Source organism: Equus caballus, chromosome 21 (assembly GCF_041296265.1).
Source record: "Equus caballus isolate H_3958 breed thoroughbred chromosome 21, TB-T2T, whole genome shotgun sequence".
Taxonomy (NCBI): Eukaryota; Metazoa; Chordata; class Mammalia; order Perissodactyla; family Equidae; genus Equus; species Equus caballus.
Genome location: NC_091704.1, coordinates 17,155,257 through 17,222,457, shown reverse-complemented (window position 1 = coordinate 17,222,457; position 67,201 = coordinate 17,155,257). Strand labels below are relative to the sequence as shown.

The window sequence follows — 67,201 nt, the reverse complement described above, 5'->3', positions numbered from 1 at the left end:
CCCTCCTACTAGGTAACGCTCCCTCACCCACTTAATCCCCGCCCGCATCTTGTAAAAATTGGGCCTCCATCTCACGTCAACAAAATGCTTCTGCTGAGGCCATTAGAACACTGTCGGCAAGCGCAGCCCGTCAAGAGTCGAAACAAATATTGGGGTTCTCCTCGCTCGAATTATTAACGTTTTGCTTGAGGAACAGCCCCACCTCGTTTCCAGGAACTGGTTAACTCCGCCGGGAGGCCCCCCCAAGGGACCAGTGTTTGGCTCGCTCCTGCTGCGGTGAACGATACCTGCGTCCCCTCCCGAGTCTGTGCCTTCCTGTGTCGCTGCTGCTTGTGAGGACGCAGCTTCTGCTCAGGAAGTCCCACAGACCCGTTTAACTCACGCACAGGGTTGGTTTCCCCGGAGCCAGCCACGCGGGTTCTGTGCTACGGCAGACGCTTCCCGCCGCACTGTCTAACGCTGCAGGTCAAGTGCAACCGCCTGTGACCGAAAAAGGGAGAAAGCCGCCTGGCTCTCTAGAACAGACACCCAGCTGGATTCGGGCAGGTTTTCTTTGCCTGGGTTTGTGGCCTGTGAGAAGAAGCCTGTAAGATGGGTCCCAGTGATCCCCATCTCTTCACATTCATGCCTTTGTGTAATCCCTCCCCTGCATGCGTCCTGGACTTATTGGCTCACTTTTAATGAATATCACACAACAGAGGCGATGAGATGGCACTTCCAAGATTAGATTTAAAAGACCATGATTTTCTATTCCCCAACTTAGCTTCCTTTGCAAGTAGAGGTGGCCATGTCTGGAAGAATGCTGTGGAGATTTCTAGGAAAGCTGCTTCTATCCTGATAAAGGGGAGATACAGCTGGCTTCCTCCTTCCCCATTCTTTTTGCCTTGAATGTGGATGCGATGCCTGGAGGTGTGGCAGCCATTTTGCAATTAAAAGGCAACTAGCAGGGGAATAAAGAGAACACAAGAAAGATGGTGGAGCCAAAAAGAAAAAAGTCTGCAGCATTGTGGAGCAGGTGAAGGGACACCAGTAGCTTAGTTCTGGACTTCTTGTTACATAAGAAAAATACATCCATGTGTTTACACCAAAAAAAAAAAAAATGTGGCTTCTGTCTTGGGTGTTCTTCTATCTTGGATCACTCATGCTGGTGGAAGCCAGCTGTCGTGTCATGAGGCAGCCCTGAGGCATGAGTGAGCATGGAAGAGGATCTTTTGGCCCCAGTCGAGCCTTGAGCTGACCACTGACCCAGCCAACACCTTGACTGCAGCCTCATGAGAGACCTTAAGCCACAAGTACCCAGCCAAGCCACTCCCAGGTTCCTAACCCCGAGAAACGAGGGGATAAATGTGTGTTGTTTCAGAAGCTGCTCTGTTTTGGGGTCATTTGTCTCCTCTCCCAGAGAGGGTGCCACAGACATTGGTGCTGCCTACCGTGGTCAGAGCCCAGAGGATGGTCAGAGGGACACAGTGTAAGACTTCTGCCCCTAAAATCCCCAAATGCCATGAATCTGAGATTTGAAGGCTCTGCATTCTTTTTTCTTAAATTGGGGTAAAACATACATAAGATTCACCATTTTAGCCATTTTTAACTGCACAGTTCAATGGCATTAAGTACATTCAGAAAATGTCATAGACATCCCACCCTCCCCAGCTCGAAATCCTCCCATGGCTCCCTAGTGCCCAAGGTAAAAACCTACTCTCTTCCCTGCAGGCCCCAGACCCTGTCGTCCTCCCGGTCCAGCCACGCCAGCCTCCTCATTGCTCTCCAAACCCGCCCCACCCACTCCCACCCCAGGGCCAGCGGCTCCCTGGATCCCTGGCTTTCTGGATTAGTGTTCTCTGGTGAGCAGGAGGAGGGTGACAGCGCCCCCATTCTGCACCCCAGCTATGTGGGCTGGAAGCGCATGCAAGTGGAGCGCCCCGAGAAGGCCGTGCCCCGAGTGAGGAACCTGGTGGAGGCCGACTACTCCCACTGGACGATGGCTTACGTGCTCTCCCAGCAAGGTGCCCACAAGCTGCTGGCCGCCCGGCCGCTCGCCAAGATGCTGCCCGTCGACGAGTTCCTGCCCATCATGTTCGACAAGCACCCAGTGTGAGGGCCGCGGGCAGGCGGGCGGGGGTCTCGCTGAGTGGCTGTCCTGGGTGGGGCGGGGCTCCCAGACCCCGGGGAGGGGTCTTTTCCTCTGGCTGCTTGTCCTTCCATCTGTCCCTTCCCCAGGGGGAGGGACTGCCACCCCTCACGGCCCCCTCCCCCCAGGTCCGAGTACAAGAGCCACTTCTCCCCCCGCAACCTGCGCGCCTTCTCCGTGGAGCCCCTGCTCGTCTACCCCACACACTACACGGGGGACAATGGGTATGTGAGTGACACAGAGACCTCGGTCGTGTGGGACAACGAGCACGTCAAGACCGACTGGGACCGTGCCAAATCCCAGAAGATGCGGGAGCAGCAGGCCCTGAGCCGCGAGGCCAAGAACTCAGATGTGCTGCAGTCGCCGCTGGACAGCGCGGCCCGTGATGAGCTCTGAGGGGCGGCCGCCCCAGGCCCGGCCTCTGCCTGCTCACCAGGGACAGCGGGGCCCGTGATGAGCTCTGAGGGGCGGCGCCCCAGGCCCGGCCTCTGCCTGCTCACCAGGGACAGCGCGGCCCGTGATGAGCTCTGAGGGGCGGCCGCCCCAGGCCCGGCCTCTGCCTGCTCACCAGGGACAGCGCGGCCCGTGATGAGCTCTGAGGGGCGGCCGCCCCAGGCCCGGCCTCTGCCTGCTCACCAGGGACAGCGGGGCCCCTGTGGAGCCCTGGCAGGCCACGAGGGCTCTCCAGGCAGGGCGGCGGCCTGCCCGTTTTCGCTCAGCAATCACGTGCACGCAGGCAGCATTAATGGAGTGCCTACTGTATGCCAGGAACAGGGCTCGGCACCGGGGCATTGGGTGGGAGCAATCCATCGTTCAGCTCTTCGTGCGCTCGAAACTTTTCAAGCATTTACTGTGTACCGGTTTCCTGTGCTTTGGCAGCAAATGACGCGTTCTTATCCCCTCAGTCACTGGTTGATTCAGTCATCAGGCATTTATTGCTTCCCCCAAGAGTCAGGCACTAGTGTATGCATTCGTTTTTTAAATTAATTCAGGTATTTATTGAGTGCCTACTGTCTATGGAGCACCATTCCAGGCTCAGGGAATATTGAGATAAACAAGACATTTTAACATTTATTCAAGCCCGTTGAGCACCTGCTATGTGCCTGGTGCCTGTGACGCAAAGACAAGTTCTCATCGACTCAGTGCACTTATTGAGCTCAGAGTTGGGGATGGAAGGAAACAAGGTGCTTCTTGGTCTAATTGGTTTCTGCCCCACACGTCTGAAGAACACTGAGTGTGCACCAGGCGTTAGTGACACAAAACACTGCCAGTGCTCACTCAGCGTTCCTCACCCACGTGCTGGGCCACAGAGATGAACATGACGAGTCCTTTCATTTCTTCATGCAGCAGGCATTGATTGAAGGCCTACTGTGTACCAGACCTCATGGACCTCCAGTGGGGTTGGAGAAAAGCTGACTGAGTTCTGTTCTCCCTCGTTCCCCAGTCACCTGAGCTGTGTGCAGACAACATCTTGCCACCACCCAGGAGGGGGGTGACTTCCCTCGCCAGGGGCAGTGGTGGGTCCCAGCGACCACACGGCCTCATGCGAGCCCCCTGGACCCAGCCCCCCTGGAGGGGGCGAGGGATGAAGATGGCGGCAGGGGCTCCCGTCCCCCCTCCGACCGTGGGCTTGACTTCCTGGCCTGCGTCTCAGCTGTGCTCTGGGGCTGCTCAGGGGCTCCTCTGTCCGAGCCTGTGGCGGCCTCACGTGTCCGGGCCGCCCATGGCCTCGGCAGTGTCCCCAGCACAGGCCGCAGGACTTGCTGTGCCTTCAGCGGGATGAATGTCGGAGCCGGCCGGCCGAGCTTCGCTCTTTTAAGGGTCACTGCTCGCCGGGCCGGGTCCTAGATGACTCGCCTATTTTTTTATTAAATGTTCCTGGTTAATTTTGACGTCAGTCTGGGTTGTCTTCTCGGTCCAGTGCTCTGCGCGCCCCCACGTGCCTCCCACTCCCACCCCTGCTGCCGGCCGAGGCCGGCGGGAACGGGGCTGGAGAGAAGCCGCCAGTGGGGTGAAGCCGCTAGTGGGAGCCCCGCGTTCCCGGCCGCCCCGTCAGACGGCTCCCTCCCTCCGCCTGCGGGGTCCCTGCAGGACTGTCTCAGAGGACAACGAGGAGGGGCTGCCAGGGTTTGGAGTCTCCAGAAAACACCCCAAGATGAGGATTCGAGGGCGCGGGAGTCCTCCAGGAGGCGACCCAGGAAGCCCCGGGCGGGGTGGGGACCCGAGACCTGGAGCGAAGGAGCCCTGCGGGGGGCGCCCGCGAGCAGCTGGCGCGGGGACCAGGGGACTGAGCGGAGCGGGCGCCTCACTGGGTCGCACCCGGGCCGGGCTGGGGGGGAGGAGGGCGTGTGTCCGCGCCCCGGGCCTGTGTTGGGGGGGGGGGGGTCTGTGCCCGCCGGGGCGGGGTGAGGAGTCCGTCTGTCCGCGCCCGGGCGCGGTCGGATCTCTGGTGGACACTCGAGGCTTGTCGCGGTCCTCCGGCCGGCGGTGCGCGCACATTTCCACCATCCCGCCGCCCGTGCGCGGTGCTCGTGGGCGAACAAGCACCCAGCCCAGCAAACGGAGAGCGGAGTGGGGTCGCGTCCTCAGGGACAGCAACTACCGTTTTGGTGACAAACCTTCCGGTCTTACCGTTTGCATGGTGCAAACATACACACATGTTCAAAAGGAGGATCGTGTCACATGAGCCGCTGGAAACGGCTCCCCCAGCGCATTTTCCATGCGTGGCCTGGGGTCAGGTCACACCCGCTCCTGCTGCAATTTTCTTCTAAACTTAACGCGCGCGGCGGACGCGCGGGGCTGTGGGCGGCTCGCGCTCGGGCGGGCCGTGGGGGCTCCGGCCGCGGCCGGGACGCTGGGGGGGGCGGCGCCCGCGCGTCCGCGGAGGCCCCGGCGGCGTTCTCGCCGGTCCCGGCCGGGCCCCGGAGGCTCGCCGAGCTCAGCGCGCGGCTCCGTCCCTCGGGCCGTGCGGCGGTGTCCGCGCTCCTGGCTGTGCGGACGGGCGGGTGCCGCCGGCGTCGCGGGCGCAGAAGCCGGGGGGCGCTCGACCCGGGCGGTGGCAGACCGGCCCGCGCCCCGGAAGACGACGTCGGGGACCCGCGACAGCGGTCCCCAGAGGGCCGTCCTCGTGGAAGGAAATGAAGGGACCTCTGCTGCGAACGGCCTGGGAGTCAGGAGCTGGGGGCCCGGGACCTGAGTGCCGCTCCGCCTGTCCCGCCAGTCACCTAACAACCGTCTTTCCTTCGCTCTCCGAACCGCGGAGAGCCGAGTCCTTCCCTCTAGAACATTCCACACACACACACACACACACACACACACACACACACACAGTGCGTGTGTTTCTTGCCTTCATGTGGTTAATCTGTTGTTTGTCATTGGAAAGTGATTGGTGTTGATGGGAAAACCCTTCAGCGGGTCCATCGGTTCATCGTCTATGGCTGCAGGAACAAGTTTCCACACACTTGGAAGTTTAGAACGACGCAGGTTTACTCCCGTGTGTTTCTGGAGGCCGGAGTCTGAAATCAGTCCCGCTGGGCTACGGTCCTGGCGTGCGGGCCGGGTCCTTCTGCAGGATCGAGGGGGACTCTGTGTCCCTGCCTTTCCCAGCTTCTGGAGGCTGCTGGCGCTCCTGGGCTCACGGGCCCTTCCTGCCTCCCTCCAACTCTTGCTTCCATCGTCTCATCTACTGCTTCATCTGACCTTTTCACCCCTCTTACAAGGACCCTTGTGACTGATCACAGTAAGAACCCACTAGAATAATCCAGAGTAATCTCCCATCATCTCAAGATCCTTATTCCACCTGGAATGTTCCTTTTGCCATTTGAAGTAATACTCACAGGTTCTGGGCAATAGTAGGTGGGTACCTTCGGTGGGGACATTATTCAGTCCACGACGTTCGTCCTTTAGCCCGGCTGCAATTGTGTCTGGCTCTATGGAGGTATCATAATTTATTATGCATCATGACGTAGCGTATCAGTCAGGATCAAGGCAGGAAACAGAAGCCACCCGAAGTCCTTTGACAGAAAGGGGTTCCATACAGGAAATTCACAACGACCCAGCTCTGCTGTCGCAGTGTGAAAGCAGCCGCAGACTGAGTCGAATGGGAGAATGAGCCTGGCTGTGTGCCAATGAGACTTTATTTACAGAAACAGGCAGTGGGCCAGATTTGGCCCAGGGCTGTAGTTTGCCAACTCCCAGTGCAGAGGAGCGGGACCGAACTACCTCACCAGGGAACTGAGGCTCCCGCCAGGTCAGTCGGGGAAGGCGGGGAGTCAGGAGTCCTCGAAGCTTCTCACTTTGGGCCCACACCCTGGATCCGCGGTCCAGGGACAGGACGCTGCCTCCGCCTCCACGACTGCTTCTCATTGCCCACCAAGCTGGCCGCTGGGCACGGGGACGTGAATTCTAAAACGCCAGGTGTTCCCACGCCTGGCTGCTGGCAGAGCGAAGGGGAAGCAAAACCCGAGACAGCTCCGGTCCCTCCGCCTCCCGACCTCCCGAAGGCGCCTCTGGCCGGGGGACCGCGAGCGCCCAGCCTCGGGGAAGTCCGAGTGCGCGACTGCAGCTTTCCAGCCTCTGCCAGGAAAGGAGTTGGCTTGGGGAGGGCGCTGATGTCAACCCACCACTTGCCCCTCGTTTATTACTGCACACTATGGTAATGCTCAGAACGAGTGTGTAATTGTAGGATGCGTAATCACGGAAACCACCATATGTAACTGCAGGATTAGGAGCAGAGTAATTATAATGCAATATAAGAAGTTGTGTAATGAAATGTAATCTCACGTAGATCGCCAATCACGTAATTATGTTTCACCCTCCAGGAAACTACCGTGCACTTGGTGATGTCCGCGGGTGATCCAGCCGCGTTGGCAGGTGGCATGATGAGGAGACAAGGGGACATGGGGGGGATTAGGGTCGACTTGGGGCTGGTGGCGAGAGCGGAGGGTGGGGCGAGCTTGAGGATGGTGCTGGAGTTCAGCCTGAGGCTGAGGGAAGTAAGGAGACGCAGGAGGGGAGGCCGACGAGAGTGGATGAGGTCAGAGGTGTCAAACTGCGGCCCACGGGCCAAATCTGAGCAGCCACCTGGTCTGGTTTTTTGTAATTGAGGTGAATTCAGACAACATAAATTAGCCGTATTAAAGTGTGCGATCCTGGGGCATTAGGGCCATTGACGTGGTTGCGCAGCCGTCCCCACCATCCGTCTCCAGAACTTGCTCATCGTCCTAAACTGAGCGTCTGTCCCACTAAACACTCACTCCCCCTCCCCCCACCCCTGGCGCCCTCAGTCCTGCCTTCTGTCTCTGTGAGTGACTCCCCTAGGGGCCTCATATATGTGGAACCACACAGTGTTTGTCCTTTTGTGTCTGGTTTACGTCACTGAGCATAATGTCCTCACGGTTCCTCCCACCATAGCTCGTGTCAGAATGTCCTTCCTTCTTAAGACTGAATAGTATCCCGTTGGGTGTCTGCACCACATTGTGTTTATCCAGCATCCTTCCGTGGACGCCTGGGCTCCTTCCACCTTTTGGCTATTCTGTATGATGCCACTTTGAACAGGGGTGTGCAAAAATCTGTTCCATACGTGCTTTCATTTCTTTAGGGTCTATACCCAGAATTATATTGCTGGATCATAAGGTCATTCTATGTTTAAGATTCTTGAGAAACTCTCATACTGTTTTCCATAGTGGCTTCGATTCTTTTTTAATTTAATTAATTTATTTATTGTTTATTGAGGTGAAATTCCGATGACATCAAATTACTTAAACTGTTCAATTCAGTGACACCTAATAGATTGACAATATATTGTGACGTGATAGAGGGGCAACCCTCGCCTCTGTCTAGCGCCAGAACATTCCATCACCCCAAAAGGAGACCCCGTCCCCGTGAGCAGTCCGCCCGAGCCTCCTCCCATCGTCCGCTGGCGACACTAATCTGCTTTCCGCCTCTGTGGACGTGCCGGTTCTGGGCGCTTCATACAGGCGGGATCGCGCACCGCGCGGCCCCCGTGTCGGCCTCTCTCGCGGCGCGAGGTTTCCAGCCGGGTCCGCCGGGCAGCGCCGTGGCTCTGCGGTCTTCCGGCTCTGGCGGAGGCGGAGATTCGGAGTCCAGCCGCGCGGCACCCCCGCCGTGGGCTCTGACCCTGGCTAAAGGGCATGGGGCCTCTGCGGGCGTCTTGTCTTGAAAACAATGTTTGAGCAAGGATTGAATTCAGCAAACACCCTGCACCTTCGAGCGGATGGCGGCGGCCCAGGCGGGACCAGGCGTTCACGTGTGATCAGGCCCCTTGGGGACACAAGGCCATTATTTGCTTTCTGAGGTTGACCCTTCTCCCCAATAGATTGCACTGTGTGTGCTCCCTGCAGCCGTCGCACATCTTGGGTGTGTGTTCACTTTGCCCCGATAGCGGCCAAGCTGGCACCTCTTTTCCCGACGTCAAATGAGGGCCTCCACCAGCAAGCCTGGGGCGTGGGGCCCCTAGGAGCCCGGGATCGCCCGCTGATGCCTCTCGTCAGGGGCAGTCCCTTTACAGCACCAGAGTCATCCGGGCCCTTGGAACACATGCCCATTGTTATGGACGGGAAAACTGAAGCTCCAAGTGACTGAGCTTCCTGGGTTCAGCTGCTAAAGAGCAAAGTCAGGATTTGAACCCTGGTCCGCTTGGCCCTGAGCCCGAGTCCTCGCTTCTCACTGCGGGTGGGCATGGGGAGGGCAGGGGGGTGGCAGCAGAATCAGAGTTGGCTTCACGTCACCAGATGGATTTTGTTCTGGGGGCAATAGGGAGCCATGGAGGGTGTGTGAGCTGGGCAAGGAGGCTGGCTGTTAGATCTTTCGGGAGTAGGGAGGTACCAGGTAGAGGCCAGAGCACTGGGAGGGGAGACTGGGGGGCTGATTCAGAGTCTGGGTGAACAGGATCTGGGACCACTGGGGGCTGGGAGTGCGTGAGAGGAAGGTTCATGTTTCTCCTCCTATTGTGTTGATGTTTTTCTTGATTTCGTCAAACTTGGAGCTGTGGGGGGTTGCAAATTTTCATAACAAGCCTTCCAGAACAATCTGGCTCTTTGAACTTAATATTGTGTGATAAAATGTAACAAGGGAAGCCGAATTAAAAAAAATCAAAAGATGAATAAGATCTATAATTACAGCCCAGGAAATGTTTCTATGACTTACTCTTGAAGTAAAAAAGTAAATTTCAGAGCAATGTAAATAATGTGATCTGGTATTCAGTTGTTAAAAAAGGAAAAGAAGAGAAAATCTTTCCCTTTCTGGATCTCTTTTCTTTTTTCGTGATGTGGGGACTCTGCGTTGCTGGGGCCACTGTGAATCTGACCTGCTCTTTGAGTGATCCATTGCCAGGTCAGGATTTAGAGAAAGCAACAATGTGGATGACCCAGAGAGGGGCAGCGACTGGCTGCAGGTTGCACAGCAATTTCACTGGGATCTCTACTGATGGATAGTGTGGTGTGAGGTGAGCTGCCTTCTGAGGAGGATTTAGGGAGATCCTAGCTTCCAGCCTCAGTCTGAGACCTGGCCCCAAGAAGGACAGGCTATAGGGTGGCTCCTTCCTCTTTGCACTGCTGTGCCCCAGGTGTACCTGAAGCCAGCCGAGCCTGAAGTTGACACATTTCATGGACTTTGGGAGGAGGCAGGTGGGGCTGCATCAGTGGAAATTTACCTGCTTCCTGCCAGGTTCTGTTTTCTGCTCAGTCTGACTTTTTGACAGCTCTCGCCCCACACCAGAACAAACAAGAATGTGGGGCCTCTGTCTTGGCCTCAGCTGCGGATGCCAAGATCAGCAGGGGAGACGGAGACAAGCCTGTGGCCCTGGGGTGTGGAGAGGGGTGGGGAGCTGTGAGGCTGGCCCTTTGCCCCATTTAAGAGAACAAGTCAGCAGACTGGGGGATGGGGTGTGGAGGATGAGCAGGAGCAGGAGGGGAGGACGCGGCCCAGGGCGCCAGGGTGGGCAGCAGGGTCGCCTGGAGGGGAACAGCTCTGGGAGGGGGCTGGGCAGCTGCTGAGTGGAAGTCACCTGGCGGCGCTGGCGCCGGTGTTCTGGGCAGACCCTCCTCTGTGCCCTGCGGGACCCAGCTCAGCTGCAGGGTGAGGAGATGCCAGGAAGGGGTCAGGAGCCTGTGTGCCTGCAGAAATGCTAAATAAAACGTCAGCAAATTGAGTTCAGCTGTGCTTTAAAGGCCAGCATACCGGGGGCACTCAGGGGTTTATTCCGAGGAGGCGGGGAAAGCTCAGCATCAGAAAGCCGCCTCCACTCAGCAAAGAGACGAAAGGAAACAATTAGCAAATGATCGGCTCACTGTGCTGGAAAAGCATCAGATAACTAATGTTTAGCAAACACTTCTGATTTTTTTAAAAGTTCTTGGTAAATGAGGAATAGGAAGCAATTAGTCTGATCAAACATCGTGATTAGAGAGGAACCGTCTGCGTTGTGTTGAATGGTGAAAGAGAAGAAATAACCTATTCCAGGAGGAGGCACGGGTGCCATGGTCACGGCTAGTACTCAGCGCTGGTGCAGAGGTGCTGGCCAATGTAACAAGATAAGAAAAAGAATTGAGACCAGATGCTTCTGTTATTGATAGAAAATCAAAAAGAATAAACAAACAGATAAAATGGACAGAACTGATGAAGAGGCTGAAGGCAAGACCAACATAAATGGAGCACGAGGGATTTTTAGGGCAGTAAAACTATTCAGCATGATACTGTGATGGTGGAGACACGACATCGTGCATTTGGGAAAACCCGTAGAATGTGTAACATGAAGGGTGAACCCTAATGTAAACTGTGGACGTTGGTTAATAATAATGTATCAAGATTCACTCAGCGATTGTAACAACTATATCACACTAATGAAAGATGTCAATAATAGGGGAAACTGGAGGGTGAGCGGGAAAGATGAGTCCATGGGAGCCCTCTGAACTTTCTGCTCAATTTTTCTGTAACCCTAAAACTTCTCTAAAAAATAGTCTATTAATTAAAAAAATAAATCAATAAAATAATTAGAAAAATGAATTTGCTACTGAGCTACTGCTCAGTAAACATCAACACTTCTAATATGAGTAAACTGCTTGGCACATAGTACATGCTCAAGGGCAACCATTTTTTAAAATTCTTCTCTTTTGATTGTGACAATGAATCGCTTTCAAATTAAATATATACTATGGAAAAGGAAAGCCTCCACATATCATCTTGACTCTTTTGTAGAACAGAGTAGCAGTGCTCATCTGGGGATGATTCTGGCGATGTCTGGAGACACCTTCGTTTGTCACAGTGTAGGTGCTCCTGGCTTCAGGTGGATGGAGGCCAGGGACGCTGCTCAACAGCCTGCAGTGCAGAGACGGCCCCAATGGAAGGTTATTCAGCCCAAAATGCCAACAATGCCAAGGCTGAGCAATTCTGGCACTGACTCACTCTTTAAAAATTTTTTTGATCTTAAGTGAGACCTGACTATAGATATCACAGGGTAGTTTGCTTTTTCTCCTTGTCACCTGGAGCCCTGGGCAGCTCTGCCCCAATCTTTTTATCACCAGCCTGGTTTTCTGTGCCCTGAAAGCACCATGTCCTGTACTCTCGAGGTGGATCCCTGGATTGCCTTGTTTTTCGCCTCCAGTCCTTGGCTTTTCTGAACCCCGATGTGTTCCCTGTACACACTGGCCCATTTCCTCGGGCTGGGGTGAGGCGGCAGCATTCAAAGGCTCTGAGTCCCTGGTCTCCACGATGTTAGGAGGTCTTACCATAAAGCTGTGGGATTGGGACAGGGTGGTAATGGTAAAGGTGGAGACCAGTGGCTGTCACCAGGGGTGGTTCTGCTCCCAGGGGACTTTGGGAAATACCTGGACACATTTTTGGTTGTCACTACTGGGGGCAGGTGCTGCTGGCATCTGGTGAGTTGAGGCCAGGGACGCTGCTCCACACCCTGCGGTGAACAGGACAGTCCCCGCCACAAAGAATGGTGCATCTCCAAATGTCAGTGAGGCGAAGGATGAGGAGCCATGGGAGAGAGAAATAGACCAACGGACCAAAATAGAGAGTCCAGAAATAACCCCGCACAGGTACTGGCCACTTGATTTTCCACAAAGGTGCCAAGGTAATTCACTGGAATTGGGAAGAAAAAGTGTTTCATACAAAAAGTTTAGCTCTTAAAACATCTTAGGTTCTAGAAGGAAACAAAGGAGAATATCTCAGTGATTGTAGGTTAAGCAAAGATTTTTTAGGTTGGCACAAAGACCATCAACCTTAAAAAAAAATTTGTGTTACTCTGATAGCACAGACAAAGACACTACAGGAAAAGAAAACTACAGACCAATATCCCATGTGGACATTGATACAAAAATCCTCAACAAAATACTAGTAAACTGATTTCAGCAGGACATTAAAAAGATCAAACACCATACCAAGTGAGACTTATTCCTGGAATGCAAGGATGGTTCAACATATGAAAATATCAATGTAGTATACCACATTAACAAAATGAAGGAAGAAGCAACAAGATTGTCTCAACTAATGCAGAAAAAAAGCATTTGGGGGCCTGGTTCCATGGCCGAGTGGTTAAGTTCGCACTCCACTTCAGCGGCCCAAGGTTTTGCCAGTTCGGATCCTGGGCACGGACGTGGCACCACTCATCAGGCCATGCTGAGGCAGTGTCCCACACACCACAACTAGAAGGACCCACAACTGAAAATATACAACTATGTACTGGGGAGATTTGGGGAGAAGAAAGCAGAAAAAAAAAGGTTGGCAACAGTTGTTGGCTCAGGTGCCGGTCTTTAAAAAAAAAAAAAAGGATTTGAAAAAAATTCAACCACCTTTCATGATAAAAACACTCAACAAACTAGGAACAGAGGAAAATTACCATAACGTAATAAAGGCCATATGTGAAAACTCCACAGCTCATATCATACTCAGTGGTGAAAGACTGAAAGATTTTCCTTTAAAATCAGGAATAAGACAAGGATGTCTGCTTTTGCCACTTCTATCAATATAGTATTGGAAGTTCTAGCCAAAGCAATTAGGCATGAAAAAGAAATTAAAAGCCATCCAAATTAGCAAGGAAGAAATAAAACTATCTCTGTTGTCAGATGACACGATCTTATCTGTAGAAAACCCTGAAGATTCCATAAAAAAACTGTTAGAACTAACAAATCAATTCAGCCAAGTTGCAGGATAAAACTTGTAGGATACAAATCAACACACAAGAATCAGTTGCATTTCTGTATGCTAGTAATGAACAATCTTAAAATGAATTTAAGAAAACAGTTCCACTTACAGTAACATCAAAAAGAATAAAATACTTAGGAATGAACTTAGCCAAGTAGGCAAAAGACTTGTATGCTGAAAACTATAAAATGTCGCTGAAATAAATTAAAGAAGACAAATAAATAGAAAGACATCGCACGTTCGAGCACTGAAAGACTTCATGTGAAGATGGGAGCACTGCCCAAAGCAATCTGCAGAGTCAGTACAATCCTATCAAATCCCAATGGTGTTTTTGCAGAAATAGAAAAATCTATCATTAAATTCATATGGAATCTCAAGGGACCCCAAATAACCAGAACAATATAATAGACATTGTGGTATTGTGATTTATAAGAAATATATATATATATATATTTGGTCATTCAGAGGACCAAAATATATTTGTCACACATATTTGGTTTTTGTCTACAGTTTCTCTGGCTCACAGCTCCTGAAGTCTTCTTGGAATTTACTGAGCATAAGATCAATGGGAGCAAATTTTGTCATTATATTTGGTCCCTTGTCCTCAGTTCCTGAAAACGCTTCAGAACCGTAAAGGTGAAACGGGCGTCTTGCTATGCAACAAGCCCCCTTCCACCTGGGGCTGGTTATGTTAATGAGGTGACTTTTGGAAAACCCCTGAGGATGGAGTCTGGTTGCCAGGGGAACCAACCGGGAACGGAAGGTTGGAACTTTTAGTCTCACCTCCTGATTTCTGGGGAGGGTAGAGGGGCTGCAGGTTGAATCAATCACCAATGACCAATAATTTAATCAATCATGCCTACATAATGAAGCCTCCATAAAAACCCAAAAGGAGAGCGTTCAAAGAACTTCTGGGTTGGTGAATGTGTGGAGGTCCAAGGAGAGTGGCGCCCTGGGAGAGAGTATGGGAGCGCCGTGCCCTTTCCCCAAATCTCGCCCTCTGCATCTCCTCCAGCTGGCTGTTCCTGAGTCATATTCTTTTGTAACAAACCAATAATGCAGTAAGTAAATTGGTTTCCTGAGTTCTGTGAGCCATCCTAGCGAATTAATCTGACCCAATGCAAGGAGGGGGTCATGGGAACCATGGACTCATGGCTGGTCAGTCAGAAGCACAGGTGGCAGCCTGGCCTTGCGTGTGGCGTCTGAAGTGGTGGACGGAGCAGTCGTGGGGCTGAGCCCTGAACCTGTGGCATCTAGTGCTGTCTCTGGGTAGACGGTGTCAGAATTGAGATGAATTGCAGGATACTTACCTGGTGTTCCAAGAATTGATTGGTGGTGTGGAGAAAAACCCCTCCCACACACTGGAATTGGGTGCAGAACCCAAAGAGATACATAGACTACTGGAATAGAAGGAGGAACCTAGAAATAAACCCTCTACATATGGCCAAATGATTTCTGACAAGGGTGCTAAAATAATTCAATGTGGGGAGAAAGACAGTCTTCAACAAATCGTGCTGGGGAAACTGGATCTCCACAAGCAAAAGAATAAAGCCAGACCATTGCCTTACACCATACACAAGGATTAACTCAATATGGATCAAAGACCTAAACGCAAGAGCTAAAACTATGAAACTCGCAGAAGAAAAGATAAAAGAAAAGTTTTTTGACATCGGATTGAGCAATGATTTCTTAGCTATGACACCAAGAGTACAGGCAACAAAAGAAAAAAATTAATTGGACTTCATAAAAAACAAAAACTGTTGTGCGTCTAAGGACACTGTCAACAGTGAAAAGGCCACCCACAGAACGGGAGCAAATGTTTGCAAATCATATATCTGATAAGGGATTAATATCTGGAATATATTAAAAACTAAAACTCAACAACAAAAAAAGAAACAACCCAATTTTAACAATGGGCAAAGGACTTAAGTAGACGTTTCTTCAAAGAAGATATTTAAATGGCCAATAAGCACATGACAAGATGCCCAATATTACTAATCATTAGGGAAACGCAAACCAAAACCACAGTGGGATACCATTTCGCACCCATTATTATAAAAAAGTGAGGAAATAATAAGTGTTGGTGAGAATGTGGAGAAATGGGAACCCTTGTGCGCTGATGGTGGGAGTGTGAAATGGTGCTGCTGCCGAGGAAACAGTCTGGGGGTTCTAAATAAATTAAGCGTAGAACGACCATGTGATCCAGAAATTTCAGTATACCCGAAAGAGTTGAAAGCAGATATTGAACAGATATTTTTACGTCGATGTTCACAGCAGTATTATTAGCAACAGCCAAAATGTGAAAACAATCCAGACGTCTGTTGCTAGATGGATAGCTGAGCACAATGTGTGTCCACGTGCAGCGGAATGTCATTCAGCCTTTAAAAGAAAAGAAATTCTGACACGTGCTACAGCATGGATGAACCTTAACGACATTACCCTAAATGAAATAGGCCAGACACAAAGGGAAAAACAATGGATGATTCCACTTGTATAAGGCACTCAGAATAGTCAAACTCGTAGACAAGAAAATAGAATGGTGGTTACCAGGGGCTGGGGAGGAGAATGCGGAGCTGGTATTTACGGGAACAGAGTTTCTGTTTCAGATGATTAAAAAGTCCTGGAGGGCCGGCCCCGTGGCCGAGTGGTTAAGTTTGTACTGTCCACTTCGGTGGCCCAGGGTTTCGCTCGTTCAGATCCTGGGCGCAGACATGGCACCGCTCATCAGGCCATGCTGAGGCGACGTCCCACATGCCACAACTAGAAGGACCCACAACTAAAACGTACAACTATGCACCAGGGGGATTTGGGGAGGAAAAGCAATTAAAAAAAAAAAGAAGGTTGTCAACAGTTGTTAGCTCAGGTGCCAATCTTTAAAACAAAAACAAAAGCAAAAACCTATAAATTCTGCTCTTGCAAAGGCAATCTTTTTTTTTCACTTGAGAACAATTTTATTCATTTATTATTATTTATTTTTATTGTGGTGACATTGGTTTATAACATCATATAGTTTTAGTGTGTAACCATCGGAGACCAATTCATCCTGGCCCTATTGCATCCTGTCGTATCAATAATGAATGTCAATCAAAGCTGTTTTGCAGGGGTGACGAGCAAACACTGCAAGTCACACGGCTGGAGTATGTGGAGAAGACGGGAACCTCGTCCTCGGATGACCCCAAGCTGCCCAGGAACCAAAAGTTCCCTAACTCCAGCGCTCAATGTGAGGAGAAAGCAGAATGGGGGACCTAAGGGGAAGTGAGGGGTCCCTTGATTGGCAGCACACCGGACTTAGAAAACTGTTACCCTCCCACCCTCCACTCAGATTCCGCCAAGTCAGCATTTGGTATAACCACTGCCACTCCCAACTCCTTTAAAGTGCGTCCCCACTTCAGCTCAGGGAGACAGGTCCGAGCTTTGCATCCTGTCTCCTTGCTAGTTGGCCATGCAATAAAGCTCTTCTCTCAAAAGCTGGTATGGTAGTTTCAGCTTCTACGTGCATCAGGCAGCGAGCCCTTGCTCTGTGACAGGTGTCCATCATTACATGTCGATTTCTGTGAAGACTACATCATGGTCACCACCCAAAGACTAACTACCATCCCTCAGCACACACATGTGCCCTGCCACCCCTTTCACTGTCCTTCCCACCCCTTCTCCTCTAGGAACCACCAATCTGTTCTCTGTATCTGCGTGTTCATCTTCCACATATGAGTGAAATCATAGGGGGTTTGTCTCTCTGTCTGACTTATTTTGCTTAGCATAATTCCCTCAATGTCCCTTTATGTTGTCGTAAATGGCAAGACATCATCTTTTTCTGGCTGAGTAGTATTCCATTGTGTATATACACCACATCGTCTTTATTCAATCATCCGTCAATGGGCACTTAGGTTGTTTCCAAGTCTTGGCTCTTGTGAATAATGCTGCAGTGAACATAGGGGTGCAACTATCTTTTCAAATTAGTGTTTTCATGGTCCTTGGAAAAATACCCAGCAGTGGGATAGCTGGATCATATGGTAGATCTATTCTTAATTTTTTGAGGAGTCTCCATGCTGTTTTCCATAGTGGCTGCACCAGTTTGCATTCCCACCAGCAGTGTGTGAGGGTTCCCTTTTCTCCACATCTTCTCCAACACTTGTGATTTCTTGTCTTTTTAATAACAACCATTCTGATGGGTGTGAGGTGGTATCTCATTATAGTTTTGATTTGCATTTCCCTAATGATTAGTGATGTTGAACATCTTGTGATATGCTTGTTGGCTATCTGTATATCTTCTTTGGAAAAAATGTCTGTTCAGACTCTTTGGCCATATTTTAATTGGGTCCAAAGGTAGTCTGAAGCAACCAAAGAAGCAAGACACGAGCTGGGAGAAAATACTGGCAATGCATATAGACAACAAAGAACTTGTACCCGGAATACAAAATGAATTCTTACAACAATCAGAGGATAAATAATCCAATTAAAACATGGGTAAAAGGTTTGAACAGACACTTGAACGAAAATATATGGATGGACAACAGCACATAAAAGGACGCTCAGTATCATCAGTCATCAGAGAAATAAATCAAGACCACAGTGAGGTACCAGCACACACCTGCCAGAACGGCCAAAACTGAAAGGACGGATTATACTAAGTGCTGGCGAGGATGTGGACCAGTTGGAACTTACACATTGTTGGTGACAACATAAAATGGGAAAACCATTTTGGAAAACAGTTCGGCAGCTCCTCAAATAATTAAACATACATGTATCTACCGTAGGATCTAGCCATTTCACTCCTAGGTATTTACCCAAGAGAAATGACAGCGTGTGTCCACACGAAGATGTCCACACGAATGTTCACGGCGACTTTATTTGTAACGGCCAACAAACGGAAACAATCCAAATGTCCATTAACTGGTGAATGGATGGACAAACTGTGGTCCGTCCACACAATGGAATACTTCTCAGCCATAGAAAGGGATGGACAACTGACACATGCGACAGTGTGGCTGGGTCTTTATACCACCAGCCAGAGCAGCTGGCTCCGCCTGGGGGAGCCTTAGCCCCACCCCGGAGTTGGGCTCTGCTCTGAGCAAGGTCTCTGGACCAGCGGAAAGTCTGTTTCTTATGCTTCTCAGTCACTGATTTAAAATTTGTCAAGGTCCCTTTTAAGTGCAAATCTAAAGTCTCCACAAGACAGCTTGTGCAGAGGCCCAGGGCTCCGAGGCCAGATGGGGAGCACTGTACGAGTTTCCTGAGGCCGCTGTAGCTTAGAGCAATAGACAGTCATTCTCCACGGCCTGGAGGCCAGAAGTCCGGAATCCAGGTGTGGCAGGGCTGCACAGCTGCCGAGGCCCTGAGGGAGGAGCCCGCCCCCGCCCCTCTCCTGACTTCTGGTGGCTCCAGTGATCCTTGGCGTCCCGTGTAGAAGTTTCACTCCCGTCTCTGCCTCCGTGCCCACGTGGCTTTCTCCCTGTGTCTGTCCCTTTTCCTCTTCTTATAAGGATACGGTCCTTGGATTCAGGGCCCGCACTAATCCAGTATGAGCTTACCTTAATTTAACTAAGCGCACCTGTCAAGACCCTATTTTCAAATAAGCTCAGGTTTTGTGGCTCCAAGGTGAACAGGAATTTCGGGGGGACCCTGGTGAACCCAGTGCAGGGGCCTCGACTGTCAGGTGAGCAGCGGACACTCTCCTGGGGGCCACAGGAGCCAGGGCAGGCGTGTGGGCAGAGGGAGGTGCAGCCAGCTCTCAGGGTCACAAAGACCCCAGGGGCTGGTGCAGGGCCAGCACACAGGCCTGCAGGGTCTGGGTGCAAAGGGGAGCAGGGGAGCCTGCTGGGGGGGGCTAGTCAGGAGGGGAGAAGCTGTGTGTGAGGGAGGGTGGCACAATGCACCCCGGGGTGGGAACGCTCACCTCACTCCGATGCTTTAAATACTCAGGGTTATTCGCTCACAGGCTTGGGGCAGGAGACACAGAGATTCACACTCGGATCTGACCGAGCAGATCTGAGGCAATGGCCAGAATGACTTTTCCAGAGAACACAGAGCATCAAGCCCCAGAATCCATTTATTTCACATGCATGGATGAAGTCTCCAGCCAAGGGTCAGGCTGGGCCCAGGGACGAGAGCTTGCCTGGCCCAGCTGACCCTGGTCGCCAGTGACATAAGGTAACAGAGCCTCCTAATCACGCAGCATCCAGGCCTGTCCCCACCCAGACCCGACTCGCTGTGTGACCTCAGGCAACCTCGCTGATCCTCAGTTTCTCCCTCTGTAAAGTGGGTTCGCGGTCCTCAGGATGAGACGGGGAAAGTGTCCAGGCCCAGGAGGAAGATGTGAGCATTACTTCCTCCTCCCTCTCCCCTCCTGCTCCCAAGGTCCCATGACGTCTGCACACCAAGAGGAGGGAAGCAGGAAGGGGTGAGGAGGGAGGGCTGGGGTCCAACCCTCCACGAGTCTCTGGTTTGCTCTGTGACCTTGGCCAAGTGGCTGCTCCTCTCCAGGCCTTAGTTTTCCCGCCTGTGATGCGGGGTGCAGGGAGTCGGGCCTGAGGACCTCCAAAATCCTTGCTGAGGTTCAGACACCTCCCAGGGGAGAGCTGGGGACTTCCTTAGACCCTCGTGCTGGGCCTGGGGGTTTCCCATGTTGTCCAGAGGAGACTCCAACCTCTTTCTATTGTAGGTAGAGAAATATTCGGCCTCATTTTTGGCAAGCAGGCAGGGGTGCAGCATCTAAGACTAGGGGCTGGCTGGAAGCTGGGGGCTGGATAGATGACCTCCTGGAGGCGGGGCTTCACCTCTTCCCACAGGGCGGGACCTGCTGTCCCAAGCTCGTTTACATACATCACAGTCCAGCCAATCAGAGCCCAAGGTCATTGGTCCGTGGCCTGGGATTGGCCCACCCTGAGGTTCCATCCCAGGTGGCAGTCCCCGGCTGGCTCAGAGGTCAGTTTCCCGCAGGTCACCACCACCATCATGTTCACTGCCAGGGGTCCAGGAGCCAGCTCCATTCCCCTCCTTCTGCTCGAGGAAGAGCAGATGGTCCTCATCAGTAGGCAGGAAGTCAGGAGGCCTCTTGGCTCCAGGTGGCAGTTCCTCAGCACCCTGGGGGGAGGAGAGAATACAGACCCCATCAGAGACCCCATTTCTGCTTCAAGAAAATCTTTCCCCACAGCAGCTGGAGAGAGCTTTAAAATACCAGCAAGATCCCTTCCCTCCCCAACCCTCCCCTTGTCAACCCTGCTCTGGCCTCAGGGCCTTTGCACCTGCTGTGCCCTCTACTGAGAATGCCCTTCCTCTCCATCTCCCTATGGCTGGCTCCTCTTCATTCTGGGCTCTGTCAATGTTACCTCTTCCAAGAGGCCACCTCCATCCTAGAAACCTGCTTTATTGTCTTCCTAATACTCATCGCCTGCTGAGGTCCTACTAATTTCTCATGTTAGCTTTCATCTCCCCTGCGAGACAGTGGGCTCGAACTCCAGCCCAGGGCAGGGCAGGGTACACAGCAAATGCTTAATAAATGAGGAAATGAAACAGGGAATCCAAACCAGGGCAGGCCTGGATCAGGCCCCCAGGGACAACGTTTGCCAAACTCAGGGCATTCACATGGCAACCACGCAGCTTTGGCCAAAGTCAGTCCACCCACCGCTGTGCTCTTATGTAAGAGTTTCTCTAAGTTAACTCACTTTTGAAGTAAGTCATTTTATTTTGAGATGACATTTTATATCAATACCCTAAAGGCAAACCAGTTTCACCTGACATAGATTGGAGTAATTGTAACAACAGATACGATGCACAGCAGGAAATTCTGCCCACTCCTTGTGAAAGGCAATGATAAAGCGTTGAAGACACACCAGCTGCCGGCTGCGCCTTTCCACTGGGTGTAACACGAGGGTGAGGAAGACAGTCACTCACCATGTCACTGCCCTGGATGACGGCCATGCCCAGAGCCCCTGAAGCCACTTCACTGGCCCAGCCCCCACTCTGGAAGCCCAGCCCTGAGACCTACCTTCACCAAAGTGTCGTCCAGGGTGGCCACTTCTTCCTTGGGGGCCACCGATGCCGTCTGCCGTGTGAGGTCCCACCACAGCAGTCCAGGACCCAGGGCACTGCGCTTGGTGGGGCCTGAGGGGCAGAGAGAAACAGGGGCTTGTGGTGAGGCGTGGGGGAACTGGAGGCCCTGGGGGGAGAGAGAGAGAGCTCTGATGGTTTCCAATCCCAGGTGCGACAGTGACACCCTGGGGGGCCCTGGCAAGCCTCTGCCCTCTCTGGGCTTCAGTTTGCTCATCTACACAGTGGGGGTCATAATACAACATCAGTGGGTGTCTGGGAGGGTCTAGCGTGTGGTTCTGCTCACTGCCGTGTGCCCAGCGTCTAGAATAGAGCCTGGCACGGAGAAGGACTCAGTGGAGGCCTGGCGAGTGTGGAGGCCGAGGCTCAGGAAGCAGGGCCAGGCGCTGTTATCACGACTGAGTTCTCGCGCGCGCTCTCCGCCTCTCCGCGGGGTGCCGAGTGCCCGAGGGGCAGGGAGCGGCCAAGGTCCTGGCGGGAAACATTTCAGCACCAGGGACAGCGCCGCGGGCCCCGCTCCGCAGCCTCCAGCGAGGACTCCGTCCCTCGTCCCTGGGGTGCAGGAGGCACTAGAGAGGCGGCAGCCGGGCCTCAGTTTCTGCCTTTGCAAAATCGGACAAGGCCTGTGGGGAGCCAGGTTGTCCTGTCCTGAAGGTGACGAAGCGAAAAGGGTGTAGATGCGTCCAGCACGCAGTGGCCTCTTGCCCAAGGAGCCTGCCTCCTCTCCCTGCCCAGTGGTTCCTGGAGGCAGAGGGACGGACAGGGAGACCTCTGTCTGAGGGTCTTACCTGTCATACGCCCTGCTCACCTGTCAGGCAGCTGACGAGGGCTCCACATAGCACAGTGCTCAGCGTGCCCAGGGCACCATAATAAAGATAGGAAATGGCGTAGAAACTGTCAGCTAAGGCAGGTCGACCAGGGTCCATTCCGGGGCTGGGGGCGGGAGAGGTGGGCATGAGTCCAAAAGTCACTCCCAATCCGTTTGCTTGTCCCTGTCTCCACTGCCACAGACTAGCCCAGTCCTCCACGGGTCCTCACCCGGACATATGCGGCAGCCAATTTTCTCTCCCTCCTGCTGTCCCATCCCGGGCACTCGCCACCCACAGCCGGGGGAGTGTTACTAAAATGTAACTCAGATCACCTCCTGCCACTGCTCATCACCCTCCGTGGCTCCCTACTGCCCTCAGAATCAAACCAAATTAAACTCTCAGGAGAAAACACACGTGTAAAGCTTTATGACCTTGGATTTGGCAGCAGTTTCTTAAACATGACACCAAAAGCACAAGCAACCAAAGGAAGCAGATAAACTGGACTTCAGCAAAATTAAAAAGTGTTGTGTGCCAAAAGACACTGTGAAAAAAATGAAAAGACAATCCACAGAATGGGAGAAAATATTTGCAAATCATTTGTCTGATAAGGATCTAGTATTCAGAATGCATAAAGATACAAGGAATACATAAATTACATAAAGTACGTAAATAAATCAAAAGATAAATGACCCAATTTAAAAATGGGCAAAAGATCTGAACAGATATTTCTCCAAAGGAGACATAAATGTGGCCAATAAGTGTATGAAAAGATGGTCAACATCGTTAGCCATCAGGAAATGCAAAGCAAAACCAGAGTGGGAACCCACCTCACGCCCACTAGGATGGTCAGACACACACACACACGCGGAGGGAAAACAGCAAGAACGATGTTGGGAGGATGTGGAAGAAGTGAAACCCTCACACACTGCAGGTGGGGTTGTAGAGCGATGCCGCCACTGGGGAACACAGCCTGGTGGCTCCTCCAAAACTTAAACATACGGCTTCCCCGGGGCCGAGTGGTTGACTCCGCGCGCTCTGTTTCGGCGGCCCAGGATTTTGCTGGTTCGGATCCTGGGCATGGACATGGCACCGCTGGTCAGGCCACGCTGGGGCAGCGTCCCACATGCCACAAATAGAAGGACCCAGAACTAAAATATACAACCATGTACTGGGGGGATTTGGGGAGAAAAAGAAAAAAAAAAGACTGGCAACAGATGTTAGCGCAGGTGCCAATATTTAACGACAACAAAAAAAGCTAAACAAAGAATTATCATATGATCCAGCAATTCCACTCCTAGATATAGACCCAAGAAAAATGAAAACCTATGTCCACAGCAAAACTTGTACACAAACGTTCATAGCACACTAGTCACTATCGCCAAAAAGTGGAAACGACCCAAATGTCCATCAACGGATGATGGATAAACAAAACGTGGTCCCTCCACACAGTGGACTATTACTCAGCCATAGAAAGAGAGGCAGCCCTGACGCGCGCCACAACGTGGGTGAACCTCGAAAACCTCACGCTGAGTGAGAGAAGCTGACAGAGGCCACACGGCGCATGATCCCATTTATACGAAACGTCCAGAACCGGCAAATCCAGAGAGACAGAAAGTGGATCAGCGGGTGCCAGGGGCTGGGGGAGGGAGCGCGGACGGACATGGGGCTTCTTTTTGAGGTGCTGCAAACGTTCTTGAGTTAGATAGTGGTGACGGTTGTATAACCTTGTGAATATAGTAAAAATCACTTTTAGATGGTTAATTTTTTGGTCTGTGAATTGCATCTCAGTTAAAAAGAAGAAAGAATCAGACCACATTCCTCTGGCTGGACCTCTTCTCCCATCCTTTCTCCTCCCATTGAATCCACGCAACGTCCCCGGAGTTGGAATATGCACTCAACTGAACCCGGCCTCAGGGCCTTGGCACCTTCCATTCCCTCCGCTGGGAACGCCCTTTCCTCACCCCTTCCCAAGCCACACTCTTCCTTCTTCGGGATTCAGTTTGAGGGTCTTCCGCTGACCGCACCTCTCAGGCCACGCCCCCCCACCCAGCCCGCTCACCTGGGGGCCCCGCCGGAGGCGTTGGCGGCGAGGAGCGGGCCCAGGAGGCCGGAGACGTTGGCGGGGGGCTCAGCGCAGCCGGCGGCCGATGACGTCAGGACCCCCATGGACTGCGCGCTGGGCGGGTAGAGGGCGGCGCCCACCGCCACCCACAGCGACAGCGCCAGGCCCGCGGCCAGCCCGCTGAGCACGCCCTGGGGGCGGGGCGGGCGTCAGGGGCGGGCTCCACCGGGCGACCCCAGCCCCTCCCGCCCTCCGCGCTCACCCGCGTGTTGCAGGCGGGGAGGAGCATTCCCAGGATGAAGGTTCCGAGGAGGGGGCCGCTGACGACTCCCATGACGGTGAAGGAGCCCTGGGGGAGGGAGAGGCCGGGGCTGAGGGCAGAGCCGTACCACCTCTCCTGGCCTCAGTTTACCCGCTGGGAAAGCTAGACCTGAGGAATTCCACTGAGGGCCTTGAGGCTCCTCTGTGCCTCAGTTTCCCTAAAGGGGAGGGGACTTCCTATTCCTGCCTCTCCTCCCTGTGTTGGAGGCAAAGATGCTGATTCTCTCTCCTGACTAGTGCGGTCCCACCTCCAAGCCAGGCAGGCCCTCCCTGACCCCAGGCCGCCGTCCCGTCCCCCCCTCGCCGCCCAGCCAGCTGGCTGCAGGAAGTATCCGGTGGCATCAGAGAGAACTCGGTTCTGCCACTGACAGTCTAACTCTCTCTCAGTCTCAGTTGAGTGCGGACGATGCCCCAGCTCTGGGCGGAGACAGGGCGGGTGGGCGAGGGGGCTCACCTGGAGGACGCCGCCCCCCAGCAGCGAGGACAGAGCCGCCACGGTGAGGCAGGCTGAGCCGTAGATGAGTGCTGTAGCGGATGGGGGTGGCACGGTCAGCGGGAGAGACCCCCCTGGGCCCCACCCAGGTCCCCCCAACTCACAGAGCCCCTTGGAGATGAGTACGAGTCTCTGGGGCGCCAGGCTCGGCAGCCGAGGTTTAATGAGGTCCTCCACGGTGACGGCAGCCATGGCGTTGATGCTCGTGGAGGCGGTGCTGGGGGCGCAAGGCGGGGGAGCTGGGTCATCAGGCCCCACCAAGGGACTGGCCACACCTCCTCTGCGGCCCGCCTGCAGGGGGGGCCCGCAGCTGCCCCTTCCATCTGAACTGCCAGGACCCCACCCAGCCCAAGGTCAGAGGTGTGGATGACAGAATCCCTCAAGAGTGGAGGAGATGTCCACCCCCACCCCCACCCTGCAAACCTGAGACATCCCCAGGGGAGCAAGGACCCCATGACCAAGGGCAGGAATAACACAAGTTCTCATCACAGAGCAATAATGGGGCAGAGAACTGCCACATGGGACCCTGGTCACAGCTGGATCAGGGCTGAGGCCAGAGGTCATGGAGAATTTGAAACCACCAGAATGTGAGGCCCTGGGGACAGGAGTAGGGAACCGCTTGGTCACAGCCGTGCCCAGATTTGGAACAGCCGTACCTGCTACATAGGAGGTGGTCAAGAAACCCTTGTTTGCGGGACCAAGGATGGGAGGGGGGAGGCAGGTGTGCCCTCCCAGGTGATGAGATGGTGGAGACCCCGCGGCTGGGGTCCCTGTGCTCAGGGCGTGCTTTCTGCCGGAGCCCATGAGCTGCCCGCTGGGGACCGAGCAGGGACTGTAAATGAGCGATGTGCCTGGGACATTCTCTCCTGCAGGGGTGGCCCTTGGGACGAGGAGGCCTGAGGGGCCTGGCTGTGGCCGCTCACCTGAGGGTGCCGCTGTAGGCACAGGCCAGGAAGAGCCCCGGCACCCCAGGCAGGTCCTTGAAGATGTCCAGCACCAGCAGGGGCATGTACTGGGGAGGCAGGGAGGCCTTCAGACAGCAGCACCCCGAGGCCCGGCTTCTGTCTGGCCCCCACTCCCTGTCCCTAGCACCCAGGACAGACCGGGCTCACTGTGGGCACTTGGTGTGTGTTTGTTGAGTGACTGTGTGCCCCGAAGGACTGTCACAGCCCCACCGTGCCCAGAGCCCTGGGATCCTGGTGAGGCCCCCTCCTGTCATCCCCTCTCTACTGACGAAGACAGCAAGGCTGAGAGGGGCCATCCGCGCCCAAGGTTGCGCAGGCAGGTGCTCCAGGCGCTGAGCCCGCGGGAGACAGGGATGGGGTGCCCACGCAGCCTCTGCCAACTCTGAGCCCCGTGGCAAGAGCTCCAGCCGGGGTGTGACCTGGGCATGGCTCCTGGGCCTGGCACTGACCCTGACTTGCCTGTGGGCCTCAGGCAGTTGCTTCCCACCTCTCCAGCCTCAGTTTCATTATCTGTAAAGTGGGGGCCACGACAATCTTGACCTCATCGTGTGTTGAAGGGAACAGCATGAGGCAGAGCAGGTGCCTGCGACACCGGAGCTGGTCATTATTGTTAATCTCAACACTGTTACTTCATGCTGGGTCTGGGCCTCTCCTCCCTGACATCCCTCAGGGCGTCTTCGACTCCAGGTCGGCATGTGCCCCTGCCCTGCTCACCCACGCATGGCTCCCCATCACCTCCCAGGCTCATCTTCCTCACTCCTCTCAGATCCTCCTCTGAGCCAAGCTCTTTCCTGCCTCTGGACCTTTGCACAGACTGTTCTCGCTGCTAGGAATGCTCTTCCACCCTCGCCTCCAGAAATTCATCCACACAGAGGTTCAGAGTTTGGGTAAGGGGGCTGGGAGCAGCCTAGGAGCCTGGGCCAGACTCACCTGGTCCGGGGCAGAGATGCGCCCTGTGAGGAGAGGGTCACAGTCAATATAGAATGTGAACATGACGATACCACAGCTAGCAGCGCTGCACACGATCAGGAACAAGCCCAGCTGGTTGATGAGCAGGGCCCTGGGGGGAGCGGCAGCCTCAGGCTGGGGAGGGAGCAGCACATCCCAGAACCTCTCCCCGCCCCCCCGCCCCTTCTAAACACTCACAGCTTGGCCTGCTTCTCTGTGCGGCAGGCCACATAGCGCTGCACCTGTGCTTGGTTCACACCGTACATTGAGAGCCACACCAATGTGCCGCCCACCACAAAAGTCCAGAATGTGTAGCGACTCCGTGGGTCCAGGTTGAAGCTAGATGAGGGCAGAGCAAGTCAGCCGTATGGGGATGCCACACTGACTTCATCCTCCCTAGGTCCCCAGATGGTCATTCTGGAACTCATGGGCCTTAAGGGGATATTTGGGGTGGGTTTTGAAGTGTGAGTAGGAGTTTGCCAGATAGCTTGAAAATTCATTTATTTGTTTACTGAGTCTTCCATGTATGCATTCCAAAACCATTTTTTCTGTGCCCAGCAGGAACCTCAGAAAGCCATCAGTCCACGGTCTGGGCTGGGGGCTGGGGTGGTGCAGAGGTCTGGGCCAGATGGAGGAATGGGGGTAGGGGAGTACAGAGAGGGAGAGCCAGAGTGCTATCTGTGAGGAGTCTGGGGAGGGGAGCAGGGAGGGCTTCCTAGAGCAGGAGACATTGGCTGGCTTCTCCCAGGGCAGAGGGAGGTCAGCTCCCTCACTTAGCAGTTTCTTCCTCTGCATTTCCACTCACTCCATCAGGTTGACCCGGGAGTGGTTCTGGGCCAGCTGGAGCAAGTGCCTGGGGCCGCCCATGAGCACAGTCCCACGGGCCAGGACAACCCAGAAGCCAGCCAGCATCACCACGACCTGGAACACGTCAGTCCAGATCACAGCCTTCATGCCGCCCTGCAAGATGTGACCGAGAGGGTGGGGTCAGACAGGGACCCGGCTGGGCAGATGCCCACCTCTGCCTCAGTTTCCTCATCTGTAAAATGGGGTTGTTCTGTGCATGAGAGAGCTGGTCACCACTGCCATTATCGTGAGCTGCTGTTTTACCCTCCATGGCAGCCCCTGGATTTTCCTGTGCAGAAGCCCCTCCCCACCTTGAGGGAGGGCCCTTCAGATGAGGCCAATCCCCTCCCAGCTCCAGGAACAACCAGTCAGGGACACCTCAGCTCCCCAAACTTCTGTGAGTGGCTCATCCTGCACACAAGGCCAGAGGCAGCCAGACAGCCCTCCTGGGGCACCAGCCAGCTCATCCTGAAACAGGAGCTCCCTTTCGGCCAGACAGAAGCCCAAAGGCGCAGAAGCCTGAAGTTGATGGGGTCCCTAGAGATGGGGGAGTAGCCCCTGGATCCAGCCATCCCTGAAACTAGATTATCCCTCGACATTCAGCAAAAAGTCTTTCAAATCACCTTTTATCATAAGGATGAGGAAACAGGCTCAGTTGGGACACAGGCTTCCTTGGGAGGAAGGGAAGGTAGAGAATGGACAGACGGGCCCAGGGTCTCCCCCTCTCAGTGAGCACGGAGCCCCCATGTCGGGTGGGGGGTACTCACCACAGTCGTGTAGAAGGTGCAGATGGCTCCGGTGGACAGGAGCGACGCCCAGATGTCCAGCCCAGTCACTGGGAAAGGAGACCCCCCATTAGGCTGCTGGGCAGGTGCAAACTTGGCCCCCAGTGGCCTGGGCCCTCCTGTCTCCAGGGGAGCTCCTCCTTCCCCACTCTTCCACCTGGTCTCTAGCCTTCGGCCCGCCGGGTCACCCTCCCCGGGTCTCCCAGAGTCACACCTTGGTTGAGGATGAGCGCGGGGGCGTAGATCACGATGCCGGTGTACAGCATCTGCAGGTGGACGGCGCGCGCGGTGAGGGAGGGAGGGCGGGCGGGGGACGGTGGCGCGGTGGCGGCTCTGGGCGGGGAGGGGCTCCAGAGGAGGCGGGGGAAGCGGGGCTTGGGGGAGGGGAAGGGGGCGGATGGGCGGGGCCAGGTCGAGCGAATCCGAGAGGCCTCCGGGCCAAACCCGTAGACTGGGGGGCGCAGGGGGCGGGGCCAGCGGCGTGGGCGGGGCCCGGCGGGGTGGGGGCGGGACCCACGCGACTGGGTCGTGAAGGATGGAGGCGGCTGTGGGCGGGGCCGAGGCCACTCACTGTGGCCAGCAGGTACTGCAGGGTCCCGCAGAGCCGCACGGCGCGGCTGAAGCGCAGCTCCAGGTACTGCAAGGAGGAGCCGAGGGCTCGTGGTCACCTGGACGGGTCCTAGCCAGGGGCTGGAGGCCTCTGGGGTCCCGCACCCACCCTCTTGGCTTCTGCCCTCCCTCAGGCAGCCAACCGTGCTCTTGCTCGTGGAGGCCCCGCCGAGCGCTCACACTCCGACCTGTCCGCACACACCTGTGCACACGCGCCATCCCCACGCCTGTGCACACGGCGTGTGCCAGGGAGGACGGTCCATCGAGTGTGCACACGTCGCCCCCTCTCCGCGCTCGGGGCTGATGGCCCCGGGGCGGCCGCCGCTCTAAGTACTCGGACTGTCAACATGCTCAGGGAGCAGACAGTGCCTATAGCCAGCTGTTATTGGGCGCCTACTGCGTACCGGTCACAATTTTAATCCTTTTACTCACTGCCCTGGAGGTCCTGTAGTTAGCCTGGTTTGACATTTAGGAAACCCGAGCAGAGAGGCATGCCCCTTGCTCAAAGCAGGAGGAATCGGAGAAGTGGGTTTCGCCCCGAGCCTGCCGTCCGGGGAGCACAGGGGTGCACGCACGCCCAGGCATGTGGGGGGCAGAGTGCGCCGGTCCACACGTGAGGGCCTCGCCCCCGCGGGCTTCCGCGGAAGACAGCCAGGCCCCCGGCTCCTCTTCCTCCTTCCTGCCCGTCGCCCCACCGCCTGCGGCCTCTTCCCGGAACCCTCCCCACCGGTGCGCCCGGCTGCCCCCAGCAGAGCCCCGAGGAGCCGGCCCGCGGCCTCGCGGTACCTGGTAGGTGCTGGTGAGGCCCAGGCGGTAGAAGACGGGCAGGAAGAAGGCGGCGGTGAGCAGGGAGTTGAGCAGCTGGCCCAGACACATCCAGAGGAACTTGAGGCCGTAGCGGTAGGCCTCGGCCGGCACGCCCAGCACCTGCACGGCCGACATGAAGCTGGCCGACAGCGAGAGGCCGACGGGCAGGGCCGCCAGGCGCCGGCCGCCAGTGAAGAAGTCCTCGGCGCTGCGCTGCCCGCCCCCCGCCAGCCCGACCCACAGCCCGATGCCCGTGGACACCAGCAGCATGAGCGCGAAGACGCCGTAGTCCCAGGCTCCGAACACGGCCGGCGCCCCGGCCTCGACGGCGGCCATGGGGCAGGTGCGGGCGCCCCGCTGCCCCGGGACGCACGACTGCGGGGAGGCGGGGGGTCTCGGCCTCCGCGGCGAGGCCTACGCCTGGCCCCTTCGGGCCCCTGCAGGAGGCCGCGACGGGGGCTCGGCCGGGGCTCCCGCGCCCGGAACCTGTGGATCCCCGCCGCGCTCGTCCGCCTCCCTGTCTCTCCTCTTCGTCTACGCGTCTGCCTCTCCGTCTGCCCGTCCACCTCCCCCCAACTCGTCCGGCGGCCCCTGCAGCCGTGCCCCGGCCCAGCCAGCCGTCTGTCTGTCTGTCTGTCTCCCGGGGAGCCGTGCTCAGCGCTGACAACTGCAGGTCTCGGTGGGGCTCAAAGGGACAGTTCGCAGCGGCGGGCTGCGGATTTATTGTGCTCCCGGGTCAGCGAAGCTCCGCCCCCGGCTTGGGGGCGGGCAGGACCCGCACCCTTTCCGCCCGGGACCGGGTCAGGCAGGTCGGGACAGGCCACGTGAGTGGCTGCTGGGGGTGGGGGCGGGGAGGCTCCAAGTGCCCCCTTGCTTCCCGGGGCACTTTTCCCTGACCATGGGCTGTTAGTTTCCCCCGTCGACAGGTGGGGAAACTGAGGCTCGGAGATGGCATGTCACTCACCCCAGGCCACATAGCCAGGAGCGGTGGCTTCAGCATTCAAGTCCTCGCTTTGCTTTTGCACCTTGGGCTGTGGAGAGCCCCCTCTCCCGCAGGACTGGGTTCGCTTTCAGGGTTGCATCGTCCCATAAGGACAACGGGCTCTGCGTGAACCACTCCCCAAGCCGGCCCCGGGACCCAGCCTTTTCTCTAGAGCCTAGCGGGGGGTGGGGCTGGGGGGGCGTCACGGCCCTCAGGCCAGGCTGAGCCGGAGTCATCGGGGTTCGAGTCCTGAGTGTGAACATACTCGAAGAAGTCTTTACTTCTCTCCGGGCCTCAGTTTCCCCTCTGTACACAGGGCTAGAACAGCCCCAGCCTCTGAGGGATGAATGGGACCAGCGTAACAGCAGCCTGGCGCAGAGTCCGCAGCTCGTTCGTTTGTTCTTCGTTCCTTCGTGGGTTCCTCCCGCGAACGCGCGGAGCGCCAGCCCCGTGCCGGGCGCCCAGCGTCTACCGGCGTTCGGGGAGGGGCTGTCAGTGGCCACGCACCGAATCAATGCAGACGCACGACTACCTGGGGCGGGGGGCGGTGTCTGCACGTCCCTATCGCACAAACGAGGAGACCGAGGTCCGGGCAGGGGAAGTCCCTTGCCTGGGGTCACGCCATCAAGGGACCCAGACCAGGTCATCTTGGGGTTTTCCGTTGGTCAGCTGGGAAGGACTTTGGACTCCGGAGGCTCTGAGCTCTGAGTTCGAGTCCTAACTCAGCCTCCACAAGCCGGGTAGATCTAAGGATCTGCCGGGTGAAACGCTAGGACACTGGAGTCCTCCCCAGCCTCTGCCACCCTCTGGCGGCTTCCTCTGCCCTACATAGGCCTCTCCAGCTGGGTGCAGAGTCCCCCGTGTGTCCCTGGGACTGTCTTCTCTCTCCCTCTCCCCGTGCTGTCCAGGGCAGGCCTGCCCCTCCCCTGGGGCTGCAAGACCGCGGCCGCCACACGGTCATCTGTTGCCCGCTGGCACGCACCCTCTGCCCGCCCGTGGCGCAGGTAGGGAGGACACCGAGTTCCTCCTCCGTCATTTTTCCAGGCCGGGCCGCTCTGCATCCCCCGGGTGGGAAGGGGAAATCCAGGCGGAGAACCCTTCCTGTAAAGCCATGCAAACGAATGCAAATATATACAAATTGTGCAAAAAACCAGGCAAACCGGCCCTATGTCCACAGAGAGGTCCCAGGAGGGGTTACCGGCCCCTGCCAGCTCCCTCTTCCCCTACCATTGGGAGGTGGGGTGGGTCCGGGCTGCAGACTGACACAGGGACTGAGACCTGTTCATCGCATGCTTACTGTGTGCAGGGCCATGTGCCAGGCACTGGGGACACAGCAGGATCCAGGTGGACCCACCTTGTGCACGGGCTCACGGCACTGACCAAGCGAGCAGATGAACACCCATTTCAGAAGCCGATGGATGATGAAAGCGAAGCAAGGTCAGAGATGGAGAAGCCTGGGGAGCGTGGGCCCTCTGGGAGGGGAACTCTGAGGAGGGGCGTGGACCTGCAGGAAGCGAATGAGTTGGGCCTGGAGAGAGCTGGGGAAAGGCGTTCCAGGCAGGGGGAACCGCCAGTGCAAAGGCCCTAGGGTGGGAAGGAGCAGAGTGAGTGGAGAGGTGAGTGAGGAGGGGGAGGGCCACAGGGTAGAGGTGTGGATTTTATTCTGACGGTGCTGCGTGGCCACTGGAGAGTTTGGAGCAAATGAGGGACCTGGAGATTTCTAGGTTCTGAAAAAAGCCCACCATGCCGCAGGTGGGAGCTGTGGGGTGGGGCGAAATGGGTGGATTCGCAACACATTCTGGAATCCCAGAACGTAAGAGGAGGCCCAGAGCTGGCAGCCCTGGGGTGGGGGGCTGAGGCGGCGGCACAGACGGGGCAGGGAGCGGGGTGCGAGAGGAGCAGTCGCAGCTTCCCCGAGCGTACAGCTCCCATCGCGGGATGGGAGGGGCAGGCAGGACCACCACACACACGCTGCACAGGCCCCGTGTACCCCCCTCGGTGGGGCGGAGGGCTAGAGCCATGCCTGGGGCCCAGCAGCTGCAGTCCCAGCAGAAGGGGCAGGAGTGTCAGGGGCTGCGAGGGAATCTGCTGCCCAGCCCCTGCCTGGGCACCACCGTGCCCCGTGTCTCCCTGGAGACGGGCCTGGGGCAGGGGTGAGAGGTAGTGCCTCCGTCTGGCTCCACCATGAACTGCAGGGGATCTGTGCTTGAACTTCCACCCTGCACTCAATCACCCCAAACCGTTATTACTGGCGCTGTCGATGTCCGTGGCATTCCACACAGTCTCTCGGTTTCAGGATCCGGGTCGGGTCTCCTGGCCCCAGCTCATCTCATCTTGCCGTGGCACCTGTCCTTGCCCCCACAGTCCCGATTCAGGGGCAGGTGCGGGGAGGCAGCTCTCCAGGTCTACACCCCAGAGCGTGACATCTGGCCCCGGGCCAGCCCAGGGACAGGACCTGGGAGTGCCTCTGCACCCAACAACGTGGGAGAGGGCTACAGGAGCCCTGCGGGTTCTGGACTCCTGCCCTGTCACCACTGGGCTGGCTGGGTGAGCCTGGGTAGCACCTGTTCCTCTCTGGGCTCCAGCCAACCAGAGCTGTCAGCAATCCAAGTGGTGGGCCCCACCTGGGAAGGCCCGTTCCCTCCCAGCCCCTCAGCTCCCTCTGGAGAGTGAGGGCTCAGCTCCGTGGTCCTCGCCTCCAGCCAGCATCCTCCAGCCCGCATCCTGACGGCCGCTCTGAGCAGGGGTTGCAGGAACTGCCAGGTGGCTGGTTATGTAGAAGCGTCTGTGGGCACACACGTTGCGGAGATGGCAGGTGGGCGCATGAGCAGTTGGTTAGGGAGCTGAGGGCTCACTTGTCCTTGGTTCAAGAGCCCCTCACTAACGAGTGACCCCATCCCTCAGCTGGTTGTGGCAGAGCTCTCCCAGCTGGCTCCCAGGCTGTAAATGAGCCTTGGTGGAGCCCGAGGCGGGCACGCGGTGACAGAGGGCCTTGTTGGGGCTCTGGCCTTCCGCGTTCCTGGTGGTGCCTCCTCCCACATGAGCCTCCTGGCCTCTCAACCTTTAGCTCATCTTAAGACCTCCCATCCCCAGACCTAAGGGGTCACCACCCCCACTTGGCTCAGAGTGGGCAGTCACTGCCCCAGGCTCAGCCAGCAGGGCCCAGACTCCAGGCCAAGTCAGGAGTGACAGGACCTGCCCGGCTTAAGCGGGCGTCGGGGTCCTCCCCCCTCCTGGTCTACTCCCAGACACAGGTCGGGTACCCAAGCTCTTTCTGCCTTGTTGCTTTTTTCTTTCAAAGATTTTCTTCTTTTTCTCCCCCAAAGACCCCTGGTACATAGTTGTGTATTTTTAGTTGTGGGTCCTTGTACTCATGGTACGTGGGATGCCATCTCAGCACGGCCTGATGAGCGGTGCCATGTCTGCGCCCAGGATCCAAACCAGTGAAACCCCGGGCCACTGCAGTGGAGCGCGTGGACTTAACCACTTGGCCACGGGGCGGCCCCTGCCTTGCTGCTCTTGTATGGCTTCCTCACGGCCAAAGATGGCTGCTGGAGCACTAGCCACTGGGGCTACATTCCAGCCTGATGGATAGTTGCTGGAAATGGCATGTCACTATCATACAGCCACCACTAACCAAAAGGGAGGCTGGGAAACTTTTTTCCGGGTGGCATCTAAATATGGGAATTCTACTACTGAAGGAGAGAAGGAATACTTGGGGCAATTAGGAGTTTCTACCATAAATCACAGATGATTAATGAAACCAAGTAGGCACAAATTAAACAAGTTTTAGCCTGACTCCCTAAATACACCTTAAACATCAAACAGTGCCCCAAAGAAAACAATTTGGAACACATACAGAGAGATTTTCAGGTTTTCGCCCCACTAAAGAACTTTTGCAAACAAAAAACCACCAGCAGCTTGGCAGAGAAACGGGCAAACCTCTTTCAAATTATTTTTAAACCAGGGAAGTGCCTCCATGAGAAACAAAAACCTGAAACCCACAAACGGGATTCTCTTCAGCTGCCAACTCCAGCTTGCTCACTCACGGTGCAGTCAAGGCCGGAGGAAAACAGGCCGTCTTACTGGAGGCTGCCGGGAGAGTGATATGCAGAGGCCCGCATCCCAGCCTTGGCAGCAAGGCCAGGCCCGCGAGTCCACATGTCACCCCATGCGGTGCAGACACAGGTGGAGGGGTGTTCAGGGGCCATCACTGCCCTTTTCTGGGTTGCACACTTATTGAACCCCTCCTGGGGATACAGTGTGTGACAGAGAACCAATCAAATCACATGAACAGAGGTGTGGGCTGCCAACGTGAGGCCGACCCAGTGCCAATCCACAGAGCAGTCCACGCAGGGCGCTGGGCAGGCACTCAGGGCCGGGGCAGGGTGGTTAACAGCAGGCAGAGCTGCCAGCGGGCAGGGGGCTGGGCCCGAGCCTGCCCCAGGCCTCCAAGCACGGTGGCCGGGGGGGGGGGGGGGGGGGGTTGACGTGACCTGGTTTCCTGGAAACGGATCAAGCCCAGGCTAATCGTGACTGGGGATGTGGAGCTGTGCTCCTGCCCGGGGCTTTCCAGGCCCCACCCCACTGCCTTTTTGTGCCTCAGCTCCTGCCCGAGCCCAGGGTGGCCTCTGAACACGAGGCGAGTCCTGACTGACCTAGGCTCCTGGTGCAGGCACAGTGCTGCCTTCAAGTATTGTCAACTGAGTAAATGTGGCACGTACTTGACCTTCTGACAAGGACACAAAGGCTCAGAGGGCCAGGGCTGCGCAGGCCTGAGCTCCCAGCTGGGCCTCGGCCAGGGTGGCCCCCCAGGTGGGATTAGCTTCGTGCCTGGAATTCCCAGCCTCCAGCGGTTCCCTGGAGACCGGCCCCACGGGAGCCCTGGACACCCTGGGATAGATCAGGGGGGCTCCAGCCGGTGGACACAAGAGAACCCAGCACAGCAGACCCATAGCCCTCTTGGGCATCCCCATGTCTGCTCTGAGGATCTTGGAACCAAAGATGGGAGTTCTAGGCCGGGGGAGAGGCCCCAGGTGGAAGGAACCAACCCTGTCACCCTGCCGCCCGGTGTCTGACTACCGCCGTCTCCCCACCAGCAGCAGTGTGGGCAGCTGGGGCCTGTGTCCCAGGCGGGCAGGACAGATGTGCGGGCCAGACCTGTGAAGTACCCCAAAGCTCACAGCAGAGTGTGACGGCTCTGAAACTGGAGCCTCCTGGCTCCAGGACCCGCCCGTGAGAGCCCTCACCAGACAAAGCCCGGAGAGCTGTGCCGGCAGGATGGAGCTGGGGAGGGGCCCTCGCTGTTCCTGGGGCTCCCCTTCTGGACCCAGGTGTCCGGCCCCACGTGAAGCGGGCAGCTCTCCCGGAGCAGAGCACTCACAGCGCGGCCGCGCCCTCTTGAGTTCTGCAGGGCACGGACAGAACACAGGTGTCCAAGCACGCAGGCTTCCAAGGAGTTTATTTGACCAGACCCGAGGAGACCCAACTAGAAAAAGGTGTTGGGCCTCTTGGTGGTGAAGCGGGGCTTGTGCTGGCGACGCAGGACCCGGTGGGGCAGCGGGAACTTGATCTTGGAGTCCTGTCATAGACAAGGAGCCGAGTGAGGGGAGGGAGGCCTCTCAACGCGTCCTCCGGGCCCACCGAGGCGCGGCCGCCCCACTGGGCTCCTGCGTCAGACCTGGTGCCTGTGCGTCTCCTAAGGCTTGGGGGGCAGCCAGGCCAGCGCAGCGCTCCAGGGCGGCCCCTCAGCCCAGCCCACCCAGCAGGGCCCAGGGGCACTCACGTGGAACTGCTTGACGGCTGGTCGGCGGCATTTGCTGGCTGCGATCTCCTCCACTTTCATCACCTGGATGGAGTGGGCCCGGGCGCGGTGCCGGGCGCCCATGTCTCGGTCTGCAGGGAGCAGGAGTGTACTGGGTGACTGTGTACTTGGGGTCTGGGCATTCCCCAAAACTGCCACCATGTGTCCACCGGGGGGCCCCAACTTGAGGACAGGGGAGCCGCAGCCTCTGGCCACCAGAGGTGTAGAATCTCCAAATTCACTTTGAGGGGCACAGCCACAGCCCCTCAAAGGCGACAGGATCCGCTTGCTGTTAGCACCTGTGTTTAAACCGCTGCTACAAGAAACAGCAGTTCTTGGGTTTAGGTGCCTGGGTTTTGGGTCTGGCAGGCACGCCACCCCGGGAGCACGTGGGGCGGCCAGCACCAGGCCCCAGCCACAACCCACGAGGGAGGGTCCACACTCTGAGGTGGTGGACTGCAGGCCCCTGCATCCCATGCTGCAGGTTCCAGGAAAAGGTGGCCTGTGGCCTGCTCTCTGCTCCCCACCCCAAGCAAACACCTCTCCTGCGCCTCACGCCACCACCCCAGAAGCCTCTTGCATTTGTCCTGCCTGAGTGCGTGTGTCAAATCGAGCTGCAGATGCCTGTGACATGAGGCTAACAGAGGAACCCCGCTGGGGCAGGCGGCTTACAGCACTGGGTGACGGCGCCTGCGGTGGTCAGGTCCCGGTACTCGCGGTACATGTTGTGGGTGCCGCTGCGGGAGTCATAGCGCAGCCAGATGCCAAAGTTCTTCACCCGCAGCGGGGATTTCTCGAACACCTGCCAGAACAAGGAGACCGGCTGAGGCGGGAGCAGGCGGGCCCTGCCCCCGCACCTCAGGCATCGGAGGGAACCTGCTGTCCACAGGGAATGGCACGGTGACAGCAAGGGGTGCAAAGCAGTCCAGGCCTGGCTGCTGCCCCCATGGCGACCAGCACAGCTCCAGGCCCCTCCCAGACACAACTGTCCTGGGTCTGTCTGGGCTGCAAACCAGTGGCCACCCAGCGCAGCCTCGTGGTGCCCAGAGCACATCAACACAATGTGTCCGGGGACAGCACCTCTCCCACCTCACTGAAGAAGCCCAGGGAGGGCCGCAGCCTCAGCCAAGGTGGCCCAGCACACCAGCCACGCCCTCCCTGGGCCTGAACAGCGGACCAGCACCATGAACGGGACCAGTCACTGAGAAGTCTGGTGAGCCTACAAGCTGAGGTATGCCCCGTGGGAAGGTGTGAATGCACTCCGGACCACACCGTCTCTGACACCCCTACCTGTCCGCAGTAGACAATCTCCCCTGAAGACTTCTTCATCTTCTTCAGCTGAGACACAAAGTACCAGAAGCGGGACTTGGCGACGACATGATTCGGGGCGAAGATTCGCATGCGGTAGAGCGGGGGCGTGTGGCATTTGGGGGTGGGCAGGCAGCGCCCCACCACCTTGTACTCTCGCAGCTGAAACAGAAACACAGGTGAGGCGAGGCCAGCACGTGAGCCTGGTGACTGCTGGATCAGGGGACTGAGAAGGGAAGCCCATCTCAGGGCCTCCATGTGGAATTCAAGTGACTGTGGGTCACGCCACGGCCCGAGCCTTCTCCGCAAAAGGGAGTGCCGGCGGGGAGGGTTCACCGAGATGCCCAGGCACCCTCTGCCCTGGCTCATGAAGGCTGGGGGCTGTCAACCCTGCTGCCCTGCCCCTCGTTTTACTTGGGAGAAAAGCTGAGCCCTAGACCTGCCGCCTCAGGCCCAGAACAGCCAGGCAGACTCCTTCCTCCAGAGCACCTTCGCAGCTCACATCTCGCCAGCATCCTCTTTCACTCTGGCATCCAGAGACAGGGACCCCCCGGCCCACTCCAGGCACAACCAGGACAAGAATCCAGCTCCCTCCCGCGCCCTGGGCTCCCGGGACTGCTGCCCTCAGCTCGCGGCTGCCTCAGTTTCCCCTGCTGCAGCCCAAGGCCTGTGACACGGCTGGAAAGAGCCACCTCCGGAAATGACTCGCCACCAATTCACTAACACTAATAGAAGACAGCCGCAAATATGGTACACTGGGCTCTTACCTACACCTCTCAACGAGACTCATCGGCCTCTTTCCCAGCGTGGAAACTGAGGCTGGCGAGCTGTCCATGACCCGCTCGCCCTGTTCCTCCCCAGGATCTGCTCTTCCACCTCTGCGTCGTCACGCTCCCTGGTCTCACCCAGCACTTGCAAAGATCAGGTTCGCACTCCCCGCGTGAGCTCGGGTCTATAACTCCCTCCTACTTCTCACAGCCATTCTCAGAAAAGGGAATACTATTGCCGCCCTCGCCCTGGTCCGCTTTGCAAATGGGGAAACTGAGGCTCAGAGGCTCGACAAGGTCCCGCAGCGCGAGCCTCCCCGCCGCGGGAACCTGCCCCTGGCCCTGGAAAGGTGGCCCGGCCTCCCTCGCCCCCGCGATCCCCGAGCCGGCCGGCCACGCACCGGCCTCCCCACGCGGCGCCCGCCATGTTGGCTGCAGCCGGGGCGGCGGCGCGCGGCCGCGCGGGACCCAGCTGGGAGCGCGCTCCCCCGACGCGGCCCGCGGCAACCTCCCGGGGGCCCTCATGCGGCCGGCGCCGCGTCGCCGGGCCCCCGGCCCCGCCGCACTCATCTTACCGTGCCCGAAGCCTTCATGGCGCCCTGTCCACGCTCGCCACCACCCCCAAAAGGAAGTAGCTACCCTCGCGCAGCCGCTCACCACGACTTCTCTGCCGGAAGTCCCTCCCTCCCGAAGCTGCGCGCCCATTGGCTTCTCGACCCCGCGCTCAACAAGATCTGCTTCTTCATTCGGCTCCGGATCCACCAACCTCTCGCAACCTCGCCTCGCTTCACGGGAAGACTACAACTCCCAAGAGGCAGCGCGGCTAGCCCCTTCTGTTCCGCCGCGGCCGTTTGGGGGCGTCTGCGCGCGCGGCACGCCGGGAGTCGTAGGCACTCAGGGAGGTCTCGGCGGCCGATTGGAACATTCTGCTTCTCCCGGACGCTTATGCCTAGAACCGAGCTTCGAGTGGCCGCGATGCTAATGATGAGATCGCGCCGCTTCTCCGCACTCGAGGCCTCTTCTTCTCCAGAGGTGTGTTAGGGAGGTCTCAGGCCACGGACCTGAGAGTTATCTGTAAACTGGGAATAATACTAATGTTTTCCCCTAGGAATGTTACAATAATTAGATGAGATGACCCATGTGAAACGCCGGGCACAGAGCAGTCAACAATTAACGAGCGCTAACCTTCATTAGGCGCTGGAATGTTACTTCTTATTGCGATGGGGGTCTGATTCAAACCCCATCCTGGAGCAGCACGGGGTGGGAGTGGGGCGCTGGAACTGATCAAGGTGCAGCCCCCACCTTTGAGGGGCTTCGGGCTTAGCAATTTGCTGGGGCAAAAAGAGGTTGTCTTAATCTTCCTCGAGCAAGAAGAGGAAGACTGGCAGGAGCTGTTAGCTCAGGGCTGATCTTCTTCACCAAAAAAAGAGAGAGAGAGAGAACTGGCAACAGATGTTAGCTCAGGGTGAATCTTCCTCAGCAAAAAAAACAACAGTGGTCGCCTCTGAAAGGGTAGGGTCAGGGATCAACTGACGGGCACGAAGGAACTTGCTGGGCTGATGATAATGTGCCACATCTTAATAAGGGTTATGTGGATACACACATTTATCAAAAAACTCAGCAAATGTACTCTTAATTTGTTCATTTCATTGTATGCAAAATGTCAATAAAGAAAATCTATACAAAAAAAAAAAAAAAGAGGTTGTCTTGGAGGGGAGACCGATGATGGAAAGGAAAGAACCAGAAACAACTCAGATGTCAGGCTGTGAAGAGAAACAAAGAGGAAAGAGGATAAAGCGGAGGGTTTATTTCACGCGGGAGGGCGCTTGGGTGAGGTGACACCTAAGTCCAAATAGCACTTTTCTTTTTTTAATTAAAAAAAGTAGGGGCCAGCCCCATAGCTGAGTGGCTAAGTTCGCGCGCTTCTCTTAGACAGCCCAGGGTTTCGCTGGTTCGAATCCTGGGCGTGGACATGGCCCGGCTCGTCAAGCCACGCTGAGGCGGCGTCCCACATGCCACAACTAGAAGGACCTGCAACTAAGATATACAACTATATACTGGGGGATTTGGGGAGAAAAAGCAGAAAAAAAAAAAGATTGGCAACAGTTGTTAGCTGAGATGCTAATCTTTCAAAAAAAAATTAATAACAGCTTCCTTGAGATATAGTTCACATACCATACAAGTCACCATTTAAACGGTACAATTCAACTGTGTACGTTCACAGACACACGTACATATGTATTTAGTATGTGCACAATTGTGCAACTGTCAACATAAAATTTAGAACATTTGCGTCATCCCCAAAGGAAGCCCCTTAGTTAGTAGTCACTTCCCGTTGCCTCTACCTCCCCCAGCCCTAGGCAACTAGGAATCTACTTTCTGCCTCTATGGACTTGCCTATTCTAGACGTTTCACATAATTGGAATTACACAAAATGAGGTCTTTGTCACTGGCTTCTTTCACTTAGCGTAGCGTTTCCAAGGCTCGTGCACCTTGTACCGTGGCTCAGGACTTCATTTCTTTTTACTGCTAAATAATATTCCATTGCATGGCTATACTTACCCATTCATCAGTGATCGACATTGGGGTTGTTGCTGCTTTTTGGCTATTGTGAATACGGAGATAACGACATTTGCATGTGCCATTTGTGTCACTGTATGTTTTCATTTCTCTTGGGTATATAGCTAGGAGTGGAATTGCTCGGTCATGTGGTAATTCTATGTTTAACCTTTTGAGGAGCTGTTAGACTATTTTCTAAAAAGCCTGAAGCATTTTGCATTCCCATCAGCAGTGTATGAAGGTTCCACCTTCTCCACATCCTCACCACCACTTTGTATTATATCCATCCCAGTGGGTGCGAAGTGGTAGCTCGTTGTGGTTTTGATTTGCTTTCCCCGATGGCTAATGGTGTTGGGCACATTTTCATGTGCTTATTAGGCATTTGTATATCTTCTTTGCCCATTTTTAAAGTGAGGTTTTTAAAAAAATTATTAGTTGTAAGAATTCTTCACACTTTCTATAGATATATAGTTCCTTACCTATATATGATTTGCAAATTTTGTCATTTGCGGGTTACTTTTCCCTTTCTTGATGCAGTCCTTTGAGGCACAAAACTTTTTCATTTTGATAAAGTCCAATTTATCTTTTTTTCTTTTGTTGCTTGTGCTTTGGGTGTCATATCTAAGAAACTATTGTCTAATTCAAGGTTATGAAGCTTATGTCTATGTTTTCTTCTAAGAATTTTACGGTTTTAGCTCTTACATTTAGGTCTTTGATCACTTGGAGTTAATTTTGTATATAGTATCAGACAGGGTTCGACTTCATTCTCTTGCATGTGGAGATCCAGTTGTTCCAGCACCATTTGTTGAAAAGACTCTTCTTTCCCCTTTGAACTGTCTTGTCGAAAACAAATGGTTGATTTCTGAGTTCCTATTGTGTTCCCTTGATCTGTATGTCCGTCTTTCTGCCACTGCCACGTTGTTTTGATTACTGTGGCTTTGTAGTAAGTTTTGGATTGGGAAGTGTGAATTCTCCAATTTTGACTTTCTTTTTCAAGATCAAAAAGGTTATTCCGGGTGCCCGGAATTTTCATGGGAATTTTAGGATCAGCTTGTCAGTTTCTGCACAGAAGCCAGCTGGGATTCTGACCGGGATGGTGTTGAACCTGTAGATGGCTTCGGGGAGCACTGGCATCTTCATGTGACATCTGCCATTTCGTCTTTGTTTCCTCTGTGTCTCCCGTCTTTTGTGCTGTTTTTCCCATCCTTCCTTTACTGCTTCCTATTGCATGAAATGACTATTTTCTAGTGTAACATTTTAATTCCTTTAATGAGTTTTTCACTATATTTCTGAGTTATTTCCTTAGTGGTGCCTCTAGGGCTGAAGGTACATCTCGACTTAGAATCTCCATCGGATTTATGCTGCCTTAATTCTCTGGAGATACAGAGACGGTATTTCTCTATAGCTCCTTTCCTCTCCAGCTTTTTGTCCGATTATTGTTATTGTTGTGCTATTATCGTTATACATGTTACAGCTACATATGTCTAACCCTACAGTACATTGTTACGGTTACTACTCCATGCAATGGTATGTCTGTTAAAGAATCTGAGAAAATAAAGGAGAGCAAGTATATATTTACGGAGTTTGTTATATTAATTTTCTCCTTTCCCATTTCTGCTTCTCTTCACCTGTGTTTGTGGATTAGAGTTGTCACCTGGTGTCATCTGCTTATTCCAAGACAGCTGTGCCCCCCACCTTTGTTGTGCTGTTCGTGTCAAATATGTTGCATTCCTAAAGCAGGGGAGACAGAAGGAGGAGCAGTCTGCATGTACACTGTCTTTTATAATTACAGAATTACCTTATCTGTGGTCTTTGGTTTGCTGGGTGAGCTGGAATTAACGGGCTCTGTTTGCACTAAAGTCCCGAGGCCAACAGGGCAGGAGGAGATTAGTTAGCCAGCGCCTTCCTGGTGGACGCTTGGGTTGTGAAGTCGGGAAGCTGGCGGGAGAGGAGCGTGACGGAGGGACCGGGCCTGCCGCCTTCTGGCCCAGGCCTCCTCCCGGGCGGGGCGCCAGGCGAGAGGCGACTCCGTGCGAACGGCGGTGCCGCGAGTGTCCACTAGGTGGGAGCAGAGCCCTTGCCTGGCTCTGCCCGGCCGAGGCCAACAGTCGGGGCGCTGGTGTGGGGAGGACACAGGTTCGGATCCCACCGATAGTTTCCTGGCGCATCGCCGCTTTGGGCCTCAGTTTCCCCCTCCGTAAAATGAGGCTAATAATAGTCCCCAGCTTGTAGGATTGTGAGGTTTATACGGCGTATAATTGTTTGGACTGGGGAGGCAGGGGCCCTGCGTGAACTCACTGCCCTGGGCCTCAGTTTCCCTAGATTGCGCGGAGGGAAAGGGCGGGTGGAAAGAGGTCCTGGAAAACGCAGGGCAGGACCTGGGGCACAAATCGAGTCCTGGGAGAGCAGGAGGACGGAAAGAGAGAGGAGGGGCGGGAGGGGACAGGGACAGTCCCAGGCGCAGCCCCCGCCCTGGGGCCTGGCGCCTTTGTCCCCGAGGCCGGGGTCGGGGCGACTCCCGCAGCTACAGAGGAGGGACCGCGGGGGCGTGTGTGTTCCGCCTAAAGTTTGTTAAAAAGCTGGGGCGTTTTGACGTTTCGGCCCCGCCCAGCCCCTGCCGCGCGGGGATCCGATCGCGACCCGGGTCCCCAGCGCTCAGTCAGGCCTCCCGGGCGTCCCCGGCCTCCCCGTCTTCCTTCCTCCGCGAGACCGTGAAGGCGCCCGGTCGTTCGTCCGGGCTGCGCGGCCGCGCCCCAGCTTGGGTCGGCGCAAGAGCTCAGGCCGCTGGCACCTCCGCAGCTCCGCCCGTCCTGCTCCGGCACCTCCGTCCTCCCAGCGCTCTGCCAAAGACCCCGAGTCGCCCGAGATTCTGCTCCTGTCCCTTTGTCCACAAGATGCTCCCAGCCACCCACTCCCTTGCACCCAGATGCCACGCCCCCCGGGCCTGGTCTCCTGCCCCCTCCTCTCCTGTCCCTGATTGTCGCTCCTCCTGACCCTCCTAAGGCTGTTCCTCAGAATTCATTCATTCATGAGTACCTACTGTGTGCCAGGCGCTGGAAACATAGCTGTGACGGGGACAACCAACAACTCCAGCCCCGGGGGAGGTAACATACTAATGGGGGAAATGGACAAAAAAGATTGATCAGAAAAAAATGTGCCGCGGCAGAGCGTGCTGTGTGCTGGGGAGAGAGACATAAAGTGAGGAAGGGTCTCTGTGGTCTCCGGGCAGCCCCCCAGTCAGGAGCCAGACCCCCTTCTCCCTTTCCTCAGCCTAACGGGGTGGGGGAGGCCCGGGGCTGTGAGAAGGGGAAGCAGAGCCCACTGGCGCCTCTTCCTTCCTGTCACTTGACCTCCTGGAGCCTCAGTTTCCCTCTCTGTGCATGGGGATCACAGTCCACACCTCCGAGATTGTCTTGAGGACTAAGCTGCTGAGTGTACAAAGCCGGATGGGCGCCTGGTGCCCTGGCACTCACGTGTGTTCACTGTTCTCATTATCAGTCTGGTTGTTTTGGTTCATGGTCAACCTCTGAACAGCAGCTCCAGTAACTCCGTTTTCCTCTCCCATCCCATGCCATTAAACAGGTTTCCTTTTTTGATCAAACACTTACCTTTTACAAACTATTAACAAATACAAGATTCAACAGGCACGAAAGGTCAATGACATAAACTGTCTCCCTCCTTCACCCACCATGGCTCCCCAGTTCCCCTCAGTGGCCACCAAGGGAACAAGTTACTTATGTTCCCCTGTGGAGAGAGTCTACGCAGGTCTGAGGAAACCCTCTTGTCTCTTCTCATCCTCCATACACCAAAGCTTCTGCTCTGGCGGGTTCGCGCCTTGCTTTTTCCTTCACAAAGTGTCTGGAAGTCTTCGCACATCGTCCGTATTGTGCTGCGTTATTCTTCTGTGCAGCCGCATAATGTTCCAGGCTGAGCAAGACCACAGCTTACTCAGTGAACGCCCCGTGGCTGGGCCTTTAGGTTGTTCCCTGCCAGCTGCCGACACAGAGCACTACTGTGGATGAAGAGCCCCGGGCAGGCCTCACTCCTGGGGGGTTCACTTGCTAGGAGGCTCGCTGGGCCCCAGGGTCATTTCTTCAGCTCCCACCTGGCGCTCTCCATGGGGCTGGGCCATTTCCACTTCTAACAGCAACAGATGGGGATGCGCTCCTGCAGACCCTTGAGAACACCCTGAGTGCTCACACTTTCCGTCTGTATCAGTCTGATGGGGGAAATGACCCCTTGTTTTCCTTCCTCCCCGCCTCTGCCATCTTTTCAACTTTATTGAAGTACGATGGGAGCATACTAAATTGCACACATTTTAAATGCACATTTTTCACAGTTTCGAAAAGTGTGTGAATCTGTGAAGCCCGACTACAATGAAGATCATGAACATATCCGTCACCGCCCACGAGTCCTGCGCCCCCGCACTGTGCCTCCCTCTCTCCACCTTCATTCCCAGACAGCCCTGATCTGCTGTCACTCAGAGTACTTTGCGGGTTCCAGAACTCGCTACGGGAGCTTTGCGCTCGGCTCCTTTCACTCAGCGTGATGCTGCGGGGGTGGTCCGTGTTGCTCTGTGGCCCGACGGTTAATCCCCTTTACTGCCGAGTCCTGTTCCACCGTGTGGCTGCACCACAGGCTGGCCACCTGCTGACGGACACTAGGGTTGTCTTCAGTTTACAACTGCTGCAAACAAAGCTGCTGTAAATGTTGGTTTACAAGTCCTCGTGTGGATGCCCACTTCAGTTCTCTAAATGCCTAGGAGTGGATCTGGGTCATATGGTAACTGTTTAACTTTCAGAAACTGTCAAGCCGTTTTCTGCGGCGTCTGCACCATTCTGCATTCCCATCGGCGGTGCATTGTAACATGGTTATTGTCTGTCTTTTTAACTTTGCCCATTCGAGTGAGTGTAAGGGGGCATCCCAGTGTGGTCTTGATTTGCATTTCCCTGATGGCTAAGGATGTTGGGCATCTTTTCATGTGCCTATCGGCCATTCATCTATCCTTTTTGGCAAAGTGCCTTTTCAAATCCTTTGCCCATTTCCGTTTTGAGTTGTTCGTCTCTTATGATTGAGTTGTAAGACCTATTTATTTATTCTGGATAGAAGTGTTTTGTTTAATAAATGCATTGCAAGTATTTTCTCCGGATGTGCATCTTGCTGTTCTGTGTTCTCAGTTGGGTCTTCTGAAGAGCAAAATGATAAAATCTAATTTATCATTTTTTTCTAGCTCAGAAAACTTTGCCTGCCCCAAATTTGCAAGGAATTTCTCCTGTGTTTTTTCTAGAAGTCTTATAGTTTTAGGTTTCACATTCAGGCCTATGATCCGTTTTGAGTTAATTTTGTGTGTGGTGTGAGGTAAGGGTTGGTGTTAACTGCCTTCTGTGTAATGTCTGGTTGTCCCAACAACATTTGTTGAAAAGACATCCCTTTCCTCCATTTAATTGCCTTAGTATCTGTCAAAAGTCAACTGCCTGTATTTATACGGGTATCACTCTCTATTATGTTTTATTGATCTAAGAGTCTATCTTTTCACCAGTACCAAATTGTCTTGATTACTGCACTGCAGCTCGATAAGTCTGGAAATCAGGTAGAAGAAGTCCTCTAACTTTTATCTTCTTTTTCAAAACACTTTGGTTATTCCAGGTCTTTCGTAATTCTATATGAATTTCAAAGTCAGTGCCACTTCCTTAAAAAAATCCTGCTGCGTTCAGATTCGAACTGCACTGACTCCTCAGATCAGTTTGGGGAGAACTGACATCTTGACAACACCGACTCTCCCAGTCCGTGAACGGGGTGCATCTTTCCATTTGTTTAGGTCCTGAATCCCCTCGGCAGTATCTGCAGCTCTTACAGTAAGGTCCTAGACTTCATTCGTTAGATTTATCCCTAGGCTTTCTACCTTATTTGGTACTGCTGCAAATGGGATTAAAACAAATTTTTCATTTTCCAATTGTTTGCTGCGAGTATAGAATTCAATTGGATTTTATATATTAACTTTTAAACCTGTGAACTTGCTAAATGCACTCCTTAGTTTTAGCAGTTGTCATGGATTCCCTTGGATTTTTTACATAAACAATCATGTCATCTGCAAATAGGGAGAGTCTCACTTCCTCCTTTCCAATCTTCATGCCTTGTATTTGTTTTTCATGCCTTATTGCAATGGCTCTGGCCTCCAGAACCATGTTGAACAGAGGTGGTGAGAACAGACATCCTTATCTCGTTCCCAGTCTCAGGAGGAAACACTTCAGTCTTTCCCATTAAATGTTATGTTACCTGTAGATTTTTTTGTGGATGCCCGTTATCAGTGTGAGGAAGTGTCCATTTATACCTGGTTTGCTAAAAGGTTTTTTGCTTTTCATCATGAATAGGTGTTGAATTTTGTCAGATCTCTCCTGTATTCATTGAAATGATTGTATGCTTTCACTGTACTTTAAATTTGCATTTCTCCTATTATGAGTGAGGCTGAGCATCTTTTTCTGGGTTTAAGAGCCATCTGTACTTCATTTTTTGTGATTTCTGGGTTCATGTCCTGCTAAGTTATTGGCATTTTCTTATTGCTTTCCAGGAGTTGCTTATATAATGAAGATATTTTATCCACGACATGAATTCACCTTCATTTCCAGTTTCATTTGTTTATTCTTTGTATTTATGGGTTTTTGCTGGTAGAAAAGTGGGATGTTTGCGTCACTGGAGTTTCCACTTCCTTCCTGGACAGGTTCTGGCTCTGACCCTGGAGCCTCCTTGTGGTGCCTTGACGCACCTGGCTCTGGGCTGAGGGTCCACCTTGGTCCTGACCCTGTTCCTCTCGGTAGTCTCAGCATACCATGGTGATCATAGCCTGGGGTTTTCCGGGGCCTGGAGACTGGCCGTCCTTCCTGGAGGGCAGGAGCTTCTGTCTCCAGGCCGGGGATACATCCCTCTCTGCGGAAGCAGCCCAGGAAGAAGAGAAGATTAGGCTACGCCTCCAGGCAGCACTTCCTGCCACAAGCGGATGCAGCGTCTGCTGTGCTGAAGACGCGGCCCGTGTCCCTCCCCCACGCATGAAGCCCTACTGCTGCCCCACATGACTCTCAGCTCAGCAGTCCCTGCCAGCCTGCCCCTTAGGACACTCTGACCTTGTCCAGCCTCCCAGCCTTTGCCTGGGCTGCACCCTCTGCCAGAAGTCCCCACACCTCCAGATCACTGTCCGGCTAATCTCACCTGTCCTTGGATTTCAGTACCCAAGTTACTTCCTCCAGGAAGCCCTCCTAGCAGCCTGGCCCGAAATGCCACTGAAACAGTGAATGGGTAATAGTCTGTTTATCCTCATGTCCCCCACTAGACTGTCAGCTCCACCAGACAGAGACCGGGTCAGCTCTGTCTGCTCCTGTGCCTCCAATGCCCTGCACACGGGAGGTGCCCAATAAGTGTCTGTGGGTGATTGAATTAAAGTCAACAAAATACAGACCAGAGCCATTTTTGTGCCAGGACTTGTGATGGGTTACAGAGATGAAAGAGCCCTCTGAAATCTAGCCCCAGGGCTCTGCTTTCTGGCGTCCGTATCCCACTAAGGACATTGTCCCAGGTCTCACCCCGACGCTGGCCCGGCCTCCTGCCTCCGTCACTCACGACAGCCTCCAGAGCATTAAGAAGACCACCAGGCAGCCCTGGCCCCTGGCCGCACTGCGTCCCTTCCCTCCTCGCCTCTTCCCGCCGTGCGCGCCTCCTCTCTGCTCCAGAACCGCTGAGCTCAGTCCTCCCTCACCGCCTCTGCCCTGCGGAGCCTCCCCCGCTGCGCTGCTTCCCCGGCCTGCTTCAGACCCCAGCTCGCTGCTGCCTGGTCTGCACAGGGTCTCTGGAGCTGGGCGCGGGCAGTGAGCACAGAGGGGCCGTCACCCCCCGAGAGAAGGGTCTATAGCAGGAATACCTCGAAGGGGAACTTGACCTTTGTCTGGGGCAACTTCCTCCCCTCCTTCCTGGGCAGATCCAGCCGAATTCCCTTCCCTGGGTGCAAAATTCGTTCTGTTGGGTGCCCAACCCACGTATGCCACAGATGGGTAAACTGAGGCTGGAGGAACTGGGGCGTTGAGTCTGGAGCCTGCTGAGCCCCCGTGTGACCCGGGCCCTTCTCGGTGCTGGCACGCCCTGCCTTCCGTCTAGGGTCTCCAGCCGCCTAGCTGAGCAGGGCCAGTGCTGCAGAGGCTTCCGGAACTTTCTGCGTCTCGCCTCCCCACCCCCGTCGCCCACATGGCCATGACTTTCAATAAGTGACAGCGGTTCAGGAAGCCGAGGGGCCCCACACAGGAAGGAGCCGAGTGGGACTTTCCTCCGGCTGCCGCGGGGCTCTGCCCAGTCGTCCTCGGCCAGGCGCCCAGCCTCCAGGTAAGAGCTGCTGGCCGGGCCGGGCCGGGCGGGGGCGCGGGGTGGGGGCCACAGGGAAGGTCGAGGCTGCGGACAAAGGCCGGTTCACCTTCCAGGCCTCCGAGGAAAGCTGCCAGACGAACGGAAAGCTGCCAGACGGACGTGAGCTGGCGCGGCTGGCTGTGCGGCCTCTGGCAAACCGCTCCCCTCTCTGGGCTCCCACTTTGTCCGGCTAAAAAGAGGCCTCCCATTCCCAGCAATCCGGCCCTGAATGAATCATTGCTCATGTCCGGGAGCTCGCGAAGGGGTGGGGGGGGGGGCGCCCTGAGCAGACAGCTCCCGCCCCACCCTCCCAGCCCCCAGGCCGGAGCGTGGGGTGACCAGCCATCCAGGGATGTGGGAATTTTGGTGTTAAAACGCGGGCATTTTCTATTTTTTTCTTTCTTTTTTTTTTTGTGTGAGGAAGATTGTCCCCGAGCTAGCACCCGGGCCCATCTTCCTGTATCCCGTATTGGGACGCCGCCACAGCGGCGCGTGACGCGCGATGTGTAGGTCCGCGCCCGAGATACGAACCCGTGAACCCCAGGCCCCCGAAGGAGGCGAGAACCTAGCCGCGGCGCCGTCGGCTGCCCCAGCGTGGGCATTTTTCTGGGCCCCGAACACCACCTCTGACTTTCTTTTTTTTCGCTTTCGATAGTTTTTTAAAAATCCTATTTCTTTAAGATTTATTTTGAACGGAAGACACGCGCGGTGATTCTGTTTATATCAAGCGCGAAGACGGGCAACTTGAGCCCGGCTGTTAGCAGTAGGACAGTGGTCACCTCTGTGGGCAGTGACAGGGCCCCCAGGGCTGCGGGTGTTTCCACTCCTGGGCGGGGAACTGGGCATACCGGGGTGTCCCCGGGGGGGCAGCCCTCTGCCCGCGCCGCCCCCGCGGTGGCCGCCACTCCGCGCCAAGGGCACTTCCTGTCTGCTTTAGCGGCGTCTGTGCAGCGCTGGGGGCCGAGTCTCAAGGACGGTGCCAGTTACTGCGCACTAAAGGCAGGGACGCCTCAGGCTGGGCTCAGCAAGCCGTGTCGCCCAGGAGCAAAGGGAGTCAGCCTGTCCGCAGCCGGGGTCCCGCGGCCGGGATATGGGGGCGCTGGGGTCTGAATCCAGAGCCTGCGCTCTTCACCAACCCCCAGGCCCCGCGTTATAATCTGGGTGTGTTGAAACCTCTTTAATACTGCACCCTCCACCCCCTACTGTTATCTTGGAGCAAAGATTTTACCCAACACCCGCTTTGTATCTTCTTCATTCAGGTCAATTTAAGTGGATCTTGTCCATCTGCCCTCTTTTCCTCACTGGGCTGGAACAAACCCAACCCTTCTCCTGCCTAGCCAGGGGTCCCGAGCTCCGGAGTCCCCCAGGGTGGGAGAGAGCTGGCCGTTGGCAGGAGTCAAACTCCTGGGAGGAAGAGGGGCAGCTTCCCCCTGGGCCCATCCTACGGAGGGCTTCCTGCTGTGGGGGCCTAGGTGGGGGCAGCGACCGAGGGGACAGAGATGGGAGGGGTGGGGGCGACAGACACAGAGACCGTTGTTGACTAAGTCATCAGTCTGGATCTGCCCCTGCGCACACCTCACACCGGGTGCAGAAGCTTCCAGACCGACCCACAGGGAGTGACCAACCACCATGCCCAGGAGCTGGTACCCATTTGTACGCCTGTGATTGATTGTTCACGCCTGCCTGGGTTCAGGGGCTGGAAGCAGGGATGTGTGGAGGCTGCAGATTGACTGGAGATGTCTGCCCTGGGCACAGATGAGATTGTGGGGTGTGAGCTCACACAAATTTGGGTGCAGAATATCTTCCGGTCCCAAGCCCAGCCCTCACCTGGGGTTTATGTCTCCTCACCCACCTTGCACACTCAGCTTCCTCTCTCCATCTCTGTCTTTTTCTCTCTGCATGTCTCTGTCCTTCTCTCCTCCCTCTTTTTCTGGCACCATCCTTACCCCACCCGGCACCTGCTCTGCCCCCCACCCCGAGCTGTGTAGCCTGGCAGAACTGAAGGTGGCCTCTGTGTGTCCAGGCAGGCTGTGCTCATGGAGCCACCAAGCGAGGAGACGCCCCTGATCGCTCAGCGCTCCTGCAGCCTCTCGTCTTCAGAGGCCGGTGCTCTGCATGTGCTGCTGCCCCCTCGGGGCCCTGGGCCCCCGCAGCGCCTATCCTTCTCCTTTGGGGACCATTCAGCTGAAGAGCTGTGTGTTCGGGCTGCTAAGGCCAGTGGTGAGTATCTCCCTAGAAGGCTGGCCAGAGGGAGGGCTCAGGTTGGGAGAGGGAATAGCTGCCAAGTGAAGCCGGCATCGGAGCTGGGGCTCTGAGAGGGCGTAGGAGTTTGGTAAAGGAGGAGGGTGCGCAGGGAATGGCACATGCGGAGTCTCAGAGGTGGCACGGCTTATCAGCGGAAACGGTGGTCATCGCTCGGGGCCAAATGTGCAGTGGAAAGAGATGCTCCAGGGAGAGGGGCAGGGACCCTGAGAAGTAGGCTGAGTGCATGTCTTCTCTCCTAAGGGCAATGGGGAGCCCCAGAGTGTGTGTGAGCAGGGGTGGGACATGGTGTCAGAGCTGCAGGTGAGAAAGAGCCTGCGGGGCTGCATGGGGGGACCGGACGGGGAGCTGACGGGGAGCTGACGGGGGTGTTCCCTCAGCCATCCTGCCCGTGTACCACTCCCTCTTTGCTCTGGCCACCGAGGACCTGTCCTGCTGGTTCCCCCCAAGCCACATCTTCTCTGTGGAGGATGCGGGCACCCAGGTCCTTGTCTACAGACTCCGGTAGGAACGACCCTCCCCGTGACACAGAGGTGGGCCGCCTTTTGCTGGGGGCTTAAGAAGTGGGCGTGGAAAACCGCAGGGACCCTGAAACCCTGTGATCTCCCCGCACCTCTTAGTGGGTGCCTGGCGGGCACTGCCCATTTCACAGATGAGAAACTGAGGCCAGAGACGATGGGTTGCCTGCCCAAGGTCACACAGCAACTCAAGGTCACAACCTGGGCTCAGCGAGGTCTTGCCACAGTCCTCTCCCTCCCCATGCCCCTACTCCAGGGATCTCCCCTCTCCCCACAGCTTTTACTTTCCCAACTGGTTTGGGCTAGAGAAGTGCCACCGCTTCGGGCTACGAAAGGACTTGGCCAGCGCCATCCTTGACCTGCCAGTCCTGGAGCACCTCTTCGCGCAGGTAGGGGCTGCGTGGGGCTCAGCCCAGGGGTGGGGTCCGCAGGGCAACATCAGGGCTCCCGGTTGGGCGGTCTCAGCTGATCCTCCCTGCGGCAGCCCAGGAGTGGGGCCTTGGCCCGGGGCGGGGGTTTGCAGGGTGACATCAGGGCTCATGTTGGGCTGTGACTGGCCCCCAGCACCGCAACGATCTGCTGAGCGGCCGCCTCCCCGTGGGCCTTGGCCTCAAGGAACAGGGCGAGTGTCTCAGCCTGGCCGTGCTGGACCTGGCCCGGATGGCCCGTGAGCAGGCGCAGCGGCCTGAAGAGCTGCTGAAGACCGTCAGGTGAGGGCTTCCAGGCTGTGGTGCCCAGCCTCTACCTGGGAGTGAGCGAACGTGGCTCCACCAGGCCCCCCATGTAGGGGCTCCCCACCTACGAGCCTGGAGCCTGCAGTGCGTCCGCGTGACCCAGCCCCCCTCCCCCACCCCCCACCCCCGGGGAGACTCCAGTGCCCCGCCTCCTGCAGCTAAAAGGCCTGTGTGTGTCCTGTCTGTCCTGTGGGCCCCAGTGACCCTCCCCACACTGAGGTCCTTCCCGCATGTGTGCCCCCCAGTGTGTCTCCGTGTGCGCCTCCTGCCCCCACACTGAGGCCACACCCCAGCCCCTCAACTAAAGCCTGGGTTGTGTGTCCTCGTCCGGCCCTGAGGAGGCCCCTCCCCGCACTAAGGGCCCGCTCCCCCGCTCGCAGCTACAAGGCCTGCCTGCCCCCCGGCCTGCGCGATCTGATCCAGGGCCTGAGCTTCGTGACTCGGAAGCGTATCCGGAGGACCGTGCGCCGGGCCCTGCGCCGCGTGGTCGCCTGCCAGGCTGACAGGCACTCGCTCATGGCCAAGTACATCATGGACCTGGAGCGGCTGGACCCGGCCGGGGCCGCCGAGACCTTCCTCGTGGGCCTCCCCGGGGGTGCTGGTGGTCAGGACGCGCCCGGGCTGCTCCGCGTGGCTGGTGGCAGCGGCATTGCCTGGAGCCCGGGCGGAGACGAGGTGCGGGCGGCCGCTGGGCGGGCCGAGGGGCGGGGCTGCGAGGAGGCGGGGACGAAGGAGGGGCGAGGCTGTGGGGGGCTCCGCGAGGGCCCGGCGGGGCGGGGGCGGAGCTCACTGGGGGTCGAGGGAGGAGGCGGGAGCGGCTGGGAGATATTTGGGGATGGGCGGGGGAGGGGACTGAAAGAAGGGGCGGGGCGGGGCTGAGAGGGGCGGGGCTCGCGGGACCCCCAACCTCAGCCGTCCCTCTCCTCCCCAGGCCCTCCAGCCCTTCTGCGACTTTCCAGAAATCGTGGACATCAGCATCAAGCAGGCCCCGCGCGTTGGCCCGGCCGGGGAGCACCGTCTGGTCACCGTCACCAGGACAGACAACCAGATCCTGGTGGGTGCTGGACCCTCCCCTCCCGCCTGACCCCGAGGGCGGGGACGCGGGACCGGCGCCCCTGGGCCGCAGCGGGCGCTGACGCGGGTCCCCGCAGGAGGCCGAGTTCCCGGGGCTGCCCGCGGCCTTGTCCTTCGTGGCGCTCGTGGACGGCTACTTCCGGCTGACAGCCGACTCCCGGCACTTCTTCTGCAAGGAGGTGGCGCCCCCGCGGCTGCTCGAGGAGGTGGCCGAGCAGTGCCACGGCCCCATCACGTGAGGACCCGCCCCCAGGCCCGCCCTCAGCGGCCGACCCACCCGGTCCGAATCGCGGTGCCTCCCCGCGTGGCGCCTCCGTGTCCTCGCCTCCCTGGACGAGGGGCAGGGGCTTGACCGGCGCCTGGTGCAGAGGCGGCGCGCAGTGCGGCAGGGCCGCCGCGTCCCTCTCTCCGACCCCGCGGGGCCCCAGGGCGTTTCCTGGGGATGCTCGGCGCCGGCTTCACCTGCAGCCTCTAGTTTGATCCCCGGGCAGAAGCCCCGACTTCCAGCTCACTTCATAAGTGGGGAGGAGAGAGGGAATGGCACCTGGGGAAGGTCCCAGGCCTCAGAGAGACCAGGATTAGACCCAGGCCCAGCTGGATGACTCTGCCTCCGTCTCTCTGTCTCTCTCTGTCTCCACTCTCCTCTCTCACCTTTCCCCACAGCCTGGATTTTGCAGTTAACAAGCTCAAGACTGGGGGCTCGCTTCCGGGCTCCTACGTTCTCCGCCGCAGTCCCCAGGATTTTGACAGCTTCCTCCTCACTGTCTGTGTCCAGGTCGGTCCACCACCACAGACCTGGGGGGCAGGGAGGGCTTCCTGGAGGAGGTGACATTGGAGCTGAGACCTGAAAGATGTAGGCATTTGCTCCCTGAAGAAGGGGAGGGAAAAGGCATTCCCGGTGGAGGGAACAGCATATGCAAAGGCTTGGAGGTCAGAAGAGCCTGTGGTGCTTGAGGAAGAGGTAGTGAAGACAGGGTGCTGCCCTCACCCTCTCAGGGGTCACTCCTCCTCGCAGACCCCCCTGGGCCCTGATTACAAGGGCTGCCTCATCCGGTGCGACCCCACGGGAACCTTCTCCCTGGCTGGCCTCGGGCGTCCCCATAGCAGTCTTCGAGAACTCCTGGCAGCCTGCTGGGATGGTGGCCTGCATGTGGACGGAGTCGCGCTGAACCTCACCTCCTGCTGCACCCCTAAACCCAAAGGTGAGCTTGCCCGCTTCCCTAAGCTGAGCGATCGATCTGGGGCCCTGCCTTTCTGTGTGTGGCATAGCTTTTCTGTGGCAAGTGGTGGAGACTGCAGGCCAAGGTGGTTTGGGGAAGGAAAGGTGACTTGTTTGCTCATCAGATAGAGGCTGCCTTCAGGCATGGCTAGATCCAGGCACAGCTGGAGCCAAGTGATGTCACTAGCACTTAATCTCTCTCGAGCTCTTGCCTCTTCTTGGGTGAATTTCACTTTCAGACAAACCCCTGGGAACGACTCTGAGGTGTGAGTTCTCCAGAGTCCCCCACAATCCCTAGCAGGACTGACACCAGGTTGCCCACAGCATCTCCTGCTCATTGGCGCCCCCTTCAGGGTTCTTTCCCTCTGTCTCATTCCCCTCCCGCCCACTGTGGCTTCCTGGAGTCTCCTGTCAAGTAAACCATGTCCCCTTGAGTCCTCAGCCCAAGGTTGGCTTCTGGGGGAGACCCCCAAACTAGGCTAGGGAGCCAGCAACCCTTTGATAACCTTTCACCTCTGACCTCTGGCCTTCTTCCTCCACTCCCTCCCTGTAGAAAAGTCCAATCTGATTGTGGTCCGGAGAGGGTGCACCCCACCCACGCCATCCCTGGTTCAACCCCCATCCCGCTGCCAGCTGAGTCAGATGACGTTTCACAAGATCCCGGCTGACAGCCTGGAGTGGGTAAGAAGCCCCAGGAAATGGGGGCGGGACCATAGTTGGGGTTCAGAGACCCAGTCTACATCCACGTCTGCTGTGTGGCCTCAGACATGTGACGTAACATCCCTGTGCTCCTGGTTCCCCATCTGTAAGATGGGGCCAGCGCCTGTGCTTGTGCGGGCCAGCTCAGGGGCTGGGACCCTGCGGGAGACCCCTTCTTCACCTCTCCTGCTGCCCCCTCACCCTCCAGCACGAGAACCTGGGTCATGGGTCCTTCACCAAGATTTACCGGGGTCATCGCCACGAGGCCGTGGACGGGGAGGCCCGGGAGACAGAGGTGCTGCTGAAAGTGATGGATGCCAAGCACAAGAACTGCATGGAGGTGAGTGGGGTGGGGTCGGGGGCAGGCCTCTGGGGTCAGGGTTGGTTGGAGAGAGGGTCATGGATTCAGGGAAATTTAAAACCACACAAGGTCTTAAAACAACAGAATTGTAGCCACAGCATTTCCAAACCATGAAATTTGGAAGGGTTGGGGAATTTAGATGCAAATAGAAAGAGTACACCAGAGAGAGGGAACAGCCAGTGCAAAGGTCCTGAGGCAGGGCCGAGCTTGGCATGTTTAAGGAACAGCGAGGCCAGTGGGCCAGAGAGGAGGGAGCAAAGAGAGAGGGGAGTGATGTGGAGGGGTCACCAGCAGGGACCACCCAGGGGAAGTCTGCAGCCCATCTCAAACCCCAAATCTCCCGCTTCTGTGAGAGACTCAAAGTAAACTACAGTGGGGACTTGCAGCCTCATCGGGACATCATGAGACAGTGTGGCGGGTACTAGTGGTGAACTCCAGGGCCACAGCAGGCTGTGGGCAGGTCTCCTCCTCAGGAAGCCTTGTGAGCAGCAGGGCTGGGGTTCTTGGTCTGACCACAGAGTGGGAGGGGCCCACGCCTCTTCTCTCCCTTCTCCCGCTCCCAGTCGTTCCTGGAAGCAGCGAGCTTGATGAGCCAAGTGTCCTACCAGCACCTCGTGTTCCTGCATGGCGTGTGCATGGCTGGAGACAGTGAGCGCCCCGCCCCGCCCCGCCCCACCCCGCCCATCCGTGCAGCATTAGCAACCCGCATCCACCAGGCTCCCGCGCCCTGTGCCCCTGTTCCTCAAGCGCCACTCCTTGGGCAGCAGCTCCAGGCTGCCCTGGTACCCAGCCCTCCAGAGTTGTCTCAGTCAGACAGACCCAGGTTCCAGTCCTGCTTGGCTGTGTGCCGCCTGCACCGCGGCAAGGGCCGCGTCACTCGCCAAGCCTCGGTTCCATCAGCTCAGCTCAGGAGCCCAGAGCGCCACCTGTGCCGCCTGGACAGGCTGACAGAGGCTTGCGTGGGGGCAGCGCAGGGCTCGGGGGTCGGGGGTGGGGTCGGAGGTCGCTGGCCCAGCTGGGTGGCGGGCACTCACCCTGGGAAGGCAGGATGAATAGGAGTTAGGGAAGAGAGGGCAGAGGGAGGTTGGAGCAGAAGACACAGGACATGCAGAGGGCAGGACATGGCTTTGGAGCGTGCTCGGCCCCTCCCGGGCATTATTTCAGGCAAATGGTCCCAAGAGGGGCAGGGGGAGGAGAGGCAAGTAGGGCAGGAGGAGGAGCAGGCAGCGAGCAGTCAGAGTGGAGTTGGAGGGACCCCTGAGGGGTGGTGGGGACGGAGCCTGATGAGCAGAGAGCAGTCCTGCCTCCCAACCCCACCCTCCTTGCTGCCACCAGGCATCATGGTGCAGGAATTTGTCCGCCTGGGGGCGCTGGACACATATCTGCGCAAGTGTGGCCATCTGGTGCCGGCCAGCTGGAAGCTGCAGGTGATCAAACAGCTGGCCTATGCCCTCAACTATCTGGTGAGTGCTCCTCTGCCTGCTCCACCCTCCATTCACACAGAGGATGGGTAATTGAGATGGGGCTCTGTAGTATGGATAGGAGTTTGGCAAGGGTGCAAGCGGAGGGTATTTTAGACGGAGGCAACAGCATAGGTACAGGTTCAGAGGTATAAGAGCAGAAGAAAGGAACAGCCACGTTCATCATCAGAAGAAAGGTTGTCCACAGGTCTCAGGGGGAGTTGGGAGCAAGGAGGCTGGGCAAGGCTTCTCAGAAGAGGAGTATTGGAGCTGGGGCCATAAAGGTTGAGCAGGAGTTCATCAGGAGGAGAAAGAAAGGAGGGCATGTCAGGCTGAGGAAACAGCCTGGGCAAAGGTCCGTGGCTTAGAGGTGTGTCACGTGCCCTGGGGTGCATCAGGCAGCTCAGTGGGCAGGAGACCAGGGTGGGGCACGAGAGAAGGGAAGAGAGAAGCTCATGGGAAGAGTGAGCAAGGGCTGGATCTCAAAGGGCCTTGAATGCCAGGCTGAGGACCTGAAGGCCGTGGAGAGCCACGGTGTGGGGAGCACTGTTTAAGAAGGGGAGGGACAGGGTCAGGTCAGCATAGAGGGTGGACTAGAGGAGGCAAGACAGGCTGCCAGTGGTCTAGGGAAGATGCTGGCATATGTCTGAGTGCTACCAGGTGGGCTTTGAAGTATGTGTAGGAGTTTGCCAGCCAGAATACTCATTCATCAAACCCTCCCTGGCATTTCCCTGTGCCTGGCCTTCTTAGGAAGACAAAGGCCTTCCCCATGGCAATGTCTCAGCCCGGAAGGTGCTCCTGGCTCGGGAGGGGGCTGACGGGAGCCCGCCTTTCATCAAGCTGAGTGACCCTGGGGTCAGCCCTGCTGTGCTAAGCCTGGAGAGTAAGTATGGGGGTGGAGGAGGGAGGAGCCTGGTGGGGCAAGGATGCAGATCCCTGACCACATCCCCCGCCCCAGTGCTCACCGACAGGATCCCCTGGGTGGCCCCTGAGTGTCTCCAGGAGGCACACACACTTGGCTTGGAGGCTGACAAGTGGGGCTTCGGTGCCACAGTCTGGGAGGTGTTCAGCGGTGTCACGATGCCCATCAGCATGCTGGACCCCGCCAAGGTCAGAGCACCAGCAGGGGCCTCTGGAGCCCCCATCTGCCAGAAGGGTGGGCTGAAGTCCAGCTGGGGGAGGCTGGGCGGGTGGGTCTGGGGGGCCTCCTGAGGGTACCCTGGGGCTGACCAGCCCTCCTCCCGCCCTCAGAAGCTCCAGTTTTACCAGGAACGGCAGCAGCTGCCAGCCCCCAAGTGGACGGAGCTGGCGCTGCTGATCCAGCAGTGCATGGCCTACGAGCGGGGCCTCAGGCCCTCCTTCCGCGGCATCATCCGTGACCTGAACAGCCTCATCACCTCAGGTGGCCGCTGGGCCGGACGGGGTGGGCAGGGCTGGCCCGTCACACGGGGCCCCAGGGGAGAAGGCCACGGCTGCACACAGAGCCTGCCCCTTGCGCCTGGCAAGGTTGGGGCGGTTGGAGACTGTGATGGTCAGCATGAGCCCGACAGCTGCTGTGACAAACGGGCCCCACAGCTCCAGGTTGAGCATGACGGATGTTTAGTTCTCATTTGATGAGGGCATCCAGGTCAGCAGGCAGCTCTCCCTTTGTGGCTCCACCCACCCCGTGGCCTCAGGTGCCTGTGGGATCCTTTGCGGGCAGGAGAGAGAGTGTGGGTCCCAAGCTAGGTTGCTACAGGCCACGCCTGAAGGGGCCCCTGGCAGGTCTCCCCATCAGCCTGAGCTCAGTCATGCGAGCGACCACATCTCACAGCAGTGGAGTCTGGGAAATGCCCTTCTGTCTCCATAAAGTACCCTTTGACTTGCAGTGGCTTTGCCACAATGCACAGAAAGGGTAAGCATGCAGATCGAGGCCACACAGCAAGTCAGCCTAGGAGCTGGGCCCAGGGCCAATGCAGGGCTTGCTCACTGCCTGGGCTCCCCAGATTATGAGCTCCTCTCGGACCCCACTCCTGGTGCCCTGGCGCCCCGTGACGGGCTGTGGAATGGCGCCCAGCTCTATGCCTGCCAGGACCCCACCATCTATGAGGAGAGGCACCTCAAGTACATCTCGCAGCTGGGCAAGGTGAGGGGGGCCCAGGGGGGTGCGGCGGGGCGGCACCCGTGCACGTGAACACCAGCCCCGCTGTCCCCCAGGGCAACTTCGGCAGCGTGGAGCTGTGCCGCTATGACCCGCTGGGTGACAACACAGGCGCCCTGGTGGCCGTGAAGCAGCTGCAGCACAGCGGGCCAGAGCAGCAGAGGGACTTCCAGCGGGAGGTCCAGATCCTGCGAGCCCTGCACAGCGACTTCATCGTCAAGTACCGCGGCGTCAGCTACGGCCCAGGCGAGCCTCCTGAGGGCCTGCCCTCACATGCCGCATCCTCCTGCAGGGCCATTTCAGGGCGCTGGGAACACCAGCGGGGGCGCTCGGGGCGCTCCGGCTTATCCAGATCCAGGGCGCGGGGGTAGGGTTCCAGCTCTGTCCCTTAGCAGCTGGGTGACCTCGGGCAGGCAATTTAACCTCTCTGAGCGTCAATTTCCGCACCTGAAACATGAGCCATTCTGGAGTCTAGAGACCTTAGCGGTAAGGGTCACTGTTGCCTTCCCATTTCATAGACAGCAATTACTGAGGCGGGCGGGCCCAAGGTCCCCTCGGAGGGCCGCGGAAGGATGGGGAGGCGGAGGAGACAGAGCGGCCGCGGTGACTCCTGCCGCCTCTCGCCTCCCGCAGGCCGCCAGAGCCTGCGGCTGGTCATGGAGTACCTGCCCAGCGGCTGCCTGCGCGACTTCCTGCAGCGGCACCGCGCGCGCCTCCACGCCGGCCGTCTGCTCCTCTACGCCTCGCAGATCTGCAAGGTGCGGGGCCGCGGGCAGCGCGGGCGGCTGAGGGCTGCAGTCTGGGCTGCAGGTCGGGTCGGAGGTGGGGCTGAGTGGGCGAAGGTCAGGACCGCGGAGCAGCATGCCTCAGGACAGGGTTAGGCTTAGGCTTGGGGTCTCGGTGGGGGTGGGGGTGGACTCCAGGTCAGGCTTGGGGCCCCTGCCCAGTCATCCTGGGGTCCGTCCCCATGCCCGCCCGCAGGGCATGGAGTACCTGGGCTCCCAACGCTGCGTGCACCGCGACCTGGCAGCTCGGAACATCCTGGTGGAGAGCGAGACGCACGTCAAGATCGCCGACTTCGGCCTCGCCAAGTTGCTGCCGCTCGACAAAGACTACTACGTGGTCCGCGAGCCCGGCCAGAGCCCCATTTTCTGGTGGGGACGCCGCCCCGGCTCCGCGCTCCTCCCCACCCCGGGCCCCTCCTCCGCACTGTCCTGGCCCCGCCCCCCGGCCTTGCCCCTCCCACGGCCCCGGCCTCTCCAGGCCACGCCCCGCCTCCTGGTGCGCTGGCTCCGCCCACCCCGAGTCTGGCCCCGCCCCCAGCCACGGCTCCACCCTGACCCCGCCGGGGTCGCGCCCTCGCCCGCCGCAGGGTTGGAGAATCCCCTCGTCCCACAGTCAGGGAAGCTGAGACCCAGCAGCTGGGCCGACCTCACAGCCCCCGCCCACCCTGACCAGCGCCCCCCGCCGGAGGCTGCCCCTTCCCCGCCCTCTGCCCCGCCCTCGCATCCCAAGGCCTGCCTGGCCCTCCAGGTACGCCCCAGAGTCGCTCTCCGACAACATCTTCTCGCGCCAGTCGGACGTCTGGAGCTTCGGGGTGGTCCTGTACGAGCTCTTCACGTACAGCGACAAGAGCTGCAGCCCCTCGGCCGTGAGTCGGCGCCCCCGGGGCCCAGCACCCTCCTCCCCCGCCCCTTTCGTGGCCAGTCCCTGCCCGGCCAGTGCCCGCGGCCCCGCTTTGCTGAGGGTGCCCTGGTCCCAGCATCGGAGGCCCCAGTGGGGAGGGTCCGCTTGCCGAGGCTGACCCCTGCCCACCGCGCGCTCCCTCCGCAGGAGTTCCTGCGCATGATGGGCTGTGAGCGAGACGCCCCGGCCCTGTGCCGCCTCCTGGAGCTGCTGGCCGAGGGCCAGAGGCTGCCCGCGCCTCCTGCCTGCCCCGCCGAGGTGAGCGCTGCGGGGTCAGCCTCAGTTTCCCACTCTGTAGGTTCCCCTTGGGTCTTGGCCAAGCGAGCTGGGCCCTCTGGGCCTCTTGCTGGAGAGCATGAGCCGGGGCCCGAGGCCCGAGGGGCCTGGCCTCTGCCTTGCTGCTCTTTCGTTGTACGGCAAGTCACACACGCTTTCAGAGCCTCGGTTTGCCTACCTCCAAAACGGGGATAAGAGTGCCTTACCGGTGCAGGGGCCAGAAGAGCTAACGCCTACCCGGTGCTGGGCTCCCCGCCCCGCACACCGTCGGCATTCACTGTGTGGTGCTGGCGCTTCCGGTTTATCATCACAACTTTTGCAGAGGTGTCTAACATGTGGTTGGTTATTCATCAGTTAATTTGCTCAGGCCACAAACACGTATTGAGCGCCAACTGTGTGCCGGGCTCTGAGGAGACAGAACAGACACTACTCTGTCCTGGTAATCAACAGAGGCTAACGAGAGCATGCTGGTGGCGATCACTGTCTGCAAAGATGACCAGGAGGAGATGATGGGGGAGTCAGGGAGGGCCTCTCAGAGGGTTTGATGCCTGGAGGAGGAGGAACCCACGCATGAGGAAAGCTAGGAGAGGGCATTTTCAGTGGAGGACACGGCAGGTGCAAAGGCCCTGAGGTGGGAATGAGCTTGGTGTATTTGAATAACGAGATGGGAGCGGATGTGGCTGCCTGGGACAAGCAGGAGGTGATGGAGGGAGGGAGGCAGAGGATGGGATGAGGTTTAGTTCTGAGTCAGCCACGGGAGGCTCTGGAGCAGGGGAGAGACAGTCTAATTTATATTTTAAAACTGTGAACAGGAGTCATGTCCTTCCCACTACTCACAGGTGACCCTGTTGTCTCCTCCCACCCCTTCAGGTTCATGAGCTCATGAAGCTGTGCTGGGCCCCCAGCCCACAAGACCGGCCGCCGTTCAGTGCCCTGGGCCCCCAGCTGGAGGCGCTGTGGAGTGGGAGCCGGGGGTAGCAGCCGTAGCCTTCCCTGCTTGTTGGGGGAGAAGCCGGCTCACTGTCATTTCCTATCTCCTGCACATAGACCTCCGGGTTCTGGTATCCATGGACTGGCTGTGTGACCTTGGGCAGGGAGCTGCCCCTCTCTGGGCCTCTGCTTCATAGAGACCCCCATGCGGCAAGTGACATTGCATTGGGGGTCACCCCTGGCTTGGGGAACAACAGCAGCCTTGTGGCCTTTGGAGCTTGTAAAGATTCAAGACACATGCACCGGTGGGGCCCGCTGAGCCCGCCCCCCCGGAATGGAGACTGCGAACTGAAACTCCCGTCTGTGCCTCCTCCCCAGGCCGCTGGAGCTTCCTGCCTCTTTTCCGGTGGGGACGTCCCACAGATTGTGTCTCCTCTCAGGCCCCCGCCCCCCGCCCCGCTCGCTGGAGGAAGCCAAGGGCAAGACCACTGCCTGGTCGGAAACTAGCTTTTGGGAGAGACTGTGTGACGGTTTGGGGCCGTGCACGGGGCTGGGGGAGGCTGGGGTCCCAGCACACCCTAACTGTGCCTGTGTTGTGGGACTGCAGTTTCCCCGCCCGTCCCCTGGCGCCCTTTCTGTCCTGACTTGAGAGTCACTCAATTGATGACACTGGAGCCTGACAAGAGCTTTTCAGCAGTGGAGGGAAGGAAAGGCATTCTTGGCAGAGGGAACAGCATGGCGAGAGTGAGGAGCTTCAGAGTATAGAGGTTAAAAGCCCACGTGTCAGAGCCCATGGTTCTGTCACTTATTTGCTGAGTGACAGTGGGCAAGTTGCTTCCCCTCTCTGGGCCTCAGTTCTGTCCCGTGTACAAGGGGCAGAGCAACAGTGCTGTGCAGAGTCAACTTCTGGGGCTTGTGAGAAGGTGCCTTGTGCAGGCTGAGCCCCCATCACTCACTCACCTGCCTGCAAGGCTTTGCTGCCGCTTTTGCCTTCCTGGAAAACTCTTATTCATCTCTCAAAACGCCAGCTCTCACCTCCCTGCAGCCTTCCCTGGCATGCTCTCACCGCTCCCCACCAGCCCTGTTCTTCCCTCTGATCCTAGGTCTAGGGTGATGTCCGTGTCCGGCTTTGTCTCCTCTGACCTGGAGGCTCTTGGGGACGGGGCTGGGGTGGACACAGAGGGGACTCGGAGCGTTTGATGACTGAATAAAGGAGTTGAGTGGAAAGAATGGTTTGTGCTGGACTTGGGTGTTGGGGAACCTTGGGGGGGTGAGCTGGGGAGGAATGTAGGTAGGGACCCATGGGGGCCACAGTGGGGTCTGGGGGCAGCCTGGGGAGGCCGGACAGCAGGGCGGGGCACTGGCCCGGGCCCTGGAGGACGGCAGCCTTCCCGCCCGCAGCTGCTGGCCTTGGCTCTGTCCTGGGGAGCTGATTACAGGCTCCGGGTGGCTGGAGGGAACAGGCTGCTCTGTGGGGTCAGAGGGCAAGGCTGGGTGGGAGGTCTGGGCTGTGGGCAGGGGTCCAACATGGGGGCGCGAGTGTCCTGCGTGCGCCTCAGGACTGTGGGCGTGGGGTGCAGAGCGACGGCGAGCAGGGGAGGCCCACGTCGGGAGAGCGCGCACCTGGTGGGGACTCGGGGCCACCCCAGGCTCCGCAGGCAGGCTTTCAGCTCAGGCGCCCGGCCCTGGGCCGCGCGTCTTCCTTGCTCTCTGCCTTAGTTTCCCTCCTTGCTAAAATGGGGTCGAAAGGCCTCCTGGGCACCAGGCTGGCCTAAGGAGATGCTGGGCGATCGCGCCAGCTTTATTCTCTGCGCTCCAGCAGGCCAGCCCAGGAGACCCTGATGTGGGAGAGACAGTGCCAGCCACCCCCCGCCCCCGCCTCGTGTCCTGGGGCCTTGGGCAAGCATGGGGTCCTCTTGAAGCCTCAGTTTCCTTCTTTGTATGGGAATAAGGACAACTGGTCTGGATGTTCCTGGTCTCCCTTGGCTGGGTGCGCTCACACCTCCCGGAATGGTTCTGTCTCGGTTTACATATTTCACCTCTTCAAAATGGTTTTTAAAAAATACAGACTCCTCGGCCAGTGCTACCCCTGGGGGAGGTACGTCCAAGGCCCCGGCCGGGCACAGACACCCTCGCTGCTCTGTGCCCCTCTCAGTGTTGTGGTGGGACCAGCCCTTGAGGCCCTACGACTACAAGACGCCCTTTACCTGGAGCCGCCAGGGAACCCTGAAAACCAAAGTTTATTACTCACAGGATCGGGGAACACACGGCACCTCTGGGGACACAGGGCACCCCTGGGATCCCACAGTGAGGTGGCGGAGCGCGGGCCGTGCACATGGGGGCTCCGCGGCCCGCCGGCTCTCCTGGGGAGCGCGACAAGAACGGGCTTCTCAGCGCGGGGAGAGCAAGCTCGCGCCCCAGCCGTCGTACTGGAGTCGCCCATGCTCTCGGGGACAGAGGGGCTGGCGGGCGCCGTGTCCCGGGGCGGCGCGATGGGTCGAGCCGGGGCCTCTGGAGTGCAGCCTTGCTTGGCTTTCAAACCTCAGCCAGGCACTTGCGTCCAAGAACGAGAAAAAGCGGGTGTCGGCTTGCACCACGCTCGCCCTGACCCGGCCCTTGACCCTGTCCCGGGACGTCCTGCGGGACGCTGTGTTCCCCCTCCAAGGCCCCCAGCTGGGCCGGGCTGGGCGCCTATAAGTGGGGTCCCAGCCGGGGCCGGGCGCCTCCCGCCGCCATGGAACCCCGCGGGTGCACCTGGGCGCTGGCGCTGCTGGGCGCGGGCCTGGCGCTGGCGCTGGCGCAGGGGGGCGCGGCCGCCCCGGGGGCGCCCGAGAAGCTGTGCGGCCACCACTTCGTGCGGGCGCTGGTGCGGGTGTGCGGGGGCCCGCGCTGGTCCCCCGAGGACGGGCGGCCCGTGGCTGGCGGCGACCGTGAGTGGGGGCGGGCGAGGACTGCGCCCTGGGGTCCCCGGGTGGGGTGGGGGCGCGCCCGGGGCAGGGCCAGGGCCACCGGCTGGCGGCGCGGGTGTGTACGAGCCCGCGGAGGGTGCGGCCGTGCCCAGAAATGGGTGCCGGGCGAGCGAGGCGGTCTTGCAAGTGCGCCGTCAGGTCGCGCCTTTATTTTCAATTTCCGGATTTTGATCTTCATGAATTTTTGATTTTTAAAAATATTGCATTAAAATGTGATTGATCTTGATTGTTGGGTTTTGGGGCGCCCCTTTAAATTGTGCAGGCACATCAGACGGGTGCACACAGCACGGGGGGTCTCTGGGTCCCCCCATCCATGCTGAGTTCCCCTCTGTCCCCAGGTGAGCTGCTGCAGTGGCTGGAAGGACGCCATCTCCGCCACGGGCTGGCGGCCGATGGGGACCCCTTGCTGCTACTCGCCCCACAGCTGCTGTCCCAGGCCTCTCGCCACCGCCACCACCGCCGGGCAGCTGCCGCCAACCCTGCCCACCACTGCTGCCTCAGCGGCTGCACCCGACAGGACCTGCTGACCCTCTGTCCCCATTGAACCCTCCTGGGGCGTGGCCTGGGGTGGGGGGGTCTGGTCTGGCAAGCTCCTGAAGTCACACAGCACTGTAAAGCCCCACGTCTGGGGGGATGTTGTTGATTACCGCCTGGAACAGGGAGCTCACCACCTCTCCCAGGCCATCTGTCCTGGGTGGGGCCAACTCGGGTAAAATCCACACCCCTCCCTGGCCTGGAGGATCCTCAGTTTTGCGGAGATGCCAGACCCTGAAGGTCGAGTGTGCCCCTCTCCACGGAGCCCTGGGCACCACCCTCCCTGCATGTGCTCTGCCCCTTGTTGCTGTCTCCCCATAGTGAATAAATAAGATACTGCAGAATCCGAAGCAGCTTTTTTCATTTTCTCAAGGAAAGGGGACAAGCTTTGGGTCAGCCTTCCTGTGGGATTGTCCCCTGGCAGCTGTGACCCTGCCAACACTTCCAGGAACTTGATAACAATTTGAGAGTCATCACCAGACAAAGTGGGGAAACAGAGGCCTAGGGAGATGGCGGGTTGCCAAGGTGAGCCAGGAAGGGAATGGCCAGG

The 67,201-nt window shown here is 57.4% G+C and overlaps 5 protein-coding genes and 1 non-coding gene across 14 annotated transcripts in view; 3 read left to right on the top strand and 3 right to left on the bottom strand.

Annotated features, from left to right (window-relative positions):
* The window catches only part of LOC102150370 (procollagen galactosyltransferase 1-like), a 10,251-nt gene extending 7,666 nt beyond the window's left edge, over positions 1-2,585 (top strand). The window contains exons 2-3 of the mRNA XM_023625295.2: positions 1,711-2,091; positions 2,257-2,585. Coding sequence (XP_023481063.1) covers positions 1,711-2,091; positions 2,257-2,524 — 649 coding nt within the window. The 3' untranslated portion in view covers positions 2,525-2,585. The remainder of the gene's footprint in view (positions 1-1,710; positions 2,092-2,256) is intronic.
* Positions 2,586-19,322: 16,737 nt separating this feature from the next.
* Positions 19,323-30,681, bottom strand: SLC5A5 (solute carrier family 5 member 5). The gene is made up of 15 exons (XM_023625456.2): positions 29,965-30,681; positions 29,141-29,206; positions 28,784-28,835; positions 28,552-28,619; positions 27,744-27,898; positions 27,137-27,277; positions 26,921-27,050; positions 25,949-26,037; positions 25,130-25,242; positions 24,987-25,057; positions 24,474-24,560; positions 24,209-24,402; positions 22,149-22,273; positions 21,279-21,394; positions 19,323-20,374 (listed from the first exon to the last, which is right to left on the bottom strand). Exons 1-15 carry the CDS (start codon positions 30,319-30,321, stop codon positions 20,210-20,212), a joined length of 1,929 nt encoding a protein of 642 aa, XP_023481224.1. The 5' UTR covers positions 30,322-30,681; the 3' UTR covers positions 19,323-20,209.
* A 5,730-nt stretch (positions 30,682-36,411) lies between these two features.
* Positions 36,412-39,526, bottom strand: RPL18A (ribosomal protein L18a). Its single transcript, XM_023625457.2, has 5 exons — positions 39,421-39,526; positions 38,061-38,240; positions 37,443-37,572; positions 36,753-36,862; positions 36,412-36,548 (listed from the first exon to the last, which is right to left on the bottom strand). Exons 1-5 carry the CDS (start codon positions 39,436-39,438, stop codon positions 36,456-36,458), a joined length of 531 nt encoding a protein of 176 aa, XP_023481225.1. The 5' UTR covers positions 39,439-39,526; the 3' UTR covers positions 36,412-36,455.
* LOC111769867 (small nucleolar RNA SNORA68) lies at positions 36,990-37,122 on the bottom strand. The gene has a single exon (XR_002802710.1). It is a non-coding gene; the product is annotated as a small nucleolar RNA SNORA68 (small nucleolar RNA).
* Positions 39,527-49,328: 9,802 nt separating the features above from the next.
* Positions 49,329-64,375, top strand: JAK3 (Janus kinase 3). Of its 9 annotated transcripts, none has more exons than XM_070246590.1 (25): positions 49,682-49,768; positions 49,864-49,909; positions 51,813-52,009; positions 52,432-52,555; positions 52,847-52,958; positions 53,134-53,279; positions 53,684-53,978; positions 54,235-54,357; positions 54,455-54,612; positions 55,041-55,152; positions 55,393-55,579; positions 56,150-56,277; positions 56,504-56,635; positions 57,220-57,304; positions 57,992-58,119; positions 58,867-58,999; positions 59,075-59,226; positions 59,368-59,518; positions 60,102-60,241; positions 60,313-60,502; positions 60,890-61,014; positions 61,238-61,410; positions 61,790-61,907; positions 62,090-62,200; positions 63,089-64,375. In XM_070246590.1, exons 3-25 carry the CDS (start codon positions 51,826-51,828, stop codon positions 63,194-63,196), a joined length of 3,315 nt encoding a protein of 1,104 aa, XP_070102691.1. In that variant the 5' UTR covers positions 49,682-49,768; positions 49,864-49,909; positions 51,813-51,825; the 3' UTR covers positions 63,197-64,375. The 9 variants fall into 9 exon arrangements, with proteins under 9 accessions (XP_023481219.1, XP_070102694.1, XP_023481221.1 ...); XM_023625454.2 differs by having other exon boundaries at positions 49,739-49,768; positions 49,864-50,950; XM_070246592.1 differs by having other exon boundaries at positions 49,747-49,768; positions 51,817-52,009.
* A 1,472-nt stretch (positions 64,376-65,847) lies between these two features.
* INSL3 (insulin like 3) lies at positions 65,848-66,995 on the top strand. The gene is made up of 2 exons (XM_023625458.2): positions 65,848-66,078; positions 66,456-66,995. The coding sequence occupies exons 1-2, from the start codon at positions 65,883-65,885 to the stop codon at positions 66,659-66,661; spliced, it is 402 nt and encodes a 133-aa protein (XP_023481226.1). The 5' UTR covers positions 65,848-65,882; the 3' UTR covers positions 66,662-66,995.
* The last annotated feature ends 206 nt before the right edge of the window (positions 66,996-67,201 follow it).

What these genes read in the sequence shown, in the direction of transcription:
- JAK3 (XM_023625451.2), top strand. Translation starts at nt 51,826, where the DNA reads ATGGAGCCACCAAGCGAGGAGACGCCCCTGATCGCTCAGCGCTCCTGC. An exon ending in GAGCTGCTGAAGACCGTCAG is followed by an intron (nt 53,280 to 53,683) that starts GTGAGGGCTTCC and finishes CCCCGCTCGCAG; the next exon opens with CTACAAGGCCTGCCTGCCCC. An exon ending in TGCTGTGCTAAGCCTGGAGA is followed by an intron (nt 59,000 to 59,074) that starts GTAAGTATGGGG and finishes CCCCCGCCCCAG; the next exon opens with TGCTCACCGACAGGATCCCC.
- SLC5A5 (XM_023625456.2), bottom strand. Translation starts at nt 30,321, where the DNA reads ATGGCCGCCGTCGAGGCCGGGGCGCCGGCCGTGTTCGGAGCCTGGGAC. An exon ending in GCCTACAGCGGCACCCTCAG is followed by an intron (nt 25,243 to 25,948) that starts GTGAGCGGCCAC and finishes TTGCGCCCCCAG; the next exon opens with CACCGCCTCCACGAGCATCA. An exon ending in GCCTCCGGCGGGGCCCCCAG is followed by an intron (nt 22,274 to 24,208) that starts GTGAGCGGGCTG and finishes TCCCGCCCCCAG; the next exon opens with CCCCGGAATGGACCCTGGTC.
- RPL18A (XM_023625457.2), bottom strand. An exon ending in AGATTGTCTACTGCGGACAG is followed by an intron (nt 37,573 to 38,060) that starts GTAGGGGTGTCA and finishes TTGTTCTGGCAG; the next exon opens with GTGTTCGAGAAATCCCCGCT. An exon ending in CAGCCGTCAAGCAGTTCCAC is followed by an intron (nt 36,549 to 36,752) that starts GTGAGTGCCCCT and finishes TGTCTATGACAG; the next exon opens with GACTCCAAGATCAAGTTCCC.
- INSL3 (XM_023625458.2), top strand. Translation starts at nt 65,883, where the DNA reads ATGGAACCCCGCGGGTGCACCTGGGCGCTGGCGCTGCTGGGCGCGGGC. An exon ending in GCCCGTGGCTGGCGGCGACC is followed by an intron (nt 66,079 to 66,455) that starts GTGAGTGGGGGC and finishes CTCTGTCCCCAG; the next exon opens with GTGAGCTGCTGCAGTGGCTG.